This window comes from Amblyomma mixtum, chromosome 6 (assembly GCF_055824585.1).
Source record: "Amblyomma mixtum isolate Tamu chromosome 6, ASM5582458v1, whole genome shotgun sequence".
NCBI classification, from domain to species: Eukaryota; Metazoa; Arthropoda; class Arachnida; order Ixodida; family Ixodidae; genus Amblyomma; species Amblyomma mixtum.
Genome location: NC_143017.1, coordinates 79,866,116 through 79,928,077, shown reverse-complemented (window position 1 = coordinate 79,928,077; position 61,962 = coordinate 79,866,116). Strand labels below are relative to the sequence as shown.

General features: G+C 47.4%; 1 protein-coding gene across 1 annotated transcript; it reads right to left on the bottom strand.

Annotated features, from left to right (window-relative positions):
- Nucleotides 1-1,471: 1,471 nt before the first annotated feature.
- LOC149339493 (membrane metallo-endopeptidase-like 1) lies at nucleotides 1,472-26,985 on the bottom strand. Its single transcript, XM_089550488.1, has 7 exons — nucleotides 26,680-26,985; nucleotides 21,827-22,339; nucleotides 18,532-18,690; nucleotides 11,051-11,281; nucleotides 8,625-8,950; nucleotides 3,964-4,315; nucleotides 1,472-1,785 (listed from the first exon to the last, which is right to left on the bottom strand). The coding sequence occupies exons 1-7, from the start codon at nucleotides 26,983-26,985 to the stop codon at nucleotides 1,555-1,557; spliced, it is 2,118 nt and encodes a 705-aa protein (XP_089406614.1). The 3' UTR covers nucleotides 1,472-1,554.
- Nucleotides 26,986-61,962: the final 34,977 nt, after the last annotated feature.

The window sequence follows — 61,962 nt, the reverse complement described above, 5'->3', positions numbered from 1 at the left end:
AGTACATTGCCAAGAAAAACTACTCATTGGCGTTCGCACATGCAGCATACGAGAAAGCGCAATGTACCAAGAAATTTTGGCTCTCATCCGTTACCGTCAAGAGGGTTCTTAAAGTTTGTTTCTGCTTGAAGTAAAACACCGGCGCCCAACCCTGTACACTCCAAGCGACAGACTGAGTGTGTGTTGACCTATGACAATAACATTGCTTCACCGCCTCCGATCCAAGCGACGCTACTCAAAGCAACGTAAGAGATGTCGGAAGTACTTTCGTAATGCAGGAGCGGCTTCCGGCGCTGAAGACATGGCGTCCAAAGCTACAATACACCGATTTGTCACTTTGACAGCATTTTAAGAGCTGGAAAACTCATTTCACACGGCCTGGAAGCTTCCGCTCTGCTACCCTTCTTTGTTACACTGCCCTTTGGCAGTCCCTGGAAGTACTGCAGTTAAAAATAAAAGACCCCCATTCCCTCTTTGCGTTCTGAAGCTTTCCGCTAAGCTTGGGGGCGCTTTCTGACGAAGCACTCCTGATGTCGACACCGGCACAAGGAGGAAGGGGGGTCTCACTTTTCTCACAACAGTACATACCTCGTAATTATACGCTTTAAACTGACATAGCAAGGCTCGTGAAAATGTTTGTCCTCAAACTAAGGAGGGGCAAAGGAAGGAAGAGTACATGTCGATGGTTCAGTTCGCTTAATCATGCAGGTCCACACCGGCACCAGCACCTCTTAGAAGCGCCTGGAACCACAAGGAAGCATATTTGCTATGCCACCGGGAGCTCAGCAGCATTTCCTATGGACGTTACTCTAGTCAGTGTTTCCAAAATGTTGTGGTGAAGGAAACAGAAGAAAGTTTAACGCGGCCTGGAGGATCATTCGATATTTACTAATCGATGGGACCAGGGATAAATACACAGACGGGCATGTACAAAAGAAAATGGCAACAAAGAACTGTCCGAGACAAGGGCGGTATACAACGACTCACGATTGCTCAGTCTCTGCGCGCGAATATTCAGTCAATAATTCCAACCCCATCATACAAAGCGAACGAGATCAATATACACGCTGCACAGTCTCAGCTGTTGTAAACGACAACAGCCACTTCGCGGAATCAAAGCAGCGCAAGCTTGCCTATACAGTAGCGTCGCACTAGCGCATGCTGCCGTCTTATCCTAATATTATACAGCTTTGCAAAAAACAAATAGAAGACAAAAAAGTTCGTTGTAATACCACGTGTAAGAAAATGCCACTTTTCAAAAGGGTACCAGAAAAATAAAGGACCACTAATTAGTTCATACCACTTGATAGTATTACAAAGTGCATTTTTCTCATGTTTCGTGTTTTTCGTCTGGAAACCTTCGAGAACGTCCTAATTCTGTGTCATATCGCTCATACAAAATGTTTCTCGCCCCAATGAAAAGTACGAAATGAAACGATGTGAGCCAAACTGAATCAAGGCTCAGGGCCTCCAGTGTCCAACGGAAGATTCACAGCCGCCCCATCGGTGACTACACAGGCTGCTCCAGCGCGACATGGCCGTCAGCGTCGAGAGCTAGGCGTTGAGGAAGCTGCACTTTTTCGCCGGATGCATGGCCGATCCGCCTCCACATTTGAAGGCAAGCGCGAATGGTGCGAAGTTCCGGGCGACTGTGTTGCATGCTGGCGACCAGGTGCTTCCTCGGCCATCCTCTTCGCACAGTGTGTGGCACATGGTCAAGAAGAAGACCTGCTCTCCCGAGTACTGCTCCATGCCCCTCAGCCGCTCGTCCTTGCCGTCAGCCGCCTGCGCGTGCGAAACATACATTGTTTGCTGTTCGGAATAACACAAAATCGAGCAGTAAAACGCATGCAATGTTGGAATAAGATGCATTTGTGCGCCCACAGAGAGGCGATATTTGGAGCTTGGCACAAGGAAAACGGAAGGCTCAAAGCACCTATCAGCTTCATCAGGCAAGCCTGCCTGCGTTATTTCGTCGCATGAAACCGCAAAAAAAATATTCCGTTCATATTTTTTTTTCTTTAAGCGGCCGCCGGGTTGGCTCAGTGGGTATGGCGCACGGCAGCTGACTCGAAAGATGTGGCTTCGATACCGGCCGCCGCGGTCGAATTTCGATGGAGCCGAAATTCTACAGGGCCGTGTACTGTGCGATACCAGTGCACGTCAGACAACCCCAGGTGGTCGAAATTTCTGGAGCCCTTTACTACGGCGGCCCTCACAGCCTGAGTTGCTTTGGGACATTAAACTCCAATAAACACAAGCAAACCTTTTTGTAGCGCTGGATCCAGTAGTGCTGCTATGCAAAAAAAAAACGCTGCTTTAGGAAACTCTATATGAAAAAAAAGAGCATTTGCTTATAGTAAGTCGTTTTTTCTTTTAAGAAATGGCCCGGAAAAGCTCGAATTATGACAAGTTATTGAACACCCTGACTTGTACTTATATGTGTACTTATATGTTAGCGCTCCAAAAATATTGCCCGTTTTACTCCTCGTATTGTGCAAGAAAATAGAACCCGAAAACGAAACTATATGTCTTTCCCCCAATCTAGCTAACAGCTAACAGGCTAGCTAACAGGAATATCGTAAAATTTTCCGGGAAAAGGACTTCGGGACAAACTCTTGCTCTTTTAGCCCTTCCATGAACTTTGCACCCAACTGTATACACTCTGAGCTGTCAGATTTTTTTTTTTTTTTTGGTGCCCGATGCCATCAGCTATTTATTCGTGTCTGATGAATTTAGAAGCATTCATATTCTAATGTAATTTTAGATTGGCCAGCAAAAAAAAAATGTGAAAGGTTTCAGAACACTTTTGTTGACAGCGCGCGTTTCCACATAATAATATACACAAATATTATAAAATTTTAATTCATGGTTTGTCGCGTTATCGCCTGCAAGGAAAATTAAGTGATTCCATGGACCCTCGACCGCACTTCTACTCTAATCTTGTGAAGCATGCTAGAGTTGTTCAACAATGGTGGCGGTTTCTCCACACAGTTTAGATACTTGCTTGAAATTAACAGTGAATATCTAGCGTTTCAGTGGACAGTAATTAGTTTTATAATTATAATTCTATTATAAACCTTTGTAATTGCAGTCGTTGTAGATACTAGTACTGGCTATAGTGTTTCGTATTTTCTCCGCCTTTTATGACATCACGCCCTTTCGACCAATCGCGAGTTTTTAAACGCCGCCATTTTCTGGGCAACTCCGGGTTTTCGCGTGTTTCGAGTGCGCCATCGGAGCGGCTGCTTACGGAAGGCTTACAGCGTTCGGTTCCTGGCGCCTGTTCGTTGATCTGTTCGTGCCTGCGGAGGTTCGAAACGCAGTAGCGGCAATATTTTTTATTTGTCCAGGTTCGCCAAGGTCAAACTAATTCAAAAGTCTCGTTCATTTCACTCCGTTTCCCGCATCCCGTGACTGACTTCAGAGACTTCACCTCACATCTCCATTTTACAGTTTGAGAAGCCAATAGTGCTTTCACACTAAAAATTACTACACCTTTCCCTTTTTCCCAGCCCCTACTTTGAACTCCCTTCGTGACCCGCCGCTGTGGCTCAGTGTTTAAGGCGCTCGGCTACTGAGGTGAAGTTCCCGGGTTCGAACCCGGCCGCGGCGGCCGTGTTTCGATGGTGACTGAACGCAAAAGGCACCCCTGTGCTGTGCGATGTCAGTGGACGTTAAAGATCCCCAGGCTGTCGAAATTATTCCGGAGACCTTCACTACGGCCCCTCTTTGTTCCTTTCTTCTTTCACTGTCTCCTTTATCCCTTCTCTTACGGCGCGGTTGAAGTGTCCACCGAGATGTGAGACATTTACTGCGCCATTTCCTGTCATCAAAAACCAATTTTTCAAATTTTCAACGTCCTTCGTGAGCATCACAACACTATCGCTGTTGATGTTTTCCTCAGCTTCAGTCACGTGCACAGAAATTTCACCCCGTTTAAACCACTTGAGCCAATTTTACCGTGAGGTAGGCGGCGTGCGCCACTTCCAGCGCCGGCAGGTAAGGAAACAGAGCTTCTCTGTCAGTGTTGGGATCAGGGCAGCTGGCTGCGTTTGCCAGACGCGTCTTGGCCAAAGGCGTGTGGCCTGCGGTGGAGTCCGTGATCTGCGTAACGACATCCAAGCCCTGAAACATGGCCCGCGCGAACAGGAAGCCCAAGCCGCCGAACAGCATGGCCATCGTCCCGCTGCGGTAGTAGAACGGCGTGTCCAGCGCCGCGGTCGACACTTGGATAGCTCTCAGAGCAGGGTTGTACAGGGCAAGAGCCGTTGTGTCCACCCGGTATATCTGGGACACGACTGCACGCATGTGCCTGCGACGCGAGGCGGGTTCAAGCCGAGACATCTTAAGAGAGCGGACTTGTGTAGCAACAAAACGCATTGCAGAAACGTCGGCAACAGGGCGAGGCTACTACAAGATCAGGTAACGGCAGTTGTAGGGGTAGCGTCATTAGCTGGGAGCGGCAAAGCACAGCACAGTAGCAGCAGTAAACGGCGGCACTAAATATCGGCGTCTATATCGGCAACTATAGTCCCTGTTTTCCAGCAGAGGCGAATAACGACCTTATTCAAAGGAAGCCGGAAGTAAGAGTTCTCGTTAATGTGACCACGTCTCAGGGTGTCTTGGCTCATGTGGACGACGGAGTGCGCCCTCTGGGGTCCCGTCCGGAGGAGAAGGGGAGGGGATTGCACACCGGTCGATATCGTTCCTCGGGTTGAAGGGAAGCGTGGGAGTTGTGCCTTCTTTACATACAGGGTCTGTCCTGAAAGTAATGAGACTAGTCGCGGTGTGGCGCGTGCTCGCGCTAGATCGGGAAACCGCTTTTGGGGGAAGGAGCGGGAACCTTCAGCTTCACAATGCGACGAGCTTAGTTGGCTGCGAGCAGTCGAAGCAAGTGGACATCTTCGAGCGTGTACCCATATTTCGTCGCTGCGTCGAGGAATCCATGGAGCGAACGTTGGAACAGCGCTACGCGGTGAAGCTTTGCAATAAACTGGGGATGTCACCTACCGAGTCAATCAACGTGATCAAGACAGCATGTAGGAACGATGCAATGTCCACGTCGTGTGTTCTAACCCTTTCGGCCCTGGATTTTTTACTTCGGCCGTAGATTTTTTTGCTCCGCGTTTTTACAATGCCTAAGGCCCCATAACCACGCAGTAAAAATTTAAAGCTTGTGGTGCGAGTATTAATCGATTTACAGGAATGGTGTCAAAATCGGACATCAGGGCTCAATGGGTGCAAAATGCTAGTGGGACCGTTTTGGTAACCGCAACCGACAAGAAAGAAATTAACAAAAAAATTTATTATTTTGCAGTGTGGAGACCTATAAGGAAGCTTTCTTTACTTTGTAAGGGATAGATAATCTCGTAGTTTCCACAAAAAACTTCGCGCGCTCCTGTATACCTTGCGTTTTGTATCACACCTCCGCGTTCTTGTTCCTGCCAGGTTTTTGTTCCAGCTTGTCTACGTCACGTCAACAGCTCACATGTTCAAAACTTGCGTAGCCTTCCTCGAAGGCGACTGTGGTCAAGATAAAGGCTTTCCTCGAATCTGTAACGCCCTCCTCTATCGAGCTTCACGAAGCACTTCCGTAGCGCCCAGCGCGAAGGTCGGAAAATCTAAGTTCTAAGCTTGCGCGCGGCACACTGCATCTCGCTTGCGCTTGTTTTCAAAACAGCTGTTTGCTATAGAAGAATTCATAAAGTGGAACATAATCTCGTCGTGTCTGTGTCTTGACCGAATGCTGTTCCTTACAGGTGACAGGAAATTCCCTCTCATCCATAGGCTTACGAGTTCAGGATATTTCTCGGCCGGGGAGAAAGCAGAAGCTGGTCATCAGCACACCAAATACGCTTTCTCAAGAAAACGCAGCCAAACACGCTGCATTGATCCGAGCGCCGAGGGCGCACCACACGTGCTGCACGAGCGGCGGAGCGCGAGTTTCAGTGTAAATACCCCGGTCTCTTCTTGCAGCTCAGTGTCGATGCTCACAGCTCACAGGAGGAGGAGAGAGGTAAAAAAAGAAATAAAAGCGCGAGGTCAGACGTGCATTTGTTCTCGCTATTCCTTTGCTCCGGTTGCTATTCGTCGACATCCGCATGGTCATTTCCAGGCTCAATCTGAATATTCACTGTGTATGATAGCGAAAATTTCCATTTTCCAATTCATCAGAAAGCAAATTTTAAGATTTTGTCCATTTTTTGTAATGAACATTCATGTCAGCAGTCCAAAAAGGCCGTTAGTATAGGTGCATCTGCTAAAATACTAGCAGATTCTATTCTACAAAGATGACCTATCATCACTCAATGGCCACCGCTCGCAACCGTTGAGCCCTGATGGTGTCAAAATCGCACATGTCAATAATGTGTTCAAACGCAGCGTCTACGCATTCAGTAATATTTACGACCGGGATATGAGCTTAGATAGGCGTTTCACACAACATATCAAAATCTGAGCGCAGAAGAACAAATGGTTAGTGAGATAAAAATGCACAAGTTTGCTACACCTCGGCTTCTTCACTCCATGCCTCCCATGCTGCTCCTTCTTCTTCCTTACACCGCACAGTTCAATGGTATTCTGTTAACAGCTATGTCGATAGCAGCAGAGATCCCTAAGGAACTATTGTATTAAAAATTAATAGTATTTTCTTCTGTTACTGAGGAGTGAGCGTAATATTTGTGTTGTGGTGTCAATTGACACCGCCAGGGCCGAAAGGGCTAATGGCTCAAGGCATTTAAAAACGGTCGTGACGACGTTCACAACAAGCAGCGGTCCAGACGCCTGTCGATGACGGTTACGGACGGTAACGTTGACTGTGTGGTCCTGAACGTCTTCACGGCCATTTGTAAATGTTTTGTGCCATTGGAACCCTTGCGATCCGGAAATGACATCATTACCACATGCTGTCAAATGTCTCGGTCGGTGATTTATTCAGTTTATTGCAAAGCTTCACCGCGTCGCGCTGTTCCATGGCTTCCTCGACGAAGCGACGAAACAGGGGTACCTATTTGAGCACGTCCACTCGCTTGACCTGCTCGAAGCCAACTGAGGTCTTTGCACTGTGAAGCTGAAGGTTCCCGCTCCTTCCCCCAAAAGCGGTTTCCCGATCTAGAGCATGCACGCGCCACACCGCGACTTGTCTCATTACTTTCAGGACAGACCCTGTAATTCATTACTTTGACTCTCTATCATTGGTATCGAACATCTGTGACATCAGAAGTCAAGACTAGCGAGCAATAGATGTCCCTGACCGAATATCTTGGATGTGGCTGACATATTAATGGCAGAGGAAGAAGAATTAACAGCAAATTCCTAGACTATTTGCGCCTGACCAGGACCAAACAAATCAATAGCTGTTTAATGGTACTCGTTTGCCGCACTAATGAGGGATGTTTATCTCCAGGAATAATATTACCAGGGAATGTGCACACAGTCGAGAGCACCTCTCCTTGAAAATAGCATTCTCATCAGCTGTCTGATGAAAGCGGGGGTTTTCTGACCCGTATCCAGCTATCGTTATGAGAACAAGGGAAGGGGATGAGGGGCTCGTTATAAATATGACAGAAGCCAACAGCCACAGAAACCAAGGGGCACAGGGGATTTTTTTTAAGTTAATTATTTTGTGGTGTTGATCAATTTATAATATTACTGAATATGTTATCGTTTAAACGATAACATAATCAGTAATATTCTAAATTGATCAGCACCACAAAATAAATAACTTTAAAAAAAAATCCCCTGTGCCCCTTGGTTTCTGTGGCTGTTGGCTTCTGTCATATCGTTATGAGTATAATCTTTAGAAAACACTGCAGCTAGGCTGCATATTAAAATACCATTTATGTTTGGCCGCCGCCTATGCAAAAATACTTTCGTCTGTCGCTATCTGCCTAGAAAATCCACCGAACGGCGGCCACTCATGAGCGACTTTATCCACGACGACGCAAAGGAGCTTGATAAATCCGGCCATAGCACAAAACTGCTAGCATAGAAGTTCTCACAAGGGGCCGTTTTCTCAACAGAAAGCTCGGTAGCGGGTTACCACAGATTGCAGGGAGGCACAGTTCACTCATGAGCGGCAGCCTAAGTGCACAAAAATATATTGTTACTGCGGCTTGTAATCCATGTTCCTCACGTTGGGTGTTCTTCATACAAGCAGGTACCTGCTATTTGACGGCATTAGACGCATAATGTACGCATTAAGAGAGATGGGCTTCATTTCTCGAGTAAAAAATCGCAACCTGCGCTTGTGGGCACTAGCTGCTGCTGCGGTATTAACTGCGGCTTTGAATAGTGAATGATGTAGCATAAATAATAGCTGCCTCTTGATACAGGCGACCATAGATTAGAACTAAACATTAACATTAATATTAAGCATTAACAGCGTACTTTAGTGTCCTCTCTTTCTAGTTCCCATGGCTGATGCTGACGTATTCACCTAATTAGCAATTGGCAAGGCATGCATTTTAAATAGTTCAAGCGCGGAGGGACAGCAGTACAAAGGTGCGGTAAATTTCGGCTATTATTCGCAGCACTACCAGAACTATGAGAGGCACAACAAAGAAGGATCCCTTGTGCCAACTAAGTACGTGTGGAGAGAGCCAAATGGGTTTTTTCCTCACAGAGTTCTAAGGGAGTTCTGCAGCTGCTTGCGACTGGACAGCCAGTGCCCGAAGAAGCCCCGGCTGCTGTCCACGGTTTCGCCGTAAACTTGCTGAAGCCCTGCGGCGTTGGTGTGCGTCATGGAAGGCCAGATAACGCCACCTGTGCGTTTCAGCTCCGAGACGAGGGCGTCGCGCACATTGTTCTTTAGGCGCGACACCAGCGCTACCTTCTTCAGGGCCAAGGATTGGATGAGGTCCAGGCTCTTTGTTATGTTTTCCGCCTGGCTGCCGCTCATTGCAGCGTAGTTTACTGCCGCCAGCAGCACGTTGTAGGTGACGGCAATCTGAAAAAAAAAAATGGCGGCCGCAATGCAGTCACCGTCCACATTGGTGCTGATGTGTTAACTGTGATGAAGCCCAGTAGAAAACTGAAGTGGCGACAACCTTTAAAGAATGCCCTCCATCAAATTCGCGTCTCTCCTAGGGCGAAAAACTCGCTTCGGTTTGTTTTTTCTCTTGCGCATGCCCACCCTTTCTAATTGTATAACGAAGACGGCTAGATGTCGCGACCACTGGGCACTTCAAAGCACAAAAAGAAACACCCTACTCGAATGTAATCGATGATTTCGGTCCTCCCGCGCCTTTCGCCCACTGCCGCCTCTTCCGGTTGGAGCATTCCAGGCAAGCTAGACATCACCATAGTCGGCGCGTGGAATGAAAAATAAGTGACTCAAATAAAAGTGTCTTAGTTTAACGCTCTGTGGTTTACCGTTGCTTCATTATTTTTCCATAGCTTTCCATAGCTTTCCATTTTTCCATAGCTTCAATTCTTTAAGGCCAATAGGGTGGGGGGAAGCCGCCTTGTACCCAACATATGACGCATGAAGAGGTCATAGGTTCTTTCTGTAAGCAAGAATGACTACATCTGTACTTTTCAGTCGAAATTGCGTCGGCTGTCGGCAGAGTTAAGTGAAAAAGATTAGTCAGCAGACTTTCGCACCTGTAACCTCCGGACGCTCTTCCTCCTGTCACAAAGTTCCGGATTCTTAATAGTGCTTGTCGTTAACCGCCATGTGAATAAATTCCTTACCCAGAGCAACCAAAACCGAAGGTTAATGCGACCAAAGTACACGCCGTTGCACGGTCGTGCCACTGCTCTGTCAAGGAATGGAATACGTTCAAATGTTTTTTTTTTTTTTTTAATTTAAGACTCCTAACATCGGGGTCGGAAGCAGGAGGCAGAGTGATATTTTATAATTTGGAGGCCATTTTTTTTTACCTCGGTAAAAACTTGTTTGTGGCAAACGATAAATGAAACTTACTCACGTTTTCTAGGACGCACTGAATCTTTTTGACTAAATATTTCGCAGTTGACTCTCACCTGCGGTGTGACCCATGTACCGCAATGTTCCTTTGTCACGCATTAAATAAGCTTAAGCTCTGGTACTTGCCTTATTGGAGAGAACAGGAAAGTTTTCAGCCTTGTAATCAGTGACTAAAACGTAGAAATCTCAGCCTCCTATACTCCATCAGCATGTTTTTAAGCACTGTTCAAGTTACACCCGGCATTGAACAATATCCTCCTGAGATGGCGCATTTCGTTCGTCTACAGTGAATCGAGCACTGCACTTCCTAGTACTGTCCTCTTTCGACAGTGCTATAGTCCTCACGAAATAGGTTGTGTCGTGAACTAAGTTATTCGCCACGTTGTTGCTGGCTTATAGGATAAGCTGTACGCCACTTTTATTTGTCGACACTACGATGTACAACATTCCACTTATCCTTTTGAGCTACCCCCTAAAGGAAAATATAGCGCAGCCAGTGATGACGCAGTCCTGATTTCCTCGTTCGTGGCCCCGCTTTCTACGCCAGTTCTTTCGGTTACACGGGTGTAGTGTGTTCCCAAAAGCTCTCCAAAACAACCCCGCCAGAAGCCAGCATCAAACCGGCAACTATTACCAACACAGAGTTGCTGGCATTTGAACGGCAGCAAGAATTGTTTCCCAAGTAAATCAGCAAAACTAAAAGTGGGTGTTGTCAGCAAGGAATTTAACCAAAGGGGAAACACAGAAATGATACAAAAACAGTGCAAGGGTTTGGAAACAAACAATGTAGTGCAGAAAGGGCCTGAAAGGTTGGAATAAATTTATCCGAAAATCGAATGAAGGCAAAAATAACTGGAAATGCGGAGAATTGTTCCGGGAAGCATCAACCTTTATATCCATACCTATATTCACGTAGGCAGTCAATAAATCGCCAAAACCTTTATGTAAGCTAAGCATAGCCGTCATCATAAATCACGCCACATATGGCGTGCTTATACGAGTGAGTAGCGGTGGGCACAGTTCATTCCTAGCGCGCTACTCTTCGTCTGATTTGCTCGGAGAAACGAACCATTGCAAAATACTATTTTAAGAAACATTCGTTTTCTGCCTCTCAGTTACCTGGAAGGCGCAAGCGACCACCTGGACTGTCCGCCCGAACTCCCCGTATCGTGTCACGAATGCATCGAAGAGGGCGTTGCTCGTAAGGCTGCCGATCTGCTGGGCGAACCACCAGGCTGTGTGGTGCAGTAGGTCCAACGCCGTCTCACGCGACATCAGTCTGTTGATGGCCTCCAGATGCACACGGCTCTTGACGTGCACACCGTCTCCTGGCGCGATGGTGATGGGCCGCTGCGGTAGAAGACACGTAAGCGTAGCACTTTTCCTGTGGTTTCACTGGGAAGACCAGAGTTTTTGACTATTGCGAATAGAATACTTTGCCCGAGTGCACGCGCATAACAGAAAAGCAGCTTCACCTCTTTGAAGAACATATCCAAGTATGTAAAGTGCCTTCAAAAGCCAGCTGCCTCCCTGCCGCACGCAAAGAAGGCGGGAGCATCGACCCGGACAACACGGCAACAACATGACCATGCGTGCTACCTACCGGCATTCATTCGGCAGCGTGCGGCATCGAGTGATATACACCCATTGACAACTTCACCTTACCCTAGCTGTAAATAGGAGTGCGACACATTACAGCTTTTTCAATAAGCTCAAGAGGTATCTTCTCAGACCTTCTAATTTACTCTGTTTTTGTTACTCGTTGTACCCGATTTCTAAAAATAACGCTATTCGACTGTCAGTATTTTTAATCAGGCACGAACTTGTTCAGTCGCTCCCGGGAAACGAACACTGCTGGTCTCACGAGTTCACACAACTGCAATATGACGTATTAGTCGCTCAACTGCTGATTATTATCACAACAGGCCGCTAGTTTCTTACACCAATTTGTGGAATGCTTCACCTCCATCAAATTGTTGAACATTTGTTTGTTTATTAAAGTAACAATCTTAGGAAAGTGAATAACAAAATATTTTAGACTTGATACGGTGTGTAGGCTGGATAAATAAGTTACAGCGACAATGAAAACAGCGAGGAAAGCTTATTTCTAAATATTTAAAATATGGTTCACTGATCACAGTCGATTGAAATTCATCAGAACACTGAACTGAATGTCATCAGAACAAGCACTTGCAGCACGGAATATTTAGGTATAATTGTAAAGAATTCTTTCACATGAGAAAAACAAAGCAGAGGATGAGAAGCAATAATTAAAAGATGCTTGATTTTAAGGCTGAATCTCTAAAGGAGACAACAGGATTATTCTCCAACTGCCGGCATGCTTAAGCCTGCATTGAACCAACGACGGCTTCGGTGGCGTAGAATACCGAAGCATGACCAGTGGGTGTTGGCGCATGCTCGTAAATAAACAACAGGCTATAATTTTTCTTCATGTCCCGTATGCACTTGCATAGAGAAATATTAGGCTGAGAAGAGAAAGAGACAGAGAAACTTTATTGATATAATGTAATTAAGCGGATGGTCCACCCAAATCCGGGAGACCATTGGCGAATACGGCCCTCCAAGCCTGACCGGTCAGCTGGCGCTGAAGGTGGAGCTGAGAGCAAGCTTCGCCTCCCACTGCTCATTGTTGAGTTCGAGCAATGTGAAGCGTTCAGTTTACAGGCAATCCGTACCTTCGCCTATTAGTAGGAGCGCAAGACCGGTTGGGGGGGGGGGGGGGGGGGGGGTCATGAAACAGTTTTAATCATTCTTCCACACGAGCAGTTTTACGAGGATACTGCATGTAAACTGCGAAGGCAAACGTATGGCCAGCTAACATCCGGCCTCTGCCCTGATGGAATGGAATTAAACAGGCGAGAGTTCTGTCCTTGATTGAGCCCAAATTTGGCTTTCTCACTCTATAAATAATTTAACTGCAAGAATAAATGCACTGCTGCCAAGCGGAAAATATCTCAAGGAGTCCATCGGTATTTTGTTTGTTTTTCGCGCACTTCGTTAGAATGGATTTAGTTCTGCTGCGACCATGTTTGTTTATATACTTTTCCTTTGTGTTTATCATGCTGTAAGATGTCGAGAAATAAGCTGTGGTTCTAAAAGCTAATCCACCGGCACCGACTGATAATTACGCTTTACCACTTGTGACGTTTATGCAAGTGGCGATGCGTCTCGATTTCAGCACCAATGTGTCAGTTTTAGTAACTGTTTCAAGAAAATAAAGGAGGAGCCTTCTGTATGAACGCTGTATTTGGCAAGCGCATTAAAATGCGATGCTATAACAATTTAGCTGTAGCCCTGCTCAATGAATGAAGTCTTTCGCATGACAGTGACATTTATTTAAACCCTGTGCTTCCGTCCTGCTAGCCGCAATCTTTTTGGTGTCACACACACGTGGCGCATACACGTCAAGCATTGTCATAATTTTCAAGTCAACCTTGCTGAATTGGTCACACTTGTAAGCCCTGTACATTTCAGTCAAAAAACGCAGTGTTAGTTTCTCTGAAGAGAACCCATCCGACTTGTGGTGCCTAGACTAATAAATGAGTTTCGGCTAATTACGGTGAAGTTGCTATCATTCTACGTGGAGCTCACACTGAATACGCTTACCCCTGAATTAAACATTTATTGCTGGGATTGAATAGTGCGACAAGTGAGCGAACTTTGCTGACGCTCATGTCATTCGGCTGGCATTTTAGTTAAATATGGCATTAAAACCTGCAGCGGCAATCAACCTTGGAAGTCTTGTGCTTCTTAGAAATACAACTCGTCTCGAATGGATGAAGTATAACTGGTGCAAAGCTTACTATCTGATAGTCTTCCATTGTATGTATACTGAAGAATTCGTTTTCGTCAATGATTTACAATGTTTTCCAACCTCCAGCACACAGGAATCTTGTAAGAATGCTAACAGCACCTTAATTCATAAAAAAGGGACGTAAAAGACTTGAAAATTATAGATCGATAAGAAAGATAGCTTTAAAGGGGGTACGGCAAGGAGGCATGATCTCTTCAAGGTTATTTACCGGCTGTTTACAGGAGATATTCATACACCTAGTTTGAGAACAGGCAGAGATAAGAGCTAATAGAGACTACTTTAGCAATCTGAGATTCGTTCATGACTTCTTCAAACCAAGTCACTCTGGGAGTTAAATGTAAACCATGATCAACGGTAAAGCAGAACCGTCGGTATAAAATTTAATATGCAGAATGCTAAAGTAATGTTCAACAGTCACGCAAGGGAACAGCAGTTAGCGATGGCAGGTAGTGACTGCAGATCCGGATCACGAGAGTGAAATAACTTGAAGAATAAGCACGTGGTGAAGCGCATTCGGTAGGTTCTATCAGATCATGAATGCCAGTTTACCAACATCCCTCAAGAGAAAAGTAACGATAGCTGTATCATACCGGGACTCACCTACGGGGCAGAAACGTGGAAGCTATCGAAAAGGCTCAACTTAAATTGGGGACAGGAAAATGGAAAGGAGAATCGTCTGCTGCAGAGTTAGACACGGGGAGAGAATAGAGTCGGTCAGGCAACAAACGGTGTCTAATGACGGTTTGGTTTGGTTTATAGGGTTTAACGTCCCAAAGCGACTGAGGCTATGAGAGACGCCGTAGTGAAGGGCTCCGGAAATTTCGACCACCTGGGGTTCTTTAACGTGCACTGACATCGCACAGTACACGGGCCTCCAGAATTTCTCCTCCAAAGAAATTCTAGCCGCCGCGGCCGGGATCGAACCCGCGTCTTTCGGGTCAGCAGCCGAGCACCATAGCCACTGCGCCACCGCGGCGGCATGGTGTCTAATGAGATCCTCGTTGAAATCAAGTGTGCTTGGGCAGGGTATGTACAGTGCCGATTGTCGATATTCGAGGACAGCTTTCTGTGGTTATGCGGTGGATGCTATAAGAGCGCGCGCCGCCAGCTTAAATACATCTCTCCCTCGTGAGCGCGTGATAACAGCAGCACGCTTGCGAAAGCCTTGCACCTCGCGCTCGTGACTTTCACTGCATAGCCACAGAAAGCTGTTCCCAAGTACATAATGGTCCGATGGGCTCTCCGAACTGCGCGCGCGACGCCTGGCGGCATCCACCGGGTTCGAGATCGCTTGGTCAAAAGCGCCACGAGCATGGATGCTCCGGCCCCGACCGAGATACAGGCCTGCGTGATTTGCGGGTCACAAGTGCCGGCTCTTTGTCACTGGTGGCGACTGAGCCGCGAACGCCCATGACAAAGCAGGCACACATGTTCACGGCGTTATCGCATCCTGCGAGGCCATGGAGCACTGCAGTTAGACTGGCGGCAGCATGAGGTATCTCGGCTCAGCCGAATGCGCTATTTCAATGATAACGGCTCAGCCAATAGTGCTATGTCAGTGATAAAGAGCCGGTGCTCTAGACCCACAAATCACACAGGCCTGTATTTCGATCGGCCGCGAACGCCGCAGTGTCTATGCTCGTGGAGCTATTTTCCAGTGTATCTCGAACCCAGTGACTGTCGCCAGGCGTCGCAGGTGCAGTTCTGAACTCCCTTCAGATCACTCTAGTCAAGTGTGATCGACTCTGTAATGCAAAGGCAAGGTAAGCAGTCGTTATGGGCAACTGACTGGATTCCAAGAGAAGACAAGCGTAGCAGGGGGCGGCAGAAAGTTAGGTGGGCGGATGAGATTAAGAAGTTTGCGATGATAAGGTGGCCGGAGCTGGCACAGCAGAGGGTTATTTGGAGAGATAGAGACCATGCGCCTGCAGTGGGCGTAGTCAGGCTGATGATGACGAACCTTTATACATCAATTACAATTTCTTAGTTGAGTTTGTCTTATTCATATGAGGACGAAAGCATGGAAGGGCAGCGGCTCTGCGATTTCCCGAGCGAACGGATGTTCGAACGTCGGCTGCAAAGAAAGGTCGCTGAATCTTTATAATTTTGTAAGCTTCCTTCCGAATACTCATGTTAGTCGTTAGAACAAGTGTTCTGCTCCAATCTGATACAACAGTAATCCGAAAGGACATTTATTTCAATTATTCTTAGCCTATAGTGTCCAGCCAAAGGCAAGCTCCACTGAGAGCGTCGCTCGAGTTTTTCCACTGCGCGCCTAAAAACTGCTGTCGTCAGCCAATTTGGCAACGAGAAACGCGAGACCACATTCCGAAAGATTGAAAGCGCGTGTTTGGCTGATATCAGTCTTTTCCTGGACGCCCTCGATGTAGCCCGATTAGCTGATGCACGTCACCTGTAGCTTTGAAAGAGCGCGGAAACTCTTCCCTATAAATAGCTCAGGCTGGTGTCGTCGAAAACCAATACTAGTGCGCCAAAACATTAATTCTCCTTACATTTTGCTGTGTTACAGCGCTGCAGCCGAAACGGCTAACTCCAGCACAAGTTGCCTATAGGGCTTAGAGTTAGAGCTAGCACGTGTACGGCAGTCTTCAGCATCGGCGCAGCCTCCTGGGCGAGAATGCAGCTTGCAGAAAAGGTAACCTATGGCGGTGAAGGGCAACTGACTGGATTCCAAGGGAAGGCAAGCGTAGTGGGGGCCGGGAAAACGTCAGGTTGGCGGAGGAGACTAAGAAGTTTGCGGAGATAAGGTGGCCGCAGCTGGCACAGCACATGATAAGCTGTATAGATATTAGAGAGGAATTTGCCTTGCAGTGGGCGTAGTTCGGATGATGATGATGACGATGATCTAGAATGGATCACTCATCACGCATCGAACGAGTCCGAGCATTTTGGTGGGACCATCACGGACTCGTCCGTGATGGTCCCACCATGCGACTAAGCCGATTTGATCACAATCACTGTCTGCAACAAGGAACGCCTTGTCAATCCTTGTCAGTCAAAGCGAGTCCGCTAGGAAGATCCCCGTAGACGTTGTACCTCTAAGCAATGGAGGCACAGAAATCAAATACGCGTATACATGATATGCGAACAGGTAGACATACCAGAAATTAAGAAAATTGTGTGCCAGCAACAACGCCTTCACTGTTTTCGCCTCTTCGGTGAAAGCTAGGGTGGTCAAATACCGCCATCAGCTTTTCAGGCGACCCGGCTCTATAGAACGAGACGACTGCTTAGTTGTATGTGCCGCAACCTAAAGCACAAGCGACATTACTGCCCCCCAAAAAAGGTGTGCGGAAGATGTAGAAAGACGCATTAAGACAGAAAAGAAGAATGACTGCGATCGATAGTGTTAACGCTGCCCTGTCGACGGGAGCCTGATGACATAGAAAGAATGTCCAAAAAAACACAGCAAAGTTGCTTTGGAAGCATCGTGCATATCGTGAGAAATGAACACAAACCTGAAGACGTACTATCGCAGACAAAAGTGGTATACTCCACGCGGCGGGAGCCGAATCAACGAAAAACTGCGTTGCAACGCCATCTACAGGCGGCATATGGGATCGAGACAGCCAATGCGTGACCTTTATTCTCAGCAGGCATGTCGCTTGGCTCAGATCAATGTTTCGGGCTCTAGCTCGCCAAAATGCCGCAGTTTTCCGTTGCTCTGGCTCCCGCCGCGTGGAGTATACCACTTTTGTCCCCCATAGTACATTCGTGCGATGATTTCGTGTTCCCCAACACAGACCCGGACGATACACTCACGAGCCTACGGAACTTGACTTGCAGTGCCAGCTGCAGTTGGCAACGCCAAAGAATCAATATACGGATCCAGAAAGATGTTCAAGAACAAGGTCTCACATAATCCTCTATCCTTTACCCCTACCCTATCCAGTGCACATGAAGCCTCCTTTTCTTAGCTCCTCAGCTGATTAATTTATTCATTCATATGAAGTATTTAATGAGTACACCTGCTGCGATGCGTTTTAAAGCACTACCGACAAGAAACCTACGGATGAAGCCCTTAACTTTCTTCCAGATTAAAAACTGCGAGCAGATTTTGAACGGGTCCATATAAATTGTGGCAGACTGAAAAACTAGGCAGCGTGGGTGCATGCCCGCAGAGAAGTCCTGCGGAGTTTTTAGTGTTTTTGCGACGTTACTATGAGAACTAGTCCTTATTTTATATAGGTTTATGGGGTTTAGCGTCCCGAAGCGACCAAGACTATAAGGGACACCGTAGTGGAGGGCTCCTGACAATTCCGACCACCTGGAATTATTAAACTTGCACTGACATCACACAGCTCACGGGCCTCTAGCATTTCGCCTACACGGAAATGCGACCGCCGCGGCCGGGATTTAACCCGCGATTTTCAGGTCGGCAGCCGAGCACCATAACCGCTGAGCCACCGAGGCAGCATGCTCTTCATTTTCAGCGCTTTCTTTTTAATGCGAGATTTTGATTGAGAGATATATCAAATTTTTATTTCTTCGTTCTTTAATAAGTGCTACACTATAGTCCCAGGGCCCAGTGGGGCATTAGTATCTAAAGGAGAGGTGTACAAGTCAGCAGGCACTGTTATTGACGGCAACTGTTACTAATGGCGGCATAAGTGATTGGAAATCACGGCTCCAAAATATTTTTCGCATAATAGCAATTCTTTCTGTCCTAACAACAAAATTATGTTTTCAAAAGCGGAACTAAAACATTGAAAGAAAGAAAGAGCAGGAAAGTGCTAGTCTTCACCCCTCCTTGGAGGGTGCCGTCGAAGGCCTTGAGCAAGGCCGCTGCCCAGTCCGCCCCCGTCAACTTCGGCAGGAACTCTTTCAGGTCGACCAACCTTCCGTGCACGGCCGTCCAGTCCTTGGCGAAGACACCTTCAAACAGGGCGGTGAACACTCGGGCCTGTGTAGCCAGCAAATTAGAAATCCGTTGAAGTCGTCGGGTGCGTACTATTCCACAAAACATAGCACAGCTCCTGCGATAAAAGGGCTACACGGAATTACAGAAACAATAAATGACATACGAATCCGCCTCGTAAATCCTATGACGTGCATCCTGCAAGACCTTCACAGACATTGCTCTCATATTCAACTATCTCTGCGCCATAGTTCTCATGCGGCGTTTTTGATAACTGGTGACATTTCACTCGAATTTCTTACAAGAGGAGAACGAATGGCAACAGACGTTGATGCCAGGCGGAAGTAAAGAGGAACACTAATAATCGCGTGGTGGGGTTTACCCATTATAGATACAGCAAAACGGCCCCTCTTTTCCCTTTTTATTCTGGTCTTCCTTGTCTTATCTGGTAATCTTTAACACACCACTGGCATAATCCCCAACCAAAGTTAAATCCCTTGTAAGGCAAGGCAAACAACTCGCCTCATTATCTCCGCTTACCCTATTCCAACACAGAGCGCCTTTGAAGAGAACAGTCATGGCTTACTCTACTTAGCTTTCGAGGCAATTTATGGGCTGAGTTTTAGATTCATTAATAATTTCTAGTAGATTTTATCGCTTATTTACTTTGTTTTTGAGCAAATCATTACGATGTTTTTACGCCTTGTTCGTGAAAACAAAGGGCACTACTGATTTTCTCCTCCTCCTCAGTCACGAGACAGCTATTTTTGTCCAGTTTTATGACACTTTTTGCACGTCCAAATGATGAAAATAATCTTTTAAAAATGTAGCAACTGAAAAACAAAAAAGGAAGTTTGGAGCTTGTTGGTACCAAGTTCGGTACTCTGGGACTTAATGCGTGTGACAGTGCAGGAAGCAGCTCTGGTTCGGAAGACAACTGAGGATATGGAATTACATCAATCTGAATTTCCAGGTGCAATGTGCGTTTTAGCACTTCTTTAACTTCAGCTTGACATCGTCAGGATAGTGGCCAGTGATGATATGCCATAGCTTATCGAGTGGTAGTAAAATACACTTCGCCCTCTATCTTGTAATCACCTGCCATTCGCTTCGCGCGTCTTCTGGAGACCTCCTCGAAGCGCGTGCATTTGCTTGTATCGGCACTTTATTTTGCTCTTAAGTTCAACAGATGTCGACTCTTTCTTGAGAACCATCACATCTCTATGTGAATATTGTAGCATGCCCTGTTCAGGAAGAGCGTGAAAACGCGAACAGTTCATTTCTTGCTGCGCACAGTGATTCGGCAGTTCCGTCCATTGCAATCAGACAGGTGAACTCCGCTCATGTGCTTATTTTATCTGGCTACAGTTTCGGGTCGTGTGACTTCTGTTTTCTTTTCATCCTTTAACCACCCTCGTCACTTACCCTCTGGCTTAGTGTCACAGGCAGTTGACAACATCATGACTGACTTGTCTCTGCTTTTCACTCGAGAGAGCTAGTGGTCTCTCCGTACTCTGAAGTGTGATTCCTACTCATAAATGATCTTCGCCTGAAGCGCTTCGAGACAAACTCGTGATGAGGAGACCTTGTTTGAAACCAAAAACCAGGTCACAGAAATGTTTCTGTCAGTTAATAGAATCCTGCTGATCACTGTCGCAATTGTCATCACAGTTGCGGATTTTGGTGCAATTGTGATCCGACCTGTCGATTTCATCCTCTCATTCATTTGACCATTGAGCGTCGTTAACAGATTGCAAATGAGTTATTACTTATCACAAATCGACGTAATTCGTCATCGGCCAAATGCTTCACTTAATTTTACAAAAAGACAGCTGGGTCCCGAAGTACCCAGCTCGGTACGTTCAATTTAAAGCTTTGTCAGAAACAATGTTTCTACGAAAAGTATTTGAAACTTGCACCAGCATGAGTTTATAATTTTGCTGCTCCTAAATTGCACCAAAGCACCGCAGCGTAAATTAAGTATAACAATATCCAGCATGCAGACGAAAACGTGTGCACAAGGTGAACATAGCCATCTATAACTGCACACGCTGTTAACACACTAAAACTGAAAGCGCCAACTAGCACTCAGAGCTAACAATGGGGTCTACCGTTTAGGGCTAGGCGCAGGTCTCAATGCTAGAAGTTCATTTTAAGAGAAGCTGTGGGCCTTGAAACGAAATTACACAGTTGGTGCTCAAGGAGCAAGGAGGTTATGGTTCGGATCTATCGTGTATAATTAGCGAGTTGACGGGCTAGTTGGCTTTGTATGGCGAATATAAAGAGCAAGACACAAGACAAGGGACAGAAAAAGGAAGACACACAGCGCCCGGGTGCGTCTTCCTGTCCCTTGTCTTGTCTCTTGCTCTGTACATTCGCCATGTGTATACTTGACCTAGATCTACTCACCTATTACTTCCTCACCAACAGTTAAATGTTGCACCTTCTCTGGCTCCTAACGCTAGTTTGCCGTATGAAAACTTGAGCTCATCCACGTAGGATATCCTCGAGGTCATCGCCACGAACACGTCCACACACCATATGCCTTGTCCTTGTTCCACTATTCTTCATCCTTTATGTTGCTGTTGATGGCACAAGGCATGAGAGTCGATGATCTCAAGACCGAGGGGCCTCGCCATCTGTACTGGAGCCAGTCTGTTATTCCGTACAAAAGAAAACTAGCTCAACGTGCGGTTGCTATGACTGATTGCGGTGTGTACATGGAGCTCGCGCTAAATCACGGGGGAAGACGACCAGCAGATTTCCGCATACGCCGGCACTTCTTCCGCCATCTCTTGGACCTCAATCAAAACGCAAAACACACATAAGAACAAAAGCACGGCTCATACTCACATATTGCCATCCACCCAAGCGCAGTCATACGGCCAGTAAAAGACAAACGCTAAGCCTACCATCTACTTGCTGGACGTCCTGGCTAGTTTAGTTGGTAGAACGACTGCCCCGGACAGGCGCTGGCCCTGGGCTAGATCCGCTTACCAGGAAGAACTTTTGTTCTACGAAGTTTCTATGATCAGCTGCACAGCTTTCCTCTGTACCCGCATGGCTGCGATTTGGTGGATTCTAATGAGTAATTACTCCCTTATTCCCACACTAATAATGTGTCGTTTCATACAAGCTCTGCTTCAGAACGGACAGTAGAGCCACCGATTCAGTTTCTCACCTCCACGAGGATGCTGTCCTCCCGGAGGAACTTAAGGTATTCCGCCGTGACAGTGGTGCCGTTGTCGTACAGTGTGTGCACGAAGGCTTCCACGTACTGGCGGTAGAGTTCGCGCGAGGAGGACGTAATCATGTGAAGCCGGCGATAGGCCAAGACTAGTGGCTCGGGCGAGAGCACGCAGAGGGGAGCGTTGTCGCTGCTACCGAACGGGAGCAGCTCCAAGCGGAACCACAGTGGAACCAGCCACTTGCCCGAGAGGACCGCGAGGTTTTCTATTAGGCGCGCGTAGGTGGGAGCGGCGCCGTACTGCTTCGGAGACAGGAAGGCGAGCTCGCCACTCTTCAAAGCGTCCTTGAAGGCTTGGACGCCAGCTTCGTCGCTTTTGGGTCTATCGACCAGACAGAGCATCATGAACTGCCGCGCTCGGTTGTAAACGTGTCCGCCACCTGAAGCGCCGTCCATGTACGTCATGCCACGGAGAGTGGCCAGCGACTGGATCCAGTCCATCGTCACCTGCGACGCGGTGTGAACATTGTTTACAGGTAGTATTGCAGAGTACTTGAGAAAGCAAACAAAACCGCCAACAAAGACAAACACAGCGGCGGAACGACGCGGGACAAGCGCTTCTCCCGCGTGGGCAACGCGTCTTAAATTAGCACAGCCGCACCTTTCACGCTTGTGCCTACTAATCACGCTTTCATGCCGGGTGTCTGAAATTAGGCTCTTCGGATTTTTAAAAAGTACCAAGAGCAGTACACAAGTCATTTGTAGTAAATGACTCACACGGTCAGGCGAACACAGAGAAATAGTAGCTGTAACCTTTGTAATTCAGTAAAATTACTAATAATTGTTTATTGATCGCAGTTAGCGTGCAATTGTGTATAGAAAAATTAGAGTCAGTACCCTTCAAAGATTGTTTTATTTTGTACAATTTTAGCAAATCACCTATGTCCCGAGACCTGCACGTCCTAAATTTCAGCCCTAACCGCCTAATATGCATGCGAGACCACGGCACTTGGCATGAGGCTCCTCCCTTTTTGTGTGACGCAGATTTTACGGATGGCACTCCGCTTGAACATAATCTGGAGTTGTGGCGACCATGATAACTTTTCGTACTTGGCTAGCGAAAATGAATCACTGCTTCGGCGGCGTGGGGCGAGCGCTATTTCTTCAAGCAATTGCTTCTAGAGTGGATTAAAAGACGTGGTTCCACTTTATACTTCGCATGTTGTCAAACGCAACGATACCATACCGCTGGTCAAGAGCGAAAATTTATAACCGTCGCCTGCAACTTCGCATTCTTGTCGGGCGAAGCCCCATACGAAACAGCTGGGTCCGATGTGGGAGGCATTTAATGCCGACGGCCGAGACCTTACGTCAGTAACTGGTTTGGTTGGTTTATGGGGTTTAACGTCTCAAAGCAACTCAGACTATGAGGGACGCCGTAGTGAAGAGCTCCGGAAATTTCGACCACCTGGGGTTCTTTAACGTGCACTGACATCGCACAGTACACGGTCCACTATAATTTTGCCTCCATCGAAATTCGACCGCCGCGGCCGGGATGGAGCCCGCGTCTTTCGAGTCAGCAGCCGAGCACCACAACCACTGAGCCACCGCGGCGGCTTTACGTCAGTAATTGGACGAGTAGGGCTGAAAACTGAGGCGTGCACATCTCCGGACACAGGTGTGTTACAAAAATTGTAAAGAGAATAAGTTTTGGAATGCCACTCTCTTCAAGTTTTCAATATAAATATGCATGCTAACTGACGTGGATAAAAAGTTACTGAATAAATTTTAGTTATTAACATGAGAGCAATATATGGCTGGGTCGCGTCACAAAAAGTCTCCGCAATTTTGCCCTCATGATTACGTCGTTGTCTGAAGATAACTGCGTAAAAGTGTGATTGTGACAGATAGTGTGTGATCAAGTGTTGCTGCGGGAAATACTTGGTTGATGAGGTGTAATTAGGTAGTTAAACAAGAAAAAACGCCAAAAAATACACTTAGACGTCAAAATATCCATGGACGTTGATATAGTACGTGGACGTCAGAGCAGCATAGTATGTGGACGTTTTGCTTTCGCACTGGTACAATGCGGGTCCCCGCAGTGGTCTGAAAAGAGAATTAAACATAAAAGGAACAAAACAAAATTAAAAATTGCTGAAATTTAAAAACAACAAAATATCAAAAAACGAATGACAAAAAAAATGGATGAAGAAAAGATTGGTTTGGTTTTATGGGGTTTAACGTCCCAAAGCAACTAAGTCTATGAAAGACGCCGTAGTGGTGGGCTCCAGAAATTTCGACCACCTGGGGTTCTTTAACGTGCACTGACATCGCACAGTACACGGGCCTCTAGAATTTCTCCTCCAAAGAAATTCAACCGCTGCGGCCGGGATCGAACCCGCGTCTTTCGGGTCAGCAGCCGAGCACCATAACCACTGAGCCACCGCGACGGGCTCTCGCGTTTCTGGTCTTAAGCAGACAAGTGCAATCCTGTATTTTACAGTTTGCGTTGACAGTTTTTCTAATATTTGTGTCCACCTGGCCGAATAACCCATTAAGAGAATCGACTGTGTGTACTGCTCTTCGTATCATTTTCCCTCCTTAAAATCTAATTTTTAACACCCTGTATAATCTACGCTTCCCGTTTTTTTTAGCGCAAGAGGCACAGCGACTGAAAGGAAGTATTGAACGCTACGTTTACAAACAAATACCAAGTACGCTTGTTTCTAAACATAGCTTATTCACACGGCTCTTTCCTTGTTGGCGTTGCATAACCCTTTTCGCAGCGCCGCCCCTCCTCCTCCGCTCTAAGAGTGTTAAGCAAACAAGGGAAGGGGATGAGGGGCTCGTTATAAATATGACAGAAGCCAACAGCCACAGAAACCAAGGGGCACAGGGGAATTTTTTTTTCCCCTGTGCCCCTTGGTTTCTGTGGCTGTTGGCTCTAAGAGTGTGTTCGTCATATTTTCCCTTTTTGGTTTCTTTATTGGATGTTTCTATTGCACTGATCTGTGCACCTTGTTTGAATTATTCGTTGCGGCGACTTGGGTTTTTCCGCGTTGAACTTACACTGATACCGCTAAAACATTACCACGTTCAGGAATTGCCGGATAAGTGTTGTATTTGGCATTCGAGGGAAAGGGCAAGAAATTAATTTATGCTTTGAGAAAATGCAACGGGAAGGAAACAAACTAGACGCAGCATTACTATTCGCTCTGTAGACTTTGTGACAGGGACTGTGGCAAGCAGTAGGTCAACTGCACACAAAGTTATTTCCCTCTGGTGCAAAGTAAGGAGTGCAAACATTATAAGAGAACCCAAGTCGCCGCTATGAATAATTCAAACAAGGTGCACAGATCAGTGCAATAGAAACATCCAGTAAACAAACGAAAACGGGAAAGTACGACGAACACACTCTTAAAGCGGCGGAGGGGCGGCGCTGCGAGGAGGGTTATGCAATACCAACGAGGAAAGAGCCTATTCACACTCCATCCTTTCTCAAAATCAGCTTAGGAATTCGATAAGACTAAAAGAGGGAAAGGGCAGATTTCATGCAGTATTTGGAGCCAGTTGACTTACATGTCCATTATGCACGCGGCCTAGTTTGGCCCGTTACGCCTCAGACGAAGTAACGTTAATTTCAGTCCAATCAAAGATACGAAGCAAAACTTTGTCTTCATAAATTATGACTAATCCTCATTTTTGACTGTCGACTTTGAAGAAGCCAACGTTCGTTCTGCAGAACCGACAAATGGATCCTGCCGTGATGATAGATCCAGTGTTGAAGTTGTCGGCCACCATCGAATGTATAAAAGGTGAAAACAGGACAATAGTCGCATAGTGCCGGAGAGCCGACAGGCGTTAGCAGAGTATTCTTGCATTTTCTCTCATTTCTTTACGTGAAATAACAATGCTTCTTGGTGGATGTCGTGCTGCCAAAACGTTTTTTTTTTTCAATGACAGCTCGATCGTTTCGTTTTCTTCATGGTCGTGCACCTTAACACAACTTACACCAAATCAGGCAACCGCGATAGGCTCTGTGCAAGCCGCTAGAGAAATTGTTGGAATTGCATCTTAATATCACACAGAGCGCAAATTTCTTCTCACGCGTGAAACATGCGAACACTTCACTGTCGGCAAAGGCTAATTTAAATTGCCCGCCCTCTCAATAATGCTGCCCATTATCTCAAAGATGACGGTGCGCTGTCGTGCCGCAGCCTAGACATCTGCACTGGAATCAACCGCGCACACTCTTAGACAGCCTCCTATTCTCCGCCTCATATTACACTCCTCCAATTCTCTCTCCTTTCTTACCCACTCTTTTTTTCATTGCACACTGCACCTCCCAGGCGCCCATTCAAGCTCGCACAATTATTCAGCCTCTCTTTCCTTCTACCGTCATGCTTCTCCTCTATAAGTGGCACAAAATAATACTTTGTGCTAAAAGTCTCTACCCGACAGCAGAAAAATAACTTTAAAAAAACGATTACATTTTTTGCTAATGAGTAACAAAATCTCGTATAATTATCGTGGAAACGGCCACAAAAGCTCACTGTGTGCTAAGAGTGAATAGAAGGCTAAATTACAACCTACAGTGTGGCCAGAACTTGATCCTTAGTACACTGTCGGCAGGCGTTACGGCTCGGTCATCCTCAACGTAGCTCAACATTCATTTCAATGTACCAGCTTCTCCAATTACAGCAGTATGTTTTCACACAGTCCAAGCTTGACTATCTTCAATTTGTTTCTAAATTACGAAGTGAAATAGCTAATACAAAAGTCGAACGCTTCTTCAAAGAGACACAGGTGATTACTTTTGGCCGCAGTGCTTTGCGCCATTTAGTTACCTGTCCCGTGAGGGTGTTAGATATACCCGGGAGCTTTTGTATCCACGCAGAGCACACGAAGAGGCTAAAGTCGTTGCAGGGGTCCACGTAGCGGGTCCTGTTCATGCCCAGAACGACCGTGTGCATGGTGCAGTCAGGAGTGGTGCACACGCTGGCAATGGAGGTTTCGTTGGTTCCGTTGTCCTTCCCGTCTCGACCGAAGAACATCCACGGCACAGCCAACAAAACGAGCGCGGTGACCACAAGGGCGGCCAAGGCGCCCGAGAGGATGATTCGAGCCGCGTTCCCCTCATCGGATGTTGCCATCAGGAGCCCGACTTTCTGACGCAGCTGCAGAAAAGAAAGTATTCAACTTAAGGTGTTACTATTTCAGCCGGTGGCTAGCATTACGCCAACCGCCGTAAAAAAACTATAGTAGTGACCGTGTAGAGTAGTGACATACATTAGTCCAAGGCAACCATGATGAACGCCTCTACAAAATGGATACGATACAATTTCAGCAGCGCGAACACAGTTAGGAAAAGACAGAAGGCGGACAAGACAGCGCTGAACTATCAACTTTGAAATAAAGTTGATAGTTCAGCGCTCTGTCCTGTCCGCCTTCTGTATTTTCCTAACCGTGTTCGCGCTGCTGAAATCGTATGGATTCCCACCAACTAGCCCGCCAGATTGTGTTACACAAAATGGAGCACTTTACAGCAACACTTATTCACCGCTGCTGTATACCGCTGCTGTAGCGTCACGTGGTCAGCTGCAGCGCCTCTGATGTGGAGCATCCACCGCCGCGGCCGACCGCGCGAGCCGGCAGCCCATCTCTCCTCTGCTGTGACGTCATGTTGTCACGTGGTGTCATGTGGTCACGCTAAAGGTGAATGGTAGCTCCACCGCCGCGCTCGACGGGCTGTAGTGTAGCTCTAGTAATATGCTTCGCATAAAAATTTATTGTGAGGAGGTCAACCATAGCAAGTCATGGAAATTTATAGGAACATGAGGAGACTGCGTGCTCCATCTGCTACAAAAATACAATCAGCCTGTCTACTGAGGCAGCGCGGAAATAATTTTTTTTTCCGCAAATCTGCATTCCGCACACGTTTGTCCATGACTGTACAACCTGTTGCTTCAGGTTTAGGTTGGTTGGTTTATGGGTTTTAACGTCCCAAAGCGACTCAGGCTATGAGAGACGCCGTAGTGAAGGGCTCCAGAAATTTCGACCACCTGGGGTTCTTTAACGTGCACTGACATGGGCCTCTAGAATTACCCCTCCATTGAAATTCGACCGCCGCGGCCGGGATCGAGCCCGTGTCTTTCGGGTCTGCAGCCGAGCACCATAACCACTGAGCCACCACGACGGCGTCACTTCAGGTTTAGGATTAGGTTTATTGGGGTTTAACGTCCCAAAGCTACTCAGGCTATGAGGGACGCCGTTGTGAAAGGCTCAGGAAATTTCGACTACTATAACCTCTTGAACTATGCCACGTAGTGTACTTTGGTTTTATAACAATATCTAAGAACATAGACAATAGTGTGCACACTCTAATGGTGTCTTCGACTGGTCGCTCCCACGATCCGGTTCGGATTTGGCAAAGTGAGAGCCGCTCTAGCTCCGAGCGCATAGCGAGACCGGTCAAGCCGAATGGTCAGCAAGTTTTCAGAGCGAAAGCGCAGGAAGCAGAAAAAGGACGTAACTTCCGTGACGGCGTACCCAGCGTAATGATTCGTCTTTTTTTCGACATTTCGCCTCACAGAGCCACACGGCAGGGACGTTTTAACTGCCTCTAATACCTAAAGCGCCTAAACTTGCTTCTACGGATGCGTAAAAACTGACGCGTTAGGCCTCGCCAGACCGGTCGTGGTGTGCCGTGGCTACCCTGGCTTCTCATCCGTCTCCGCGAAACGGCGGAAGTGGCTCTGTCACGTGAAATCTCGGGGCCGCTCCGACTTTTTTCTCGGAGCGCCTCAGAGCGCTCTGAGCTGGAGGCGGGCGCTCTGAAAGAACCAGCCGAATGTAGTCAGAGCGCTTGATTTCGACCAGCCGAACGTGCGGCTGCATCTCAGAGCGCTCTAGAGCGATCTGAAACGACCAGTCGAAGACACCATAAGAAACAGCACTGAAAAGCTTGCTATGATTATTGACCCCACGTTTCTGGGGAACATCATCCGAAACTAGAAACATTTCCATGGCTTCGCTATTCGTGACGTTTCCATCATTCAAGCCGAGCTGATAAAAATGAGCATACTCGCGCCCACAGCCTCCAAGCGAAGAATGCCCCGGACTCGGCAGAATCACCGTCACGTGTTGTCCCTTTCAGAGTCGAGCCTTGCGCGGTTTCTTTGAGATTGCTCCCAGATGACTGGACGGCGGCTGGCTTGGGAATTGGAGACACGAACGATGCGGCGGCAGATGACTTGGCCGCTGCCGGCCGGCTCCCCATTGGCACATTCGTCGAGCTGGCTGCAGAAGCGCCTCGCCCACGCTCTGTGCAGGAAATGACGGAGACAAATAGGAATGCAAGTAGAAACATAACGTGCTCCAACGTAATGTCGGCCGCTATGTTTGGGACCAGAAAGGGCTGCTAAAACGTGTTTTTCTTTTCTACTACCGCCAGCTTCTGTGACATGCACTGTGGAAGCTAGCCTCCCCCCCCCCCCCCCCCCCCCCCATGATGCGCTTGTGGCATCACGTGTAGGCTATCTATTTGTTGCACCGATTAAGGAAAACAGAGCCACATATGACACTGTATCTCAAAAAACGGGTTTGAGAAGGCAGGTGTATCTTTTTAAACAGCCATGACACGACAACTATTGGCATTCAACCGCAATCGCAGTGAATTCCGGTTGCCCAGATGAAGTGACTAACGCAACGTGGGTTGTTTAAAGGAACACTGAAGTAAAATTAAAGTTGGGGAATGCATCCCTAGATTAACGCGTCTAATGACATGGAAGCGACCTTCACAGAAAGCATGAGTACGAGGTCTGTTAGAAAAGTATCCGACTTTATTTATTTTTTTGCGAACACCTGATGGATATGAAACAAGCGCGCTTGCATCACGTGACCTTGAGCCTTCGTGCGCATGCACGAATTTTTTCCCGCCTGACGATAGCGTCAGTCGCTGGGACGCAGCATTCGAGTGAGGCGGTACGCAGTGCTCTCGTCGGTTTTTTATTGCAAGGAAAATGGCAGAGTGATAGGAGCAGCGCTACTGCATCAAATTTTGCCATAAACTGGGCGACAGCCAAGTGGAAACCATTCGGAATATTCAGACGGCTTTCGATGACGATGCTATGAGCAGCACACAGATTAAGCAGTGGTACAATTGATTTAAAGATGGCCGCACATCGGTGGAGAGCGAGCCGCGCTCCAATCGGCCATCAACATACCGAAATAACCAGGTCATTGCCGAACTGAACGCTGTGGTGATGCGGGACCGTCGCGTGACTATCCGTGAAATTGAGGAAGAGGTGGACATGAGCAATTTTTCCGCACATTCCATTATCACCGAAGATTTGGCCATGGAGAGAGTTTCGGCGAAATTCGTGCCGAAGCTGCTCACGGTGGAGCAAAAGCAGCTTCGTGTTGAAGTCTCACAGGACATGCTGGGTGCCGCAAACTGTGACCCCGACTTCATCAACATCATAATAACTGGTGACGAGTCTTGGGTGTACAGGTACGACCCGGAAACCAGATCCCAGTCGTCACAGTGGAAGCATTCCACGTCACCAAGACTTCAGAAGGCCCGCCAAGTGCGCAGCAATGTGAAAGTGATGCTGACTGCTTTCTTTGACACCCTCTGTGTGGCAGACCACGAGTGCGCACTCCACAGGGTCAAACAATGACCAAAGAGTGCTACAGGGGTGTCCTTTGTTGCCTACGTGATGCTGTGCGGCGCAAGAACCCGGAGTTGAGGTCAACAGGAAAGTGGCGCATCCATCACGACAATGCTCCTGCACATGCCTCGCACTTGATTAAGACTTTTTTGGCGAAAAACCAGACTCCTGTTGTTCAACAGACTCCTTACTCTCCTGATATGGCCCCTACTATTTCTGGCTGGTTCCCAAAATCAAAAGGCCATTGAAAGGAGCGCGATTTCATACAAGGAAGAACATTATGGCTGCAACGACAGCTGAGCTAAACTCCATTCCGAAAGGGGCCTTTTCGGAATACTTCCCAAAATGGCAGCACCGCTGGGAGAAGTGTGTGGAGTCCCAAGTAGACTACTTTGAAGGTGAGGAGGTTTGCAACGCTCCAGTTATGCAAGATTTTTTTTCTACGGCCAAAGGTCGGATACTTTTCTAACAGACCTCGTATTTTAAGCTTCTAGAGGCAAAACAGTGAAATACTGGTATCGCCACCAACGACCAAACTCGCATGCAGACTGCAGTGATGTTGTTGTTTTTTTTTTCATTTTCTCTCGCAGATCCCTGATGTTAGACTACACCGTCATTCACTCCCGAACGGGGATCAAAGATTTTTGACATCACGACTTTTAAAACAGTGGCGGAATATTTTTTAAACGCGATTTTCTCGGCACTCATTGCGTTTTTTGCTGGCAGACAAAGATCGAAGTAGCCATATAGCCTTGAAATTAATATTTAACCAGATATAAAGTTGGATGGAATTGTACTCAACACCCCTTAAAATTTCTTGAGCGCCGATACCTGCCGGCAGCATTGGTGTCGACAAGTAGAGGCTTCGACCTAGCTGCTGTGCCTCCGTGGTGACTTCACAGATGCATAGCCCAACGGGTGTATGAACGGCGGGCGAAAAGATAGCACTAAATGGCATAAATTTTAAGAATGTGTTTTCTCCCCACCCGATCAGGAACCCGATGGTGGGAGATGGAGGAAGGTAGGGCATGTGAGAAGGCTGTGAAGAAAGTCACCAGGTTTCTCACAGCTTACAGGAGCATAGGAGCTGATCGGGGTAGCGGGCATGAAGGAGAATAGGGTAGGGAGCAGTACGAGTCTGGAGTCGGCGCCAGTGGAAGGCCTGGGTTAGGATTAGGGAAGGAGCCGGCGGTGCGTAAACGCCCCGGATATCTCGGTAGTGGGTAAGAATATCTCTCAAGGTATGCAGACGCTCCTAGAATGGCAGAGGGCCGGAAAGTGAGACCTAGGCCTGCGGAGTGGACCGCCTCCGGATAGGGAGCGGGTGGGGTGCCAGAAGCGTAGAAGCCAAGCCGCGGGCGGGATACCAGGCATTTGGCGAAATCGGATAGGGCGGATTTTGAGTCGGAGAGAATTTTGGTGGCAGAGTTGGAGATGAGAGCGAGAGCAATGGCCGCTTCCTTTCTAATTTCAGATGAGTCTGTGGTGATGGAGCCTGATGTGAGTAATCGGGCCTGATTGTTAGCGACGGAGAGGGCCATGCGAGAGCCCGACGAGTACGCTGCCACGTTCACGTAGGCTACCTCGAAACTCGCCGTACAGCTTGTGCAGAGCTTTAGCGTAGGCTGCCTTGCGTTCTCCGACAAACATGTTCTTAGGTATGGGAGGGATGATAAGATCAGAGCGTAGGTCTCAAAGTAGGGGACCCCCTCTGTCTAGCTGACAGAGAAGAGTGCGGCCTGCCGCGTTACCCGACAGGCGAGTAAGCTGTGATGTTAGGGTGGCTTCTGCTAGCTCCTCAAACGCTGTGAGTACGTAGATTGAGGAACCGGGCAATAGAGGTGTTCGAGGGTAGGCGGAGGGCGACCTTCGTGTAGCTCCTGAGGAGCGCGTGGATGCCGTCCCGCTGCTTTTGCTATAGGGTGAGGTAGGGGAATGAGTACGTCGTGCGGCTTGTGATGTAGTCTTGGCTGAGGCGGAGAATGTTCTGCAGGTTCGCCACGCGCCGGATTAGACGGGTTACTTGCTCGGTTTTGGTCTGGAGAGCTTGGAGGGTGTCGCTGCGCGCGCTGTTTGAGTGAAGGACAAGGCTCAAGATGCTAATCTTGGAGACTAGGGTTATGGGGTGGTTCTCTATCGTGAGTGAGATGGAGGATTGGCGGGGTCGTGCGGCCTGGGATGGTACAAGTGGTGGTGGTGTGTCCAGGTGGTGGTGGTGTGTGTCAGACTGAGTCGAATCAATGAGATGGCAGAATAGGTTCCAGGTCTGGGGCAGGCTCATGTTGCCGTCCAGCCTGTTAGAGATATTCCCGGCGAGATAAGAGCCGCAGCATACGTCTCAATCTCCTTGTTGCGCCGGGCCAGCCGGCAGCTGAGTGTTCTATTCCAGTGCTGACGCCGCCACCTCCGCTCGAGACCGGCCTTGGCCTCCCATAGGTGCAGGACATGGGAAGCCATCACGTCTGCAGAATAGTACTCGGGCCTAATTAGGGTCTGATTCGAAAGGCGCACGTGTGCTCTGCCATGTCAGTGCACTTTAAAGATACCCAGGTGGTCGAAATTATTCCGGAGACCTCCACTACGCCATCTCTTCCTTTCTTCTTTCACTTCCTCTTTTATCCTTTTTCTTACGGAATGGTTCAGGTGTCCACCGATCCCCCAAAACCAATTTTCAATTTTAGAGCGTAGCTCTTTGGCGCCCGTTTCTGGGTTTTGCGGCGTCGCCGTCGCCGTTGTCCATTGTAACGAGCAGAGACACCTTAGTGGCGCTTTAAGCTGCGAAACCAAGGGAGCGGGAACTTGGAAACCAAAGGAAAGGTGCATAACCTCCCTCTTGTAACAGTGGACACCTCAATCATGTTTTAAGCTACGTGGTGGTAGTGACAGATGTCTGCTGCATGCGTTGGCATTGACATCATTACCATCTTAAGGGAAGGAAGTGCACACAACTGGCTCCCTGAGTCGGTGAACGCCTGAATCACGCTTATCTATACTCCGTTTCATACATCATGTGCAACGCTGTGAAGGCTACGGAAGTAGTCCGCAGAAAAAAATAAAGAGAGGTGTATCACTCCGCTCTGAAGTAAACACGGCGGCCAGCGGGGACAGCGAAAACGTGAAATGGGAAAAGACGACAAACGCAAAATACAAAATCACAGATCTCGACCGATTCGCTCGCAATAACATCGTTTTTTGTCACGCTGATGACAAATGTATTACCCACGAAGCCTGTCGGCAAAGCATTTGTTATTTTTCGCTCACCACAAGCAACGCACTATTTTCTGACACGGATGCAGGCTGCGCAAAAGAGAGCGCTAGCTTTGACAGCGTTGCACCTGATGTATGAAACGGAGTATAGGTACGTGGGGTGATGATAGAGAGATGTGGGCTGCAGGCATTGACAACGTTGTGACAGAAAAGCGGAGGGCTAAAGCCATAGGCCGTCGGCGTTCAGTGTGTTCATTGGCGCTTGCGTTGACAACGTTCTACACTCCGATCATTTTAAGGAAAGGAAGCGGCGCATAACTGGCTTCCTGGGTCAGTGGACGCCTGAATCACGCTTATAGGTAGGTATACGTGGGGTGATAAGAGAGATACGTGGTCTGCATGCGTTAGCCCTGACAATGGTGAACGAACTCTCGCGATCAACCATTAACTGCCATCCTCCAGGGTGGCAGTGTGGGTGGGGACTTTAATACACATATAACCACAAACAGGAATTTCTTACGGGGTATCTGTTGTTTCAGCCAGCGTTTTCGCTTCGGCGGACGCAGTTGTTGCGACGCGCGTCTCTTCTTTCACTCTTTCATCTTATCTTTTAACTCCCCTCTATCTGCACGTGGCAGTCGACAGGCCCGTAAACTTTCCTTTTTATCCTTCTCTCCAACAACATATTTCTTACCAGTTATGTGGGAGAACATCCCGTTCTTCTCGCTCGTAACGCCCCCAAGGCTGTCACAACCTCGCGGAATACTTGCATAGACCTCGTCTTTAAGAACCAGGTATTGGCGTAGCAAGTCGAGAATATATCCATCTATTCATCCGACCACAAAGCTTCCTTCCCGACAATCAAGAACTGTTACTAAAGAGTTTCTCGAAGGAAAATGTGTGAAAAAATTGGAAAATGTGTAAAAAATTGCAAATGGCTGAGGCTTAACTTGGTTAAGCCTGGAGAATGCGAAGCATCATCGTGTCGCGTAATTTGGAGGCGCACAGCGACGGCGCGAGGTGGGCCCCCGTTTCTCCACTGTCGTGACGTCATCGCGTCACGTGGTGGGACGTCACGTATCACGTGATTTGGAGGCGCACAACCACAGCGACGGCACGAGGTGGGCCCCCGTTTCTCTACTGTCGTGACGTCATCGTGTCGCGTGGTGTGACGTCATGTATCACGTGATTTGGAGTCGCATAACCACGGTGAAGGGCTGAAGTGGTAGCTAAAGTAGTATGCTTCGCATAAAAATTGCCAGCGGCTTAGCTCTGGTTTAGCCTGGATATCCAAGCGAAAAGCTGCAGTTATGCTTTGTTTGACGTCATGGCTGTCGCAGTTCGCGCACAATGCACTGGGAGCACCGCGATAACAGTGTAGGTAAGCGCGTTATATAGTCCTTCTTCCGCATGCGTAGTAACTGTGGTAAGCACGCGGCTGCAACGAAAGGTCAAACGGTGGCGAGGAGGCGCGCGCGCAGTAGTACCGGCGGTGAAGAGGCGGCGCACATGCGCAGTAGCGCGCGGCTGCGCCGAAAGGTCAGTCGGCGGCGACGGCCGCGGCCACCTGCGGCGCGCGTGACGTCACTCGGTTTCGCGCATGCGCAGAACTCGCTATTCGGTTTCACGGCATACGCGAAGCTCGGCTCCGACCCTCGTAGTGAAGCTTTTCGCTTCAGAATAACAAGTTGTCTGTAATTGTAAATGTCTTGCTCGAATTCTTCGCCTGAATCTATCGAAAATCTGAAACAACTCATGAGCTGCGCTCAAATTTCGCATTAGGAAGTAACGTAATCATCGGCAATTTCAATTTTTTGGACTCCGGCGGTTTTGAGCTAAGGAAAAGCGCATAACAGAATACGTAGGTCAGTGGACCCCAGTCGCGCTTTGAGGTACGTGGCGGTGGTGCCCACCTAACGCTTTAAACGACTGCCATTGTAACCCCTAAACTGGTTCTACTAAATGGCTTGGAGAAAGATACTACATCTTCTACTGCAAAATAAAGTGATTTGTCTCATGGAGCTCGTATCGTACCTTTCTGAGGCCCAGCTTGTGCGCGAGCGCCTTCAGTCTGCGGCGGCATTGATGGCGTGGGCGTCTGTGATGGGCCCGTCTGCTTCTCAGGGCCAGTGCGCGCCGGCTGGGCTCCGCGTGCCGACGTGGACGAGGTCGAGCGCTGGGAGCGGCTGCTGCTGCCGCTACTCGAAGATTTCGAGCCCCGCTTGTTAATGCGACCCTTGCGAGGATTATGCATGGCAACAGGTTCTACCTTCGGCGCAGCGTAGACTGGAGATAGGCAGCGACTTGGTAGTGATGTTCCCTACGGACACGGCGCAAGACGCGTGCTGGCGTGCTGACCTTCTTCTTCTTCTTCTTCACCTCAGTAAACGTGGCACATGCTGACCTCCTTCTGCTTCTTCTTCTTTTTCTGCCTCTTCTGTCATCACGTCAAATGCCGACACCAGGTATAGATGTAGATGGTGTCGCCCAGACGCATGCTTTTGACGGAGCAGGAGCAAATTCTTACCGTGGGCACTGTCAAGACCGGGTTCGAACCCTATCGCGGCGGCCGCGTTTCGATAGAGGCGGCCCCGGGTGGTCGAAATTTCGGGAGCCCTTCACTACGGCGTCCCTCATAGCCTGAGTCGCTTTGCGATGCTAAACCCCAACAAACCAGCCAACCAACGCAAATGGCGCCCGTGTGCTGTATGATGTCAGTGCACGTTAAAGATACTCACATGGTCTAAATTAGACCTCCACTACGGCATATCTTTCTCTCTCTTTGCTTTCACTCCCACCTTCCTCCCTTCCCTTATGGCGCGGTTCAGGTGTCCATCGAGGCATGAGAGAGAGAGAAAACTTTATTGTCGGAAAAGAAGGGTTCCTGGACGCTTAGCAGAAGGGCCAGGTGGCCGTTCGCTGATAGCTGGCGGCGACCTCTTCGGCGCGCTCGATGGCTCCTGCCTGGACGGCGGGGTCCGAGCTGCGCAGCACTTCTTCCCAGGCGTCTGGTGAGGGAGCTTCTATAAGAGCTTCCGGAGGAGGATCCTCCTGGCAGTCCCATAGCATATGATCGAGGGTGGCAGTGCTACCGCAGTGTTTGCAGGTGGGGTCTATGAGATCGGGGTAGATGTGGGCGTAAATGTACGGGCTCGGGTAAGAATGGGTTTGAAGTCTTCTCCAAGCCACCTCTTGGTGTTTGGAGAGTGACTTGTGCGGGGGAGGATAGATTCTTCGAGAGAGTTTGTAGAATTGGGTAATTTCGTGGTACGAAATCCCTGCCTCCATCTCGGATCCCCCTGGACGAGAGCCCACCGCTCGGCCGACAAAACCTCGAGCGTGTTGGTGGGCTGCTTCGTTCCCTGGGTTCCCTGAATGGGCGAGTTCTATTTCTCGTTGCAGTGTAATATTTGTGAGGATGTTTCTAGCAGTTAGGGATATTCTACCGCGCGAGAAGTTACGTATGGCAGTCTTGGAATCACTGAGAATGATGTCAGCGTCAGTATTTGCTATGGCCAAGGCTATGGCTGCTTCTTCTGCTTGATCCGCGTACCTGACTGTGACTGAGGCCGCAGAGATGCACTCGCTTCTTCCTGCTATGACCAAAAATATGCTACCGGGCTTCCACGATGGCAGACGACGAGCCAGAGCGCGGGCTTTGCATAGAAAGTGCCTTAATCATCCTGCAGCAGTATACACCGATGCAGCCGATTATAATTTCAGCCAAGGGGCCTTCGCTATCTGCGCATCCATCGAGGCATGTGAGACAGACACTGCGCCATTCCCTTTCCTCAGAAATCAATTTGTTTATTTATTAGCGGTTAAGAGCATGTGTTCTGGGTCTGCGGCATCGGCTATGGCATAATCTAGTCGTGCTGACTAGTTAGTCACTGTTTGATTCTGAGGCTGGTGAGTATGCAGCGACATCACACATGACGTCACTGCAGTGTGCCGCGGCAAAGTGCCACGCTGTGCGGTCTGAACAGTAGCACCTCACGAGTGGCCGCGTCTCGCGCCCTCGCCCAGTATATAAAAAAGGCAAAAAAAATAATTCTGTTCTTTCCCGCCAACTATGGCTGATTCTCGCGTTGATAGAAACGGGGAAGCTTTTAATCGCAAAACGAGCTCAAAACATATCTAAACATTCGAACAGCACAGAAAAAGGTCGAAGGAAAGGTGTAACTTTAGGCTAGTCTTGAGCATGAAACTACTTGTAGAAAGAACTCGCTCCTGCAAGCAAGCGTAAATGATAGATGCGTTGACTGAGCAAACAACTTTTAGTTAATACGGAATCGCATGGAAGCACGTACCCAAAGTTTTGTTCGCAGAAAAGCAGCCAGAGAGCGTTAACATTCAATAAAAAATTTCCGACGATTACGTTACGCCCTAATGCGAACTTTGAGCTGAGCTCATCCGTTGTTTTTTCGACAGATTGAGGCAAAGAATTCGAGCAAGACATGTATGTACACAGTTTGGTTTGGTTTGGTTTATGGGGTTTAACGTCCCAAAGCGACTAAGGCTATGAGAGACGCCGTAGTGGAGGCCTCCGGAAATTTCGACCACCTGGGGTTCTTTAACGTGCACTGACATCGCACAGTACACGGGCCTCTAGAATTTCTCCTCCAAAGAAATTCTAGGTATGTACACAGTTACAGACAACTTGTTATTGTTCACATATCAAGAAACATCTGCAGAAAACAGCTGCAGAAAACAAGACAAAGAAAAAGCCCTTGGGCTGCGCGATGTCAACGCACGTGAAAGATCGCCATGTGGTCGCAATTATTCCGGGGACCTATACTACGGCACCTTTTTTCTTCCTTTCTTCTTTCACTCTCTCCTTTATCCCTTCCACTAAGGCGCAGTTTGGATGTACACCGAGATATGTGAGACAGTTACTGCAGCATTCCATTTCCTCAAAAACCAAAAACCATTTTTTTTTTTCAAGATGTCACCTTTTCAAACCAGACAAAGTTCACAGGGAATGTTGGGTAGTTGGACTAGAGCATGCAGGACCTATTCTTCTAAACTATGTTTTTAAATAGGCTGCTTCTTTCTCCCTCGCGGGAAAACTTTTGTGCTATAAAATGAAATTCCTGCTCGGGAAGTGACCCGAAAACAGGACAAAACATACTGATCAAAACGCGTTGAGCGCCCAGAATACATAAGCATTTAAGGTGCTTTCTAGGTTATTCTAGGTATTCCAGAAAGATCTACAATAGCCTAGCCGACCGTCTATATTCTACATCAAAAGAGGCTGGGGGTGTTGGGCGAATGTTTGAACAGTGTGGAGTAAGAAGATAAACTTTATTTCCGCCGACAAAAGCAGCAGATGGTGTGGGGCTATAGCCTCATCAAGTGGCCATGAGCCCGTGGCGTTCAGCGACTTCTAGGGCTCTTGTCACAACCCGGATTTGTGTGTCCGAGTCGGAACTGAGCAATGCGGCTTCCCACTGGTCTGGATTCGAGAGCTGCAAACCGCGAAGAGAGGAGCCCCGAGGGCAAGCCCAGAGTATGTGGGATAGCGTGGCATGTTGGCCACATAGATTACAGGGAGTGGAGTAGACCACAGGGTATACGCGGGCATATATCGCGGGGCTGGGGAAGGCGTTCGTTTGGAGTTGAACAGCGAGGAGTGCTGACACAGGAGGATGAAGCGACTGTGTCGTTAACCTTCTTCATTCTGTGTCAGCGCAGGTCTTTTCTGTCATGTGCAACCAACTACGTATACCCTAAATATTACCCTATTATGGTCGGTAGGTAACAATCTTCCAAACTAATAGTCGTAAATAAGGACATCGCTGCGAGAAAAGTAAAGGAGTGGCGTCTGTTTCGCTCCGGACTCGCACCAAAACAAAGCTAAGGGTTAGTGCAAGCAGAGGTTGAAAGATTGAATAGAAAATGTTTTGTTCCGGCGAGCCGCGAAGCACCATGCGCTTGCTTACGATACACACCGCTGAGCAGAGAAAATCTGCTTGCTCCAAGTTGCCCTTCTGCCAAAATTTACACCGTCCATGTGCTTCGTTCGGGACACTATACTGCATTAAAGAGAACGATTAACCGCTTATTTAGACGAAAAACAGCAATAAAATAGAAGCCTACGTGGTCTATAAATGTATCATACCAGGGTTTTGAACCTATTTTTTTGCTTCTCTCGCCGAGTGCTAAAAGCGCTCACATTTAGGAACACAGTTACTCCGTCTTTTAGTTTTTCATAACCGCAACCTTCGTCGCCTGCTGTTTGCCTCCAACAATCAAGAAAAATAGCTGAGCAAAACCAAGAGCGGTCAGATCATTGGTAGCCGTCCGTTGGAACCTTAAATAGAAAGCTTGCAGGATGATCCATGCCACTCCTGAATTCTGCTACTCCGCCGAATGCAGCGGGTACTTCCTCACTATTTCCGTTGACCTTCTCACCAGACCACCCACAAGTGACCATGCTTTTATATCCCCCACTTGGATAACACGGATAAACTATCCTATCTATCCATCTCTCCTACCACACTGCCATGTATGCAGCGTACATTATGGATGGGCATGCTACAGAGTACGTTTGCGTAGACATGAGTTCTGGTATTTATTATTGCGACTAGCTTAGAACTGGACTACAGCACAGGTGGGGCCTTATTGTTATATCCAGTGAGGTCTCCGCCGACTGAAGCACGAAAAACTGCGCGAAAAACTGCGCGGACACGTAGAATGATGACACATGGAATGCGTGCTCGGAAATTGCGGAATTGGGAAAGAAGAAATGTGAAACTGAAAAATGCTCACGCACGTAGAGATATAGTAAGGACTCTACAGAATTCTTCATGGCCTCACCTTTCCGACCGAAGGCCGCGATGGATTCGCATGTCCCACGAACCGACAGAAAATTCAGTTGGAGTTTGCACCTACGAGCTGAAGACGAGTGAGAGTTTACAGCAGCTAGCTAAACGCAGACACCTAGGCATATGAACACGTGATAAATGAAAAGGTGTGGTCTTTTGCCAAATTGACTTTAAGTATGCTACTTCTCCGCTCATTCGTATGCCTAGGCGATTGCGGTTATCGACTGCCGAAGAAGAGAACATGCTTTCACCTTAGTACGATAAGGCTTGCAGAAAAGACAAGTATCCTTAACCATGTAGGCTGTGCGCAACTCATAAATCGCATTCAAGGCATTCCTATATAACATACTGCTTTAAATCTTAACACAGCTGGGAAAGCATTCGTGCACTGTGATAAATGTGTTCTGATTTCTACGTTCGCGTTTGCTGCCCGTGGATTGTAAGCGGAAAAGAATCGGGTACCTTCCGCCCAACTCTCTCTATTCTGCCGCCTGTCGGCAGAAGCTGTCGGCAGAGAATGCGCGCATAATCTTGCCTAACACGCATCAACTGACTGAACGCTTTTCTCGCGGAAGTTCGTTCACTAGTAATAACAATTAAGCTTCATATCGCATCTTTTGCTACAGCTTCGCCGTAGAGAATGAGCACGTGAATGAAAGGCGTTGATGTCCGGCCTTGAGCGCCAAGAAACTTTTTTTAATGATCCAAATGAGAGACGATGTTTCAAGCATGTAGTATTTATCATATATTTGTATTATATCTAAAACCACATTCACTTTTCCATTCCGCAGAAAACATGGAAGACCATGCGCTCGCATCGCCCTTGACACATTGACTGCGTGCATAAATGCGCGTGTGTGCATGAGCGCGTACTAAAAAAAAAAAAAAACTGAAACTGAAATTTCAGATCACCCGAAGTCTCCACAAAGTAGCCGATTCGACTTCTCAAGTGAGAACGAAATCGTTTCACCGGCCGCCTATAGCAAGCACAAGAGAGCGTGAATGCCAGTGAGAGCTTGCGGTTCGGAATTTGCTGCGTACAACGGTCACACGCAGCCTAAGTGCCCATAATGCGAGGCAAAAAGTTCAGCGCTCGAGTTTGCGTCTAGCCTTTCTCTCCGTCGCCTGTTTCGTGCTGTTTTAGCTCTGACACTCCGACAATTCGTGGCTGCTCTCACCGCATTGCTTTCTTCGCATATTCAACGGTGATACATCGTTCCTCAAGTCAGGGTATAAATACGTCACCAGCCGCAGTTGTACGAATCTGCAAAAGGTGATGCCACGTGTACTTCTCTTGTACCCAATTTTCTCGCTTATAAAACCTTCGTTCTCGGTATTAATGGCGTATTTCCTATCAAGTGACGTTAATGTATCAGTCTAGCCTTGCTTGGTATTCCGCTTTAGTGTTCGTTTGAGGGTCAGTTATGATAAAACGAAGTATTAACCGATGTATCCTCCGGTCACCTGCTTGCTGCAAGCATTTATAAAACTTTGTGCTATAAGATATCGTTCCCATGTCATCTCTCCACTCAGCACAACATACGCCAGCTTTCTAAGCATTTCCCTACCAAATGCTGGGTCCATTGGCCGTTGTGACCTTTACTTGCCAACTACGGGAGTCCGGTGACAGCTTGCAGTGCTCACACAGCGAAGCATTGCAGCAATACGTGAACAACTCTTTTCTTCGAATCCCTACTCTAAGACAAGCAACGATTCTGTTCAACCCTTTGTACCCGAGACTTTTTCTCTGAAGGCTAAGGGGCGGCTTCGTGACAGAACTTTCCTATACCGACAGATCTGCGCAAACTGTGATATTTAAAGGGAGCCCCACGTCGGAAATGGTATCATAAGTGCAGCATCAGTGTCTTCGTCACAAGTCGGCATTTATCAACTGCGATACTTGGCAATGGAGCGCATGATCTCTGTACAGTCTAAACCACTTTCCGCGGCAACTTCAAACTTATCGGTGGCGGCAATCCCGCGGGAGTACTCGCCTACGAAGTTCTGCCAGTGATGACAGGCTGCCAGCTAGTTCCCGTATTTTTGTGTAAGCTGGGATTGCACAATAAATAAGGATCGCATTGGATGATAGTGGGCACACATATCCGTGAGTGAAAAAATAAAAAAGAAGAAACTACCTACGTCATCGTGGTGTCGGCGTCGAAAGGAAAATAGAGTTCTAGTTCTCTGCAATAACAGCATGTCAAGCATGAAATCCGGCTGCACCGTGAGCAACAGATAAGTTTTGTGTGCGTGGGTGGTGGGAGAGAGCTGAGCAGTACTGAAGCTACAATGACAAGAAACGATGCTCGCGTTACAAAGTTTCGGAAAATTGCGGTTCTCGCCTGAAATAGGGATATCTGAATTTATTTTATCATCAATATCAACCATCAATATCAACCATCAACCATCAATATCGCACAGTATTACACGCATGTATAAATCACTGCACATTCCTTATTCTTTCCTGGGTGCATGCAACAAATTATAAGTTGTTTAGTTTAGGTTAGTTTAGCTTATGGGGTTTAACGTCCCAAAGCGACTCAGGCTATGAGAGACGCCGTAGTGAAGGGCTCCGGAAATTTCGACCGCCTGGGGTTCTTTGACGTGCACTGGCATCGCACAGTACACGGGCCTCTAGAATTTCGCCTCCGTATAAATTCGACCGCCGCGGCCGGGATCGAACCCGCGTCTTTCGGGTCCGCAGCCGAGCACCATAACCACTGAGCCACCGCGGCGGCCAAGGTTATAAGTTTTATTTCTACAGAGCTTGCCTATCCGGAGTGCAGCGGATAGCGAAATAGAACCTTTTCCAAAGAGCGAGGCCAGTCGTCTGCAGCAGCGACAAGTTAGCCGCATTTCAGGGCGAACGAAAGGAGTAAATGAGTGCCGGGTGGTCAAGATTTCATTGTAACATCTTTAACTACAGTGCGATTTTCGTAACTCACGCCGGAGCTGTTGTCATGGAGATATCGAAACAAAAGCTTACAGCGGCGCTTTCACGCAAAGACAGCAAATGGTAAAAACCAACTGTCGACAGTTCTGGTTTAAAAGCGAGGTTCGAACTAACGAGTAAAATCGGGTGCGCATAGATCAGATAAAAAAAAACACGAAGAAAATTCGTGTCGAACAACAAAAACCAAGTGAAAACGCGAAAGCTGCTCTGTAAAAATAAATGGCACCATCCTAGCATAAATACCCAAATAGCATTTTCTGCAGAGTGCTCTTGAGCACACTAGAGGGCGTGGTTCATAATTTCGAATCCAAGCAATTATAATTTGAAGCCCTTAGCGAAGACAACTGTGAAGCAACACTTAAAGTAATCTACCGACACCACTTGTAAGCCGTCTTGTTCTCCGTAAGCATCACAAATAGTAAAAAATTATTGAATCTGCGATGTTCACGTTGAAATGTTTACGCATGTCCTGGACAAGCAAGCTAAAGTTTAAATAGTAAGTTGTATAAGCATTAGTACAAGACGGAAAATCAGCTTTCGGGCCGCACACTAAGTGTTCACATTAGGGCGCATAAGTGTGCGCCGCACTTCGAAAAGAAGCCTGTTCTGAACGAGTTTTAAAATAATTTGGGAACTTAAATATTAGGGTCCTTGGAAATAAACAAAACAAAATAATTTCTGTGTTAATCATCCCTCAATGTCTTTATCAGTAAAGGAGCTTGCTTACCTTGGATTAAGTGAGTGGAAAATTTACTGTATCTAGTCGTTTTATTATTTTTTGTGTGTTTGTGTAATACAGTCCCACTTTTCTCATCCTTTATTACTTGGCCGCAGTTATTTATTCCGATCAACAAGCAGTAAATTGTCAATTGCTAGTGCGCCTACGTCTGTATCTCGACGGTTCTTCTCTCTCTGCCGTTTACTTTCGGTGTCTTTCCGTAAGAAATACCTGTGGCTGTTTACCGCTTTTCGATATCCCATTTTTTAATGAAATGAAATGAAAATCTTTATTTGCCATCAAATACAGATGAGGGTATTGTAGAAAAAAAGCTGTCCTTGGACAGCTTGACGGGTCCACAATGCCTTATTTCGACAGAGTGGCGGCATCACATAACATATTCTTGATATGCTAACATATACATACATATTTAATATGATACAGTACTCGTAAACGAAAACAACAGAAAACAACAAGAAGAACAGAAAACAACAGCGGAACTCACTTCTACAAATCCAAACGAGAACAACAGCAAGGCTAGATAACATTACATAGAAACCAAATACATCTGCCGGAGGTCCTTGTAGGTTGCCGTGAAGAGGTCAAAACGGACAGAATTATAATAATTCAAAGGGTTGGTATTGTGTACTTAAGGCACTGTTTCCCGTAACTTGAACGTGGCATTGGTACTGACCAATCCTCGAAGTGTCTTGTAAGGTAACTTGGAGTTCTGTCTTGTAATTGGGATAGGTTACGTATATTGTTGATATTCCTGTGGATTTCTTGTTTATATACATGGCTTAAGCGATATCTATAGAGATTCTGAGCTGGAATTACACCAGAGTTGCTAAAGAAAGTTGAGGTGGAAGCAGTATAAGAAGCATTATATGTGTGTCGGAGATACTTTTTCTGTAACAGGTGGATGTGTTCTATATTAGTGGATGTTGTGTTTCCCCATACTAGTTGACAATAGTTAGTGTGACTGAAAGAGTGAATGATAAAGCAAACGTTTGATTCGTGTGGGGAGGATATACCTTAAACGACCTATTACCCCAGTTATTTGACTTATTTTGCTTAGAACATGCTTGACGTGATTATCCCAGGACATATTTGCGGAAAAGGTGACACCCAGACATTTGAAATTCTCGACTAAAGCGATGCATCGTGAGTTTATTATACTGTCCTGGTCAAAATGACGACACTATGTTCAGACTTTAGGAACAGCAGACAAACTCCAAAGCCCCCAGGCCACTTTGGGCGCCGAGTATTGGTTTGGTTTGGCTTGGTTTATTGGTGTTTAACGTCCCAAAGCGACTCAGGCTATGATCGACGCCGTAGTGAAGGGCTCCGGAAATTTCGACCACCTGGGGTTCTTTAACGTGCACTGACATCGCACAGTACACGGGCCTCAAGAAATTCGCCTCCATCTAAATTCGACCGCCACGGCCGGGATCGAACCAGCGTCTTTCGGGTCAGCAGCCGAGCACCATAAACACTGAGCCACCGCTGCGGACCCGGACGCCGAGTATTAATGGGCTTGCATTCAGTGCAGCAAAGGGAATTGACGCTCTTTACTCGCCTCCCGCCGCTCCACGAAACACACGCACTCGAGAACGATGGCCTAAGTAAAGTTTCACATTTCAAATTAAGAGACATCTTGATGTGGCATTTCTGAAGCTAAGGTTGAAGATATTTGACCTTTCAGAATAGCACGACCCTCCACATAAGACATGCTTTTTCATCCATTTCGAAATAAATTTCGTTATTTTCTGGCACGCTGACGTACGATCTTCTCGAACAATGCCTGCTGCTTGTCTCTGCGCAGTTGTGAGTCGGCATCTATATGTCACTAAGCATAACTATCAAAATTTGTCCATGCTGCTATCACCATTGTTCTAACTGCAGGGCTTTGACGCTTGAAAGAATATTTATTGCATGGGTATAATACGTTTAAGCACAGGTAATTCTGACACACTTACAAGCTGTTAGAAAGGGTAGCTCAGGGGTCCCCTTACTCCAATACCGGGTGCACAAGGTATCAGAGTACTATTCCCAGTCGCCATAGACACCAGCATGATTGAAAATGTAAGACGAGCTAGTCGCTTCTTTTGATTCCCTGGCTCAAACATGGCAACTATCATGTGTCCCGTCTGTGTCTTGACGCTGTCACTAGTGTTTTCAGCGCAAATTACCATGTTTCAGCCAGACACCAGCTGGCTCTCCACATCTATCTAGGCGGTGAGGTTCTTGTATATTTTACGTTATCATTCATACTGTGCAGTTTGTTTCAAGATGGAAGCGTACAAGTTGACGTAGAGAATGAAACGCCATGCAGTCCTCGTCGCCCTGGCCTCACTCCACAGCGACTTGAAAATTGCCACCTTTCTGAACGCAGCCAAGTCTTTCGTTTACTAAAGGCGCGCAAAGATCTAATGTGCTCTGACGGTGACGTGGAATCTGCGGTGTAAGCGAAAAAGCACAGTCAGCGGTTTGATGTCGCCAGACCGCGTGATTTTCTCCAGCGCCTGTAATTCATCATGAGCGATGACCCAGGAAAGTCGATGACGGTCATTCCAAAGGAGCTCTATGTCGGCTGTCAGACTTGCTGTGCACAAGGACTTCACGTGCTATTCGTAGGTCATGGGGAAGGGGCATTTAATGAGAAAACTAAGGAAAATCATCTGTTCCTGTCCAAGCGCTTGCTAAGCAAGCTGAAGAAGCCTGGGGATTGCGGAATGCTGTGGGGTTTTGTTCAGATGAAAGCAACGTTGACCTACACTAAAAGGCTAAAGAGCGTAACGACAGGTGGTTTCGCGCAAGCGCTGATGAGGTGTCTACATGTCACCGTTAAGCGAAAATCAGTTCTTTGCACGCCTGGTAAACTAAAAACTTCCCTACTTGCAAAAAGGTGGATTTTTCCAAGTCGCTGTGGAGTCCGGCCAGGGCGGCGAAGTCTTCCTGGTGTTTCACTTCCTCCGTCAAATTGTACGCTTCCGTCCTGTAAAAATTGCGCAGTATGAATGATATGGTTTCAGTATACAAGGATCTGCACGCCTAGATAGATGTGGTGACATTGATAGTGTTTACGGCGATAGGGAATAGTGTTCTCAAATACCTTGCTCACAGGGATAAGGTGGTCGAGGAGCACAGACAGCATTATCAATTGCTGGAAATTAAAATAGTGCTGTGTTCACTTTATTTTATTTCGTGTACGCACTCGGAATTTCTTCTGCACAGGGCACGTTTTGGCTAATCTTACTTTAGATACACAAGGTGCAGAAATATCTGATATGCGTTCGGCAGTGCCATTAGGCTCATGATACAGTTCGTCATGGGTAGTGTGGTATCGGCAGGTGTTGTCATCGATGAGACTTGGGCTGCTTGCGTAGGGTTGCGACCCAAGTTTCTATTCCCGAGCAGGCTCTCCCGATTATATGGGTGGCCGCCTGACATGACACTGTGGGAAGGTGAGCAGCCTACAACAAAACAGGCTTCAGACAAATAAATAGGCAGACAGATAAACAAACCAGCAGACAAACATAACGCTCAAATGCGCAGAATGGCCACTAAGCTAGCGTGCTAAAACTGTTTCAGACTGAGAGCACCAAGGGCCTTTGTAAGCACCATGAAACGAAGGCGCAGAAAAATTAAAGCGCAGTGCGCACAAAAACCTTCTTTTGATTAACTGTGCTTAATGTAAGAGGGTGTCTCAGTGCATCCGGGATTTCTCGCCAATTTGAAAGGGTGGTTTCGTGTTCCCGCTTAGTTGCTAAGGGCTGAAATAAAGGAGAAATGTCAGTGAGCTTCTTCGGAGAGCGAAGAATAGCTCACGTAACCTTAGTCGCTATACAGCGAGGTTCAAATAATGATTTTTATAACATTATTTTATGCAACAACATCATGAAACCGTTGGACCTAATCACAGTGTCATTGCGCTTGCTCCGTAGAACACGCCGCATTTCGCCGCTTCGTGGCAGATAGCACCCAACAAAAGAAGTAAATGAGACACTGTAACCTTTAAATGCTGGATGTCATTCTCTGGAATGCTTTCTTTTTCCTCTATTCTCCCTTCTTACTTAACGCATCAATGATATTCACCATTGTTAAATACCGCAGGGTGTGAGCCTGGCCAACAGTATTACGAATCAGTGTCATGTGACCTTGTCTGCAAACGTGTCGCGTATCAACCAGTGCCCTTACGAAACAGCTGTACTTCTTGTAGCTCGAGATTTATATCTAGCATTTCACAAGAATAAAAGCCCTCAAACGCGTCTCGTTTTCTTTACATTCCAAGCTTCGACTAGAGCTGCCCGCTTGTACCCTTCATGAGGGAAGCAAGCGTCACACTTTAAACTTTTTGCTGCGAAAAAGAACGAATACTTAAGCGTTGCGCTCGAACAGAAGCAGCTCACTAAGGCCGCGTCGAAAAAGTCGCCATTCGACTGCAGTAGGCTCTGCATCAAGCGTATTGAGAAGACGTCGCACGTTTTTCTCCTTGTGTGTGACGAACCATCTAATGAAGGCGTTTTTTTGATAGCGATCCTTATTACCACTGCTGGTAAGTGACGTTCGCATCCTTTTCCTTTTCGACGCCGCGATGGCTCAGTGGTTGTGGGTCTCGGCTGATGACCCAGCAGACCGGGGTTTGATCCCCGCAGCGGCTCTCACATTTCGTTGAAGGCGAGTTGCTAGAGGACTGTGTGCTGTGATATCAGAGCCCATAAAAGAACCCCAGGTGGTCTAAACTATCGAGAGCCCTCCACTATATGGCATCCGTCATAGCCTAAACCTTAAAACCAAAAACTTTTCCTTTGTTTGTTCTTTTAAGAAGTGTAGTCTTATTCTACGTATGGACATCATTGCTTCTATTTTTGCCCGGCTGAGATCGTGTTTCCAAATAGTAACATACACTTTTTTGTGCAAGGTTCCAAGGTTGTATCGTTTACAGAAAGTTGCAAAATTTCATGAAGTCGCGTCCTCATCCTATTGCGTTATGCCTAATGCGTACGTTTTATTTTTATGAAAAAAAGTATTGATATTGAACGGAGCGTGATTTGCAGCGAAGTCACCAGAATAAAAACAGGAAGCCTAATGCAATACCAGCAATACTGCAAACCTTATCGGTAGATTGACTCAAAGAATGCTGATAAAACGATTATTCTGCCTCTTTTCGCTAAGGACCGCCGATCTGGCTCACGAAATTAGAACCATGCAGGCACCACTGAAATAAAACAAAGCCTTGTTCTTAAATGAATCTGCGTCCATTTCGACAGTACATGGGACCGTTCTGGACATGATGTGCCGAGAACAGTAGCAGCAAGCGTTGGGGAAAAAAACTGAAGGGAAATAAAAGAAAATTTTCGCGACATTTACGCTGCCGTAGCGAACGTCGCAATAACAGTTGGGTTGCCGCTCAGTTTTTCATGATATGATCGGAATGCGCGATATTTTATCTGGAAATTGCTCTTGGAGAAGAAGGGTTTGCTGACTGTGTTCGTTCGCACTGACTAGAGCTAGCTGCAGCGCGAAAAAAACGTACACGAAAGTGCACGTCCTGTCGTTGTATGTTCTTTCGTCTGCGTTTCTGTTCGTGCTGCAGATAATAGTACTTATTGCTGTGAGGGTCCTATTAAGGATATGCTGTGAGTCTGTGATATTTGTTTAGAACAGCTGGCAAGCAAATAAACTACACAACATGGGTGATGAAATTATTTACATCCTTATTCTCTTCCGGCCGTAACCTCTGGCTGTGCTTTTGAGCTATTCCTTGTTTGCGTGCGTTGCCTTCTCTCTTATTAGAGGCGTCGCGCTGTCTCTAGAAACGGGATTGTATGTCGATACAGCGCTACTGCTCCGACACAGCACGTAAGAGGCTGGCAATGCCGTTGGGCTCTAGAGGGGCTTAATTGTCTTTGGGAGCGATGTCTCCAAACTGACGTTTCCGATGCCAACTAGCGCTCGCCCGCTCGCCAAAAACTTCGGAGTATAAATGCACGCTAATTCCTGAAAGCGCTGTCAGCAAAGCCGAGGTTTCAGGAAGTAAGCTCGTCGTGGCATTACATTGAGTAAAGCTGAAATTTGTGCTGAAAAGGAGTTTGCCATTCTTTGATCTCACTTTTTCAACGTCATGAGTTCTTGTCTCATCGTGGGCGACCATAGACAATGGAAGCGGCAGTGATCATCTTCCTATTATCTATGATTTTCTCCTTTCAAAATTACGCTATGGGGCTCGCCAGAGGCTCTTTGTAAATTATGGAAGCTATGAATCCGCCCATCGGTCTTCCCTTTCGTCTTTTGATCCTTAAGACTATCAGTCGTGTGCGGCGTCTGTGATGTCATGGCTGCACGATTTCATTCAACCAGCTGAATTTTCTCTTGCCTCGTATAGTCCGTCGTGAAATTCATCGCGTTGGGATACTGCGTGCGCTCGTGCTTTTCGATGCCGGACAGCTGCGTGCAGAAGTTTGAGCTAAACTCAGTCCCCTTCTAATTGGACATAATTCTTTCTTAAGCTTATGAAAGTGTCGACCACGGGCGTCGTCTCTAGTTTTTTTTATTTTTAAATTCTCACATTCCTAACAACGTCATTTCTTGAGTTCAGGAATTTCTTTCTGAGGGATCACTGTATTGTATCAGAACAGACTCTCGTCTAGCAGGTACACGCAATGTCGCGGTGGTCCTGTAAGTTCAGTCCTCTTCCCGCTTTTATTCAATAGTTTCCTTTCTTCCCCTATGCGAGACGATACTCACCACTCTTTCTACGCAGACGACCTTGCTTTCTTTTCTTCGTCTACAGACATTATCTTTCTGCATCTCACTTTGCAGACGTGTCTTGCTGAACTTGAATCCTGGTTTGATTCACTCTTCTTTTCACTGAATGTTAATCAATGTTTCACTGTGGGTCTTTCCCGTCAATTAGCCTGTGCCCATTTCTCTCTCAAACCGCCAGGAGTCGTTCGTTCACGTTTCCACTCTAAAGTATTTCGGTGTTTTTTTTGCGAGCCGTCTATGAGTTGGCGACCTCATATCGAGCACATCCCGCGTGAAAGGGAGCGCGCCCTGAACCTGCTGCGTCGCATCAGCCGCAGAAGGTATGGGTTGCGAAGAAATTCACTGGTAAAAGTCTGTAAGCTTTACGTCGCCCAATTCTTGACTTCGGCTGCGCCCTGCTTTCTGGCTGTGATCACTGCAAGCTTGGGCCACTCCTCCAGCTCGGACGTGAAGCCTTGCGGCTTTGCCTTGGCTTAGCAGTGGCTTTGCCTAGTTTTGTGGCAACACTTGCGCTTTACTCTGAGGTTCGTATCACTCATTTGGACTTGCGATTTCAGAAGCTTACAGTTCAGACCTTTCTAAAGCTATATGGTTCAACCCTGTCGTCTTCACAGGCTCTTTTCCTTTCTTCGCCTCTTTAGTTTTGCCATATTTATTGGTCGCACTACGAAAGGCCGCAAGTGGTATATGTTTACTCGCTCCAATCCCCATATGTGGTGCATGTGTACTGCTTGCTCAATCCAGTCATCGCCAATCTCAGTTTAATTTGTTTTAACTCGAAAGCGTTAAAGGGCCCGTTCACCACAAAATCCGCTGTCGGCGCTGTCAGCATTGCGCAAAAAATCACAGGCATAGTTCTGGTAGGTGGACCCCAGGAAGCAACCAAGGTGACAAGTGGGCCACCTGGGTGAGGTAACCTTGTGGCGTCATTGAAACCTGCCCACCTCGTAGTGAGCAAAGTGCCCACCGTGGCAGGTGACAAAGTAATGATAGGTCTTTCGGGAAGAGTAACTTAGGCCGCACAGGGCCCACCGTTAGGAGCACCTGTCATCGCAGGGCAGTGGCGCATCGCTTAACCGCTGCACCACTGCACAAGGAGGGGTATGAGGGCTCCCAGAGGTTTTTTAATGTCAAGTACAGAATGACCTTCTGCATATAATGTGAATTTACCCATAATGCTATCGCGTCGTACCTTTAAGTCGTAGCTTTAATTGTCCCTTCCAGTTTTGATGACATAAGTCCCAACCATTCCAAGTTTCTTCCGGTGTTTACCGTGATTTACATCCTGCATGATTACTTGAAGCATTTACCGTCGCATTATGCAATTGCAGCTGATGCTGCCTCGAGTCGGCAAAAACCAAAGGTTGGTATTTTCTCATCACAGCTTGATTGTGCTTTCTCTCTTCACTTGTCTGATTACCTCCCCATTTTTGTTGCGGAATTTTTGGCTATCATATATGTCATTTGGGTGTTGCGTCCTCAGCACTGCCACGTCATTGTGGTGACGGATGCTCTTTCAGCTTATACGCCATCGACATCTTCTATTTGATCGACCTTGCGTCGTCTTTTTTTTATCTTCTGCCCGCTCATATCACTGATATCAGGCTTGCGTGGGTTCATGGCCACTGTGGAATTTCCATGAATGAGTCGGCGGACTTCCTCGTGCCGTCTCCCTTGAGCGGGCCGATCGTTCCCTTACTCCCCCCCCCCCCCCTTTCCTATATGGGCGGGTGCATGCTGCAAACAATTTCTTTTGCGGAAGCACTCCAATGCGCTCTTTCTCTCGTTTGACGATTTCCTGCATCTAAAGTATAAATGGAATCCAGGACAGTGTCTTAGCCGTCAATGCCAGATGTCCCTGACAAGTCTTAGGTGCAAAATTCCTCCCCTAAATTTTATCTTCAAAGATCTGGCAGTTCTCTCAGCCATGTGTACATTCTGCAATGCAACCGAAACGCTGGATCGTTTCATCCTATCCTGCCGCCGTTTCGCCTATCTCTGTCAACTTCTCCTAGAAATTCCTTTTGAGAAATTATGTATATATATGACTGCTTCAAATTTGCTCTAGTTAGGAGCTACTCAGCTGGGCTTCGGCAACGGGATAGTTTTCCCCGCTGTTCACAAGTTCACAATGCCTCTGGAAGGATTCCCTGCTAGATGCACCGATTCCGCTGCCTCCCTTTCCTTTTCTTATCGTTCCAAAATTAATGTTTGTTTGTTTTTATCGGTAGTGTTTTTGCCTCTCCCGTATATTAGTCCTTTTTTCTTATTTTTTTTCTTTGTATCACGCAGTCTATCCTTGAAGCTTACATGCGCGGCCAGTCCCTCTCAGTGAGTATGTGCCGCTCCCCAAGGGCACAACAACAAGCTGGCGCATATGTTGTTAGGATAGCAACAACAATCGGCCGTCCTTCGAGTCGCCTCGATAACAGTTGCGCCGGCAAGCAGAGCGGGTTGACGTCAAGCGGCTTGAGCTGAGGTCCATTAGCATGTATATCTTCGTAAAGCTCGTCGGAAACGTGCCCACGAGTGAATAAGATGATGGCGCGAGCACCCCGAATACCTCAATAGGCACTGGAAAGCGGGAACCGTACCAGAAGAATGGAAACACGCGGAAGTCATCATGATCCCGAAACCAGCCAAGAAACTTCAAGTAGAAAATCTCTGACCAATCTCCCTTATATCGTGCCTAGGTAAAATCTACGAGAGAGTGGTCACGAGAAGGCTACGAAACTATATGGAAGAAAACGAGCTTTACCCTCACAGCATGTTCGGCTTCAGAACCAGGCTTTCAACCCAAGACGTGCTCCTACAAATCAGAGAAGAAATACTGAGCAACACCCCGCTCAACGGAGAACACATCATCATGGCAGTGGACATCAAAGGCGCCTTTGATAACGTAAGCCACGAAGCCATCATGACAGGACTAGACAACCTGACTGCGGCACGAAAATACACAGCTACGTCAAGGCATTTTTGTCCAACAGAACAGCAACAATCGGCCTGGGTGAGCTAAGATCAGAAAAATTCAACACCCCGAACAAAGGCACGCCGCAAGGATCGGTTATTTCACCCATCCTTTTCAACGTTGCCATGATCGGGCTAGCCCAACAACTACAGCAAATCGAAAACGTACGACACGCCATGTACGCCGACGACATCACCGTATGGGTAACCAAAGGCTCACTCGGGGAAAAGAAAGAAAGACCACAAGAGGCCACGACATGCGTGGAAGACTATGTCAAGGCAAGAGGCCTAGCCTGCTCGACAGAGAAGTCCGAGCTCCTAAGAGTATGGCGAAGCAAGAAGAACCGCAGTGTCCTCGAGGAAGAAAACCTGAGGCTACGTACACGTCCGACTCGAGGGACAACTAATCCCGGAAAAAACACTCATCAGGATTGTCACGACACATCTAGCGTGCGTCGTGGTAAACAGTGTGAGGAGTGCTGCCTAAGGGGAGCAGGGCAGCAGGGGAGCAGGGGAATGCGGCGACAAAAAGGGAAGGGGCGAAAACGGCACCGCGTGCAAGTGTCGTGCTTCTCGGCCACAGCGAGTGGTTTCTTCTCGGAAGTCGGTTCGAAACACGAGACGACGACAGGACAGCTCGGATGGACTGGCGATGTGCTTGTTTTCGCTCTTGATAGCTATAGCCAGAGCGGCTAACAGCGGCGCGTGTGTTTTAAATTGTTTGTTTCTTCTCGTTGTAGTATCGTCTAGTAAGCCATGGCGGCTTACAGCGAGGCGTGTGTTTTATGTTGTGTACTTGTCTTTTGCGTTGTGACATCTTTCGTCTAAACGATGGCGGGAAAGTCATCTATTGGCTAAATATCACAAAAATGAACAAGGGAGGCGGAAAACCTCAGGTTGCTTGAGCCAACGTTTCGACAAGGGGACTTGTCTTCGTCTGGGCAAAGCGTTCATCATTGGCAGGGATTAAATAGGGCCTTCGCTCCGAGGAGGAAGGCCCCGGGGGTGGGGAAGGAAAGTGGTGTGAGAGGGGATATGTGTTAGGAAGGGTTGGGAGGTGAATCTTGATTCATTAAGCTGCAATAGTGGAAAAACTTATATCCATGGGGTGTGTAATGAACAAAGGCTTTGAAGGGGCTGCGACGGGGGGTTGGCACTGGATGGACCTGAAAATCTCAGATAAGAGGATTAGTCAGCGTGGTACAGGGAAATGAGAACAAGGCAAACAAAATAGGCTGACCCTGGAAGGAGAAAGAAATGGCGGGGGGGGGGGGGGGGGGGGGGGCATTTCCAAGGAAGGAAAAGGCAGGGGGGGGGGGAATGGCCCGAGTTCAGAGAAAGCCAAAAGGTGGGGGCGGAGGCGGTAACAGGAATGTCATGGTTTCCGAGAACTGGTAGTAGGGGATTAGGAGAAAGAAAAAAAAAAGTGAACAAAGGGAGAGGGTGAGAAGGCCGGAAATGTGGTGGAAGATATGACGTGGGAAGGGTGCAAAGAGCGATAGTATACTCAGAAGTACTTGTATTTGGCCGTGTTGGTTCATAACTTTTCAGGAGGACACAGGGGCGCAACAAAAGACCCGGACATAGAAGCAGACAGGGTCAAGCCCTAGTCCCTGTCTACTTCCACGCCCGTGCCCCCCATCCCGCCCCTGTGTCCTCCTGAAAAGATAATATACTTATGCGAGGTTCTAGGAAATGGTCGGAGCACGTGCAAGACATTTGTTAATTTAAAATTATGCTAACCCTGGAATGTACCTGAGAGATTCCAGGTTTCCTCTAGACATGTTAATCCCTGTTGGTTGCAGTGTTTTAAATTTGTGGATTAGGAATGCTTCTCTGTATTTTCTGTCCCTAGTCGATTTGAAGCCTGACTGAAGAATGAACAATTTGAGTTCGTCGAATTTGTGATGGCGTTGATTAAAATGGGTCGACACTGCCTTCTGTTCATTCCGTGTTGTGTCAGCCCGGTGCCCGTTTAATCTGGCACTCATTGTTTGCCCGGTTTCCCCGATATATTGTTTCTGGCAGAAGGAGCACTGGAGCATGTAGATAATATTGGACGATGTGCAGTCAAAACTAGTCTTTATATCGAAACTGAAATCGTTTGCCGTACTTTTAACCGTAGTGTCCCTTTGTAAATGTTTGCATGTCTTGCATCTAGGTCGAGAGCATGAAGTTACTGTCGGTGGTGGTTTCTTACCGAGCCTAGCATGCACCAGGATGTCCTTCAGGTTTGTGTGGCATCTGTATGTTACCCTTGGTGCGTCGGGAAATATTTTCTTGAGACGGTCGTTACCAGTTAAAATGGGGTGGTATTTCCGCAGGATATTGTTTATGTTTGGAAGCGCGTTTGAGTATTTCGTTATAAGTGCAGGAGGTCGTTGACTGTTAGCTTTTGTTCGTTTTTTAAGAACTACATCTCGTTTCATAGTGGTTGCTCGTTGGAACGCATTATTGAGGGTTGTCTGTGGATGGTTTCTGGTGATTAGTGTGTTTTTTAGCGATTGTAGGTGTTTCAGGTAGTCGTCGTCGTCGCTACATATTCTTCTTAGTCTCGTTGCATGTCCTACGAATATACCTTGTTTGCAGTGTCTTGGATGATGGCTAGTGAAATCTAAGTATTGTTGTCGGTCAGTGGGCTTCCTGTAAAGTGTGGTTTTCAGCTTGCTATTTTCTAAACGGACAGTGGTGTCAAAGAAATTGACTTGCGTTTTCGAGGAGTTGAAGGTGAATTTAATGCTAGAGTGGCATGAATTGAAATGTGTGACGAATGTCTTTAGGGTCTCAGCCCCATGCTCCCATATCATGAAAATGTCGTCTATGTAACGCAGGTATATAAGTGTTTTTTTTTTAGAAATGAATTTAGAAGTTGAGATTCTAGTAGCCCCATAAAAATGTTCGCGTAAGTGGGTGCGAAGGGAGTGCCCATGCTTGTTCCAAATACTTGAAGGTAGTAAGAAGAATCGAATTCAAAGTAGTTGAGTGTTAGTACCAATTCAAGTAGCGTGAGGTACACTTCAGTTTCGTGCGGGTGAGGACTTTGAGTTAGAATTTTGGAGAGTGCGTCGATACCTTCATAGTACGTTTTGGCGGGAGGATTGTTTATTGGCGGAGGATAGAGTTTTTGGCGGGAATATAACGAGATGGGTGCGCGCGAAGAAGAGCGCCGAGGTTGGGTGTGTGGCAGCCGGACAGAACGGTCGTGTGTGGCCGGCGGTGGTCCCGGGGCCGAGAGCGTGGAGTTGGAGACGCGAGTTATTTGAGCGGCGGCCGGACGGGTTGGCCGTGTTGTGGCCAGCGGTGGTCCGGAGTCGTGGAAGTTTGAGGTTTTACTTTTAGTTAAAGAGGAGAGGCCGAAATCTTTTCGGCATATGTAAATCAGTTGTGTATATATTTGTATTAAATAATTTCTTGATGGAAGCCTTCCAAGTGCCTTATCATCCGAAGACCTGCACACCTGTCTGATCTCACCCGTAGCGAAGTACGTCCCCAGGGACACTCACGAGACCCGCCCTCTACGACTCCACATCAACATCAGGAGAACAACATCAATCAACTAGAAGAGAGAGAGAGGGAAAAATTCGTGACTAGGATATTAGGAATGTGGATACAATCGAACCAAAGGTGCACCCACTCCCTAACAATACTTAAAACAGCAACCAACCAAGTAGCCCGCATGATAACAAGGATCTCGAGGAAAAGACACGGCATGAAAGAGGCAGACACGCTACAACTGGTCAGAAGCCTGGTGGTAAGCATAGTAACATACAGCCTCCCATACTACCACTGCGCAAAATACGAAATGCAACATGCGGACGCAATCATGAGGAAAGCCCTCAAGACGGCACTTCACCTACCACAATCAACATCAACCGGCAAACTACTGGCTCTGTGGCTACACAACAGTCTCGAAGAACTTTAAGAAGCGCAAATAATAGCATAGATCGAAAGACTAAAACTATCGGCAACGGGCAGAAGACTCCTGAGAAGATACGGCGGTGAAGCTACGATAAAGGAGGCACAAAGCACGGAGACGATACCAGACGAATACAGAAACACGATCAAAGTAGCACCGATACCAAGGAATATGGACCCGAAACCTAAGCATGGTGCGAAGAGAAGCAAGAGCAGAGTATGTACAAAGAACACTGGCAACTAGAACCTACACTGTGTACGTAGACGCCGTTACATGCACTGAGAACAGAAACCACAAGAAAAGCAAAGTGGCAACGGTGATCAACTCGGACCTAAAAGAAATCACCAGCGTGTCAATCCGGAACTGTACGGTAGTCGAGGCCGACGAGGCAGCCGTGGCTCTAGCGGCAGCGGAGGGCTACCGATACAACAGGTCCTTAACCATGCTCACCGACTCACAAGCTGCATGCCGCAACTACATAAACGGCAGAATCAGCCACAGCGCGCTCCGCATTCTCCGCTCAAGTGGCAAAACCGAAAACAACCAGGCCCAACACACGATAGTTTGGGTGCCGGGACATACTGACATTACGGGAAATCAGGAGGCAGATAGGATAGCTCGTGGGTACGCAACAAACCGAGCATCCAACAATCCCGACCCTGCTGAGGAACCCGAGCTGGTAGCCCAAAGCTATACAGACATTCTTAACTACTACAGAGGGATCCGACGAAAATAGCCGTCCCCACACAAAAAACTCATTAGAAAAGACGCCGCAGCAAGGCGAGAGTTACAAACGGGAACATTCTCGTGCCTAAACATGCTCAGTAAAATCTACCCCACGCAGTACAAGAGCGAGTGCCCGTGGTGTGGAGACAAACCAACTCTATACCATACCACATGGGCTTGCCAGAAAATAGACGAGTTACCCATAATAGAAAACCCGAGTGCGGAACAGTGGGAGAGGATGCTATCCAGCGACATCCTGGAAGTCCAACAAGGACTAGTAAGGCGTGCACGCAGGGCAGCTACCCTTGGAAGACCTTGGAAGACCTTTAGGGGTACAATGAATAAATTAAAAAAAATTGGTGAGGTTTCACTCTTCTAAACTTACTTACACAAAGCTAAAGCTATGCTTGGATGCTTCGCAAGTCTAGCTTCTCGTTGCCTCTCGGTTTCAGCGGCTCGTTTAGTTCGTGTCCTCTGCAGTACACCTTCTTGGCAAACTATATCGATCAGACGCGGTTTGACGGCGACGCCGAAGAGTTGGTACACTCGGTCCGGCCCGCTCCTCATCCATGGCGAAACTGAAGTAGAAACCGCCTACGTAGCAACTGTTACACCCTCTCCTAGTAACGTGATATCACAACAGTGAAGCCGGCTTGCGCCCGCAGCTGCGCCTCTCCCAGCCTGCCCTCAACTAATCACGTCGTATCACAACGGCGGAGCCGGCGAGTGCGCGCAGGTGTGCCTCTGCTTGGCGAGTCATGTGGTTTGCCTGCGCTCCGGGGCCTCAAGGTCAAGCGCGCATCAAGATTGACCTTGGGAGACATGGAGTACTAATAGAGTTTTCACTCTGATAAATAAAATTAGGCTTAGCGTGATGGCGAACGCACGTTGGACTTTGACTCATGCGGCACTGCTACTGACATATTGAATGGGCAAGCGCGAACACTGGCTAGAGCGGAGGAGCAATGCATTAGAAAAGAATAAGGAACATATAACTGAAACTAGTACTTACAGTCGTGGAGAATGCTTTGCGGCATGCGGCTTCATGTAAAAAGAAGTTATACCTGCGAGGTGAGCCAAAGCAGTTCCATAGAACGCATAGAAACATCAGTGTTGCACAGCTTCCAGTGACATCGACATGAGAGGACATGCCTGCTCCATCTCTTGGAGCAAAAACCAATCGGCTCGCTAGCGAACAAACAGAGAGATAAATTTTTCTTCGAATTCATATCCCGTAAACTTTTATCCATGACTGCACATGTAGAGTAGAAGAAAAAGAACAGAAAAAACAGCGTGACAGCTCATGCATCCATAAGTCTGGATCACAAATCATCATTTCAAGGCGTGCGCTTGTCCTCTGCAACTTGTCATCCTCTACACTGATATGTTCGTTATGTGCTCATTTGCTGCAGTGATCAATTAGCCTGTCTTCCCGTTTCACCATCTGGCCAACAACGGCCTCTTTATGGAAGACGTCGAGACTTACCCCGTAAACGCTGCTGTTCCAGTTAAAGCAACGCTGTTGTGATGCAGCTAGCAATAGGTGCTGAAGATTTGTGACATTCAGCGCGCTCCGACAAGTGACAAGGACAGCTTTACCTCGTTATCCTTATGGGACTGGAGAACAAAGTATTTTTTTATCATAAAGTGCAAGGTCTTCCAAAAGTTGTTACACATAACTAGTGTCATCGCATCAGCTCTGAAGACAATTATATTTCTTGACAGTTGATGACAGATAACAGCCAGCAAAAGAAAGAAATTGTTGCGCATCTTTTTCGGGAAAATTTTTCTTAGATGTGTCATTGTTTCGTGATGGCTCAATTTTGGTGGGGGGTATTATGTAGCGCACAGTTCTAAGCGGGACTGCTGGCCTAGCGCTTTAAATGACGAAAATGTATGGTTGTCGTACGGTAAGGGAAGATCTGTAAGGGCAATATTTGCCTTCTTTCGTAGTGCTTCTGTAAACTTTCACAAAGGTAAAAGCTGTCATAAGAGCGTCTGGTTGCCTTCATATCTCAGTTTGCTTTTCCAAGAAAAAAGTTGTCGGACGCGGTGCTCATTACGGAATCAAGGATTTCACTTGAAGCATTTTTCTTTTTGGTAAAGAATATATTAACGGCGCTCAAAACTTCGCATGTCACCGACATCCGACTGAAGAACAAGCCGACGTTGAACCACAGAAGGAACTGCAGAAGGCGTACTGAGAACAAACGAAAGATTTTTCGATCTTTGTGGGAAGAAGACATCAATGAAGGCACTACTTTTCACAGCACTTCTCCTTGTTGCAGCAGGTAAGCAAACGTCTCATTTCTTCTGTCTTCCTTGCTTTGTAACGACTCGTCTTATTGCTGCCGATGAATATCACTGGCTCAATTTGCCGCCGCCCGAGATCCGAAAACTAGTATTATGCTTTCCTCTTATGTGCAAAGCAATGAGGTTGCTCGACCATGTGTTTAATGATATTAGAAATCAGCGTTTGACTCAATGTCCTTCTTCTGTCCTGTGACGCGCAGCTTATGCTTCATATTTAAAGAAAAAGCTGATTCTCCAAGAATAGGTATATTTTTAAAGTCACCGTAAAAGGAGTTGTGGTCTTGTGCTAACATGATATCAAAGAATGGAGAATTTTGTATTAGACAGGAGCACGGCAGGTGACGTGTGTGGGCCAAACCTTATAACGAAGTCAACGTGGAGGAACCAGCAACAAGACGTTCACACGCAGATTCAGCCAGTCACTCATGCCCAGCGTTTCCAAAGGAGCCTCAGTTTTTGGCGGTTACGGGATGCGTATCCTCAGCACCCTCTCAGCGACAGTTCTGGATGGTCCTGAAGGCTACGCTGTGGGCTCGTCACTTGATTGCTCGGCCGGCCAGCTGGGGTGACATGGCCTAGCGGAAAAACCTCACTACCGACGCCCGCCGGTCACTAGCTCCTCTGCACAGGCACGCTACCCCTTCTGCGGTTCACCTGAGAGCTTGCGCCGTGAGCGCGCACTCCCCTCTGGCACAAGCGACACTTTCTTCCCATCGTCCTCTGCCTTTTACGCATTAAACTACAACTGGTTTAAAGCTACTGTTCAAAAAATCTTTGAAATCTAAGGTTTGACCAAGTCTCGCCTGTCGGGTAGTGAAGCAAACAAGGGAAGGGGATTGAGGGGCTCGTTATAAATATGACAGAAGCCAACAGCCACAGAAACCAAGGGGCACAGGGGATTGTTTTTAATTTATTTATTTTATTTTGTGGTGTTGATCAATTTAGAATATTACTGAATATGTTATCGCTTAAAGCTAATTGATTAGAAAAGCAGAAGAAAAAACAACCAAATGCCGCCGGTGGGATCCGAACCCACGACCTCCGAATTACGCGTCCG

Coding starts and splice junctions, on each gene's coding strand:
- LOC149339493 (XM_089550488.1), bottom strand. CDS start 26,985: ATGGCAACATCCGATGAGGGGAACGCGGCTCGAATCATCCTCTCGGGC. Junction 8,951..11,050: donor TGGTCGCTTGCGCCTTCCAG/GTAACTGAGAGG, acceptor TTTTTTTTTCAG/ATTGCCGTCACCTACAACGT. Junction 1,786..3,963: donor CGCACGCCGCCTACCTCACG/GTAAAATTGGCT, acceptor TCGCACGCGCAG/GCGGCTGACGGCAAGGACGA.